This window comes from Phaethon aethereus, assembly GCF_964289735.1.
Source record: "Phaethon aethereus genome assembly, chromosome: 1".
Classification (NCBI taxonomy): domain Eukaryota; kingdom Metazoa; phylum Chordata; class Aves; order Phaethontiformes; family Phaethontidae; genus Phaethon; species Phaethon aethereus.
This window is the reverse complement of record NC_138575.1, coordinates 198,133,703-198,205,791: the sequence shown is the minus strand read 5'-3', so window position 1 is coordinate 198,205,791 and position 72,089 is coordinate 198,133,703. Positions and strand designations below refer to the sequence as shown.

Sequence of the window (72,089 nt, the reverse complement as noted above, 5' to 3'; positions counted from 1 at the left end):
CAGCCCCTGGCCACGGGGCTTCTGGGACAGAGTTAGAGCTGCTGCAGGGAAACATATGCTGCTCATCGCTAAATACCCTCCTTTTTTGATTGAAATGCTGTTTCATCTGGGCTGGTAATTTGTACTCCTAGAATATAGATTCAAATTCAATTAAGAGGAAAACTACAGCAACAGCAAATTGATGTGAAAACAAAAAGAGCCTGATCACTGGAACCCAAACCCAATGGTTGACACATTTTTAATATTTCAGCATGCACACGAAAGGTGTGAAAGTATCTCTGAAAAACTCCAATTGCTGCTGTAACAGAAGTATGTTCATAAAAGATCAAGAAAGTTGTAATTGGGTATTTAGGCATTTGCAGACTAATTTGCCTCCAAAGCACTCAATTTCCTCTCCTTCTGCCATAATTTTCTTTAACTGTAAAGAAATTTCAGTTCGTACTCACTGTAAGACCCACCAGTTTGTATGGCATTAGCTCTGGTTCCACTCAGGCCCCTGCCAGTTTGCCAAAGGCTCTTCTGAAGTTGGTTACGACATACGTTGTGCCGCGACATGTTCAATAGCTCAATTAATCTATCAGCTATATTAAATTGCAGTATCAGAGCATGTATGATCGGACATTTCAAGAACAGCACTGGCAGCACTGGAGTAAATATAGCCACAACTTCATTTCCCTGGAGTTAAAATTCTCCAGTTGTTCTTACTACATATGGAAAGACTCAGATGTATTCTGAGTTTAAAACACCACACATGCCACCACGGATCAAACTTGTGCTCTCTTGGATAGTACATGGGAAACGTCTGGAATCAGGGAGGCTGTGCAGAAGGGTAGAAAAAAACCTGAAAGCCTCCAAGATGGCAGAAGTTTGTATGCTGGGAAACTCTTCTCTTTAAGATGCTCTCTGTGAAAGCTCAGAAAGCTCCTTCTCAAATTAATTTTGCATACTTCTGGAGGCCACTAATGGATGTGAACACTGATGTTTTCTCTGGCAACTGCAAACAGAGGATCACGCGTGAATTCTTACTGGAGCTGGCTGCGGGCCATGTGGTCTAGCTGAGCAATTAAAATACCTGGATAATGCACTCAGTGCAGTGTGTACACTTACCGCATCTTACCAGCTCATAATCTTGAGACTTCCCAACAACAGAGTCTCTGTTCTGGCTTTTGAACACAACCAAATAGCAGCAATTCATTAAAAGACTTGTTAAGTTGTCTAGAATAGCTTCAGTGTTGTGGTATGGCTTTCACACTGAGAAATCAATGAAGCCTTTCCACCTACCCATAAAACATCTTAAAATATTTCTTAATAATTTAAATTCCTGCCCAATCCTGGTGAAGTCAACAGCATTAAACAAGCATGGTTCTATGACAGCACTCAGAAAAGAAGAACTCTGTTGAGGGGGAGATTTGGGAAGAACAACAGAGGCCCAAGTAGGGGTCCCAAGCAAAGCAGCACACATTGGCCCTGGGACACCTCCAGCAGAAAACAAACATTTTTTTTAAATCACCTGAAATTTTACCAGTAGAGGGAAACAGAGCACCTTGGCTGCAACCTGCTGAGAGATGCAGGGCTGTCACTGGCATCTTGAGCGTCCTTTTTCCTTGATGATGAGCTGTTCTCCTGTCTCTTCTCCTGGTGAGCGTTGGGTTGACCCCTTGCTTCCTCCAGCCCTACGCTTGCGTGCAGGCAGCCGTGTGCCCAGGTGCAAGCGAGGGCTCTGCACCAGCAGCCCCATCTGCTCAGCTCAGGGGATGAGCAATACCTTCAACAACTTGCTGCCTGGGCTTGTCTCTTCCCGAAAAGCGTTTGCCCTTGGTATATAAATGAAACCTTCAAAATTGGTTTTATGAAGTTAGGTTGCTAAACCTCCATGAAAGCACTTAAATACAAGTAACTTAATCTTCAAAGCTGTTACATACCTCTGACTTAATGGAATTTGTGGCTTCTTAGCACTTCTGAAAATCAGGCCCCTAAAGATGTACTTCAGCATTCACATTTAGTATTAGGATCATGGCTAGAGGGACAGAGTTTTCTGGGGGTTTTTGATTTGTTTCCCTCAGTTTGTTAAGAAATATCGGAACACTTTTATGTGCAACCTATAACTGGTATTTTCGCTTGCTCTTCAGACTCTCTGCTTTTTTCATATTAGTGACTGTGGTGTAGAAGTTTCGATATAAAGATGGCATATCTATATCTTGCATGGTACAAATCCAGTGGCAATTCCTTGAAAGCAATATGATCATAAACTTTCAAAGGAAAACAAAAATATCCTTGCTTTCCCTGGGATGGATCCTGTCTTTGGAAGCTGGAGAGCAAATAGCATGGTCAGATGGACCTAGTCAGGCAAATGTATGTGCAACCTGTGCTTCACCATCCATCCCAGCTTTCTCTTCTCTGTCTCACGTTGTTGTCCCACAAACGAGGTCTGGCACCCACTGCGCAATAGGCCAATCTTAGACACAGAGCTGAGATATTTATTTATTTATTTATTTCATGTTTGTGCAAAGATGGGTGCTAGGTGGTAATTCCACAAAGCTAGCACGCCACACAAAGGAACTACAACATATTTATCCTGTTACATCATAAGCAAAAACAATGGAAAACCCGCCCAAATTTACATTCATTGGTTAGTGATTGCCATATTGCTTGCTATTGGTTTGTTATATTTAAATTGGCCTCGTTTGCCATGTAAATCAGCACGCATTCTCTTGGCAGGTGGGGGGGGCTATTTGCATAGACCCTCAGTTGAGTCGGTGGTCATGATCTCCCCCAGCTGCCTTCACCTTTACCCCAGTTACTATGGATTTTGCTGACTTCATGCCGGTGACATTCTTCTATCCTTGTTATCTTCCTTGTAACAAGATGCCTCCTTGAAGTCCCTCTTATCAATCCCTCCTCTGGTGGCTGATGATTAGTAAGGCATACAAAGTAATCAGTCTTAAATTGAAGAGTGTCACCATTATCTAGTCATTAACCCAATCATATGGTTGTACTCAGTCTACAACACCCTGCAGTGGCATCCTTGTGTTCCAAAAAATTGCTCCTGTTAGAAGTTGTGAAGGATGGAAGCTGGTGGGCTGTGTTTTAAATCTGCCATTATTAGTCCTGCAGATGTGCAGGGTGATACCAGGCTCATGCATGTAACCTACAACGAGTTGTAAGTAGCATTTTAAATGGACTTAATTTTCTGAAGTCATGCTGTAGGGAGGAAGAGTGGTCTGAGGTCTGGGTCTCCCATCATCAAAGTCAGGGACTTGCGGTGAGGTGCCGTGGTGACTCTGGCCAGGACTTGTTGGGAGGCAATGGAACTCGCTCCAGCACGGAGCCAGGATGCGACTGTGATGGGCACCTGTGCCTGAAAGGCACTCCTGGATCCCACAGCTGCGAGCATCCCTTGAATACACCTAAATGTGCAAGCTACTATTTGCACACACAAATGCAACAGCTTAAACTGATACTTTGATTCTGGAAAACCACAGACTTAGAGCAAAGTAACCAAAAAGTATGAGTCATAATTAGTGGAGTTTGTAAAGGTTCAGTTTCCCTGTTGAGTAGCCCCATGCCCATTAACATGGTCATCTTCTTAAAAGAGTTAATACTCCGCAATCATTCAAAAGTAATTTAAAAAAACGAAAGTGTGTCTCATTAAGAGGGTTATCATTCCCTAGATGAGATCAATAGACAAAGCTGATTTTTCTAAGAATCAAGGTTATTTTGGGGTTTAGTCTTGCCACTGAAAAATTTTCTTGCATTGAAAAATTGGTCTGACAGGGAAACAATACGGAATTACTGAAAATGAGACTGTCTGAAAGTGTTGCACAGGAAACGTATTTTTTTAGTTGCACTTTTACGGGTTTGTCAATGAATGGTGTAGTTGTAGCAACACATCTGGATTTTATGGGTAGGAATCTTTATTCTTCCCCTTTCATATAAACTATACCATTATAATAATCACTGCTTATAACAAAAAGTTTGTACGAGGCTGAAAAAATGTTGACATTAAATTATCGGTATCATTTGTTTCAAAGCGAGAGTGTACAGGAGATTATTTTAGAATCAGCATTTTTTACAAGCTTTCTCTGTGTTTTTGTTCTGTTTGGTTTTAATACCAGTCTGTGCAGAAGTGATAGAGAGAAATTGTTACATGCTTTTTTCAGAGTGGACTATAAACTGCAAATAAAATGCAACAGCTAGGCTTATATTAAATTGCTTCAGTCATCAAGTATTTTCTTCTCCCTGTTATCTCTTATGGTAACAGCATTGCTTACTTGATTCATTTTTGCATCTTGTTTGTTGGGAGGGGAAAAAGAGGAAGTTTTCTTATGCTTTACTCATTTCAGCTGATTTTCTGTTTTTCAAAGAATGATGGGATTAGTTAAAAATAAATCTGGTATTGATGGTGTCAGCTGCTCCACAACGTAAATTAGCTTACAAAAATCATAATATTGGATCAAAAATTATAATTTCTTCCAAAACGTTCAATCTGAAAATTCATTTCCTTAAGTAATCTTGATCATGCTTTCAGGTTTTTCCTTCTAAGTGCAAGGACAAGGAACTTGCTTTCTAATGGAATGAGTGTTTTTTTCCATTTTCCTGTGACTCTAGAGGATAAATACCTAATACATTATGTCTCAATAAGATCCTGAGAGTTAGGAACACAAATTAACAGTATTGTCAAGATTTTCAAAGGCTGGTGGATAAAGCTGGACAACAGCTTCATCAAATAACTTTTATTCAGCTACCTAGCTCTTGTAATAGTTGGAGAGAATTGCACTGTACCCTTAAATGATTTCTTAAGCCTCTCCATCTCTGTGTGACTTGAGCTGAGGGATGGCTTAGGTAACAGAAACTCAATTACATGTTGTTTTCTTTTTCATACGATATGCTCCCCTTGTTTAAAAAGACACACTCAAAACCAGAAAGCATATTCTGTTCCAAAATAATAGCTGATAGCAGTACTGATGATATTTTGCTTAACAGGGCTTTAACACTCACCACTCATGGTGAGTATGAAGCCTACAGAAAAATCACCTCAAGCAGAACATTAGTATTCTTTACAAACTTCAAAATAAAAAAATGTCTCCTTAAACAGTATGTATTTTCTATTCTGTCTTATTTCTCCTTGTATTTAAAACTCTTTTGATTAAAAAGAAAGAGCTCGGTGGTGCTAGTTGTCCCAGTTAAGAGTGTGTTGTGTTGATCATTTGGGCTGTGGTAATGTGTTCCCCACTAATGCTATTGCCATTTCCTGGTAGTTGTCCTGTGTGCTGACTGCTTCACCTGCAGTTATTTTACACACTTTTTTGCCAGTTACTTTTCCCATGTTATTAATATTTAAGCAAATAGTAACTCAGATTTGGAGATCCAAATAAAACATAAAAATACACTGATTTATATTCGAAGTAGCTATTCATTGGAGCATGTACTTTCCTACAGAAATAAGTTTCAACAAAAAAGTACCTTGCAATGGCCTAGTGAAAACCATCTCTGCATCTGTATCTTTGTAAATGTTGTCACACCCTTCTTGAGTGCTTTTCGCTTGTAAATTATTCATATGGAAACATTATGCTGCATATGATCACACCAAAGAGCTGTGAAATGAAGAGCGGTGCACAGGGACTAAAGGAAAGTGTGTAGAGGAGACTGTGTAAGTAGCTTTCTCTACTCCTCAAAATCCCAAATCTGCGAGGGCTTTTGATGTCTACAGCAGAAGAAACTGCTTTTGGGTGTTTCACTTGAAAGAGAGCACTCTCCTCACCCTGCCACACCATTAATTTCACTGAAGCATTGTAGCAACAGACAAATACAGTTTATAGCGTACGCTTCTGGGGGTTTATGCTAAACTAAGAAGTTTAATATTGGACCAGCTTTCTGCTCTCTTACTTTGATATTAGTTTGAAGTGATTCCATATGTACTTTTGTATACACACAGATACTTAAATCTAGTAACTGAGATGATACTTCAGTGCCAAGGTCAGTGTTACATATTTTTTTAACGTGCCAATAAGAAATGATCAAATTTTTTGCACCTCTTGCCCTTGAACTTAATCCATCTATGCTGAAGCAGGGATTATAGTTTAGTACTGAGATTCAGCTAGCAGGTATAATGTTTTTTTAGCAATAGATGTGGACTTCCAGATCTGCAGATAAAGATTTGTGATAAGGATCCTTCTTCTTGTCCAAAAATGCAAGCAGAAATATAATACTTGGTCATTACCTTATAAAGTCAATATTTACGTTGAAGAAGCATCAACGGTGCAGAAATCAGATGCTACGTCCAGCTGGAATCAGGTCCGTTCCTCAGCACACGTAGTCACTAGTAAAAAGCAGATCTGATTACATGCTTTGCAACATAAATCAGGAGTCAGAATGCTGTTACAAGTTGTGACACTTCAAATTTCACTCCACAGAGCAAAGAATGAATTGTTATCTCTTGCTGCGATATTCTTCTAGCGTCTCGTAAAGCGAGTTTCCACCCGTTTCCTTCAGACCCACACTGCCGTTGCAGAAAAGGGAAAGAGTTTCTTTATGAAGATTTCTCTCTCAACCGAGAAATCTGCGAAGATCTGTTTTTACCGTCTCCCTTGCTGCCTGGGAATGGAGTGCTCGGAGTCCGCGGCTGACCTGCGGCAGCACTGGCCCCTCGCACCCTGTGGGGCTGCCTCAGGGCCTGGGGGACAGGGCAGCGTCCGTGGATGCTTGGGGGGCAGAGGGTAACGCGCCCGCCGGGTGCGCTGCCTCAGAGGAGTCTTTTAGCGTTCGGCCGTGATGGTGCCAACTTCTCCCATCAATTTTCACAGTAAATGTAATGGCACACAGTTATTTTGCTATACATATCGCTTACTGCATTGAGATCTCTTTCTTCCTCCACTAGCTGCTATAGTAATTCATGTGATTTTATTATAATCTGAATTTTAGCGACAACTGGATCTTTGGTGATTTCTCCTAAAAACCAGTTCCAGACAGTTTGAGGCTGGCCTCTTTGCCAGTACTGCCTAACCCGTGACCACTCTTGGAGCTCATTTCCACCTCTTTCTCCAATAGCCTTTTCTTTGTCAGGAATCAGGTTTCCTCCAGGTGAAACACGAAGCCCAGGCCTGATCCTGCAAAGACTTCAGTGAATGAGCATTTAGAGATAATGTGCACCATATGCCCCAGGCTGGCTCCCAAGAAGAAAGCTCCCTATAAAGACTGTAGGAATTTAGGAAGTAGCTTTCATTCATCAACTGCACCAAATTAACTTGATTTTTTGGAAGCTCGTCAAAGCCTATCTACTTATAATTCGTATTTTTTACTGAGACATCTGGCAAGGGAGATTATCCCGTGCTTGGTTCAGTCAAACGTCAAACAAGTTATGATCATTAACGATTGTAAGGAAATTATCTGCTCTGTACTTGGGTCTCACATGGATGTGATGATCTGACTAAGGCAGCTAAATGCCCTCCTACAAGCAAGAGGAAGGCTTCGGTTAGGGTGATGGAGGTTTTCCTTAGTCATAGTTACAACATTTAACAGCCAAAGAGCAGTTAAACAGGTGTTACCTGCATTATAAAGGCAGAAATGAAAAAGGATTTTGCCCTGGAAAGCCTGGTTTTGTTCTGCTGCCCTTAAGCCTTGAGAGAGGATGCTGTCAAGGCTGTCAACTGTAAAGCAGGTAAGTTGCCTGAAAAACACCACTCTCTCCCCTTCATGTGCTGCTGTCCCAGTTCCCCTATGGCACAGCATGTGTGGAGGGACCCTGGAAACACACGGGTGGCCTATTCGGTAGATCCAGCCCCACAGGGCCAGCTGAGTCTGCTGGTCTACTCCTGCCCTCAGCCCGTGGTAACAGTGATTAATGATGACGTTTTAAGAAAAATCTTCTCCAGGAGCCATCTGGTTTGGGAACACAGCTAATTCAGCAAAGAGATGTTTCTGAGACAACAGCAGAGTAGTAGTCTTCTCTAGATACCCTCCATGCAAAGGTGTTTTGGAGCCTCTAGCTCTTTCCTGGTCAATGAAGTATGGGAGATGTAGTAATACATCTAGCAGTCATGGAGGAACTAGGCTGGGCTTGAATTTAGGGCTGATGATAGCTTACAGGAAGAATTTTGGAAACATAGTGATACTGCTGGTGAGAAGTAAAACTCCACTCAAGGTATATGCTATTACTGGAAAATGGAAAACCCTATTCCTTCACTTGTACTTACGTGCTAGAGGCAGATGTCATGAAATTGCACCCTATATGTTGTCACCAGAAAGAGGACCTGTCATGCAGTTCATGCAGAGCAGAGCTCTCTTCCTGATCCAGAAACTGCTACAATGCATTTTGGTTTACTTTTTTCTTTCATGGAAAGAAAAATTTACATATCTGCTCTTCCTTAATTGAAATAAATCACCTTGACTAAACGTACTGTCTGTTTCTCCTGCATATAGAAGCACCAGGAGGTCTCAATTCCCCAAAATAGCGACTCTCACAACTTGTGTCTTTTGATTTTTCTTTTGCTAAATTATTCAGTTAAAATAAATGATCTCCCCCAGGTTACATTTTTCAAATAAAATAAAATCATAGAATTATGCAAGTTGGAAGGGACCTCTGGAGGTCATCCAGTTTGATCCCTGCTCAGAGCAACTCCAGCTACAGCAAGTTGCTCAGGGGCACAACCCGTTGAGTGTTGAATATCTCCGAGGACAGCAGTTCTACAGCTTTTCACAGAATCACAGAATCACAGAATCACTAGGTTGGAAAGGACCTTCAAGATCATCAAGTCCAACCATTAATCCAGCACCACCATGTTCCCTAAACCATGTCCTGAAGTGCCACATCCACACGTTTTTTGAACACTTCCAGAGATGGCGACTCCACCACCTCCCTGGGCAGCCTGTTCCAATGCCTGACCACTCTCTCAGTGAAGAAATTTTGCCTAATATCCAATCTAAACCTCCCCTGGCGCAACTTGAGGCCATTTCCTCTTGTCCTGTCACTAGTTACTTGGGAGAAGAGGCCAGCGCCCTCGTCGCCACAACCCCCTTTCAGGTAGTTGTAGAGAGCGATAAGGTCTCCCCTCAGCCTCCTCTTCTCCAGACTTTCTGAGCAACCTGCACCAGTGTTTGGCCACCTTCATATTTTTCCATATATCTAAAGTAGTTCATGAAGTATTTTACAGTAAAAAAAAAAAAAAAAAGCATTTTCTTGTTAACAGTATAAAAGATCCTGCACCAGACTAAGCCACACATTAAACCAGGGAAATGTTTGATAACCATCATCAAATGATTGACGACAGTCTATAGTAGAATTAATTTTAAGTAGCAAATCTGTTTTTAAGATTTTTTGTGGTTATTTTTTTAACAAAGAAAATAGTTTAACCATAGGCAGTCAAGACACAAACTCAGGTGGTAGTTTATCAAGGCACAAAGAATCTCTGAATTCAGAACAATTATATTAAAAGAATTCAAGGAAATAAACATGTATTTATAGAGAGAGAGATATATAGTAACAGAAAAACACAGGTAACTCTCTAGGGCACTAGCACTGCTTCTCCACGTACACTAGACACATAGATAAGTAGCTACAGGATATCTTTTTAACACAATCTCTCTCTTACAGATCCTGCAGTGAATTCAACACCAAAAAATCCATTAATTCCCATGGGAGCAAGCTGTACTCATGTTCTTTTGCAATTTGTCTTCTCTGGCATAGATCTGTGGGTTACGGCTTTCACTTTGTTGTGCTGAGGGGGTCGGGGCTACGAAAAGAGCTTCGTACTCCTTCACACCATGTTCCCCAAGCCCAGGATCAGAAATGTTCAGCCCCACAGCAGGATTTGGGTGCCGTACCGGGGGCAGAGAGATGGCCAAGGGGGGGTGGTGCTGCCCTGCTGCCTGCGCCCTGGGTGCCCTGGGCATCCCCACCTTCCTGCGCGATGCTGAGAGAGGAGTGAGGTGTGGGGAGATGTGTGGTCGGAGCTGGGGCAAAGTCCTGCCCCGCGCACTTGCCCCCACCTTCCAGAGCTGGGGGTCCAGCAGGCAGCAACTGCTGCCTCAAATTGCCAGAGGCTGGCAGCTCAGGTCTTAAAGTTGCTCAGGGGCTTTTCAGGACCCCATGTCTCCAAGGAAGAAAGTGAGACCTTGCACGTTCACCTCTCAGTGTGTGCATTTTTGCACATAAATGAAGAATTTGCAGCAAATGACACTTTTGGATTGGTTTTGTTAGACCAGCTGTTGCTTTGGAGCTCATTTTCTTACAATTAGTCTCTCTCTGGAGCATCAATTGCAACATGAACGTTTGTTCTGGTTTCTAAGAAAAAGTACTTAAAAGCCGCATGCTGCTTATGGCCAAGGGAGGAGATTTCAAAGGGAGGAGTGAACATTTGGCAAGGATAAGTGGTGGCAAGTAGTTTACAGAGCTTAAATTGGTCCTTGTGACCCATTCCTCATCTGTGGTACCAGTTCCTTGTAGAAGGCTTGTCCAATTTTACAAATTCAGAAAAATTACTAAATGTTAAAATAACTCATGCTAGCAATGTTCAAATAAGGGAATAATGCTTGATTGGTAATAATTATAAATTCTGGTCACTCCCAGTCATTGGAAACACTTGGAGAATCATGTCCTCATCCAAAACCTCATCCATGGGCAATGTGCTGCTATGGGCCCCCAGTACTCTTATGTTCAACAGAGCTGGCTGAACAGGGAGCTTTTGCTGGGGCTCAGGGAAAAGAGGAGATTTTATCACCTTTGGAAGAAGGGGAAGGCAACTCAAGAAGAGTACAAGGATCTTGTTAGGTCAAGCAGAGACAAAATTAGAAAGGCAAAAGCCCGGCTAGAACTCAGTCTGGCCACACTCATAAAGGATAACAAAATATGCTTTTACAAATATATTAACAACAAAAAGAGAGCCAAAGAGACCAACCAAGAGGCCAACCACCATGCCCACTAAACCATATCCTCAAGTGCCACATCCACACATTTTTTGAACACTTCCAGTGATTGTGACGCCACCACCTCCCTGGGCAACCTGTTGCAATGCTTGATCACTCTCTCAGTAAAGGCATTTTCCCTAATATCGAGTCTAAACCTCTCCTGGCGCAACTTGAGGCCATTTCCTCTCATCCTATTGCTAGCTACTTGGGAGAAGAGACCAGCGCCCTCGTCACCACAACCCCCTTTCAGGTAGTTGTAGAGAGCGATAAGGTCTCCCCTCAGCCTCCTCTTCTCCAGACTAAACAACCCCAGTTCCCTCAGCCGCTCCTCATAAGACTTGTGCTCCAGACCCCTCACCAGCTTTGTTGCCCTTCTTTGGACATGCTCGAGCACCTCAATGTCCTTCTTGTAGTGAGGGGCCCAAAACTGAACATAGTATTCAAGGTGTGGCCTCACCAGTGCCGAGTACAGGGGCACGATCACTTCCCTACTCCTGCTGGCCACACTATTTCTGATACAGGCCAGGACGCTGTTAGCCTTCTTGGCCACCTGAGCACACTGCAGGCTTATGTTCAGCTGGCTGTCGATCTGCTTATCATGCAGCTGTCTTGAGAAATCTCTGTCTGAGAAGTCCATCTCTTCATCAGGGAGTGAAGAAGATAGGAAGTCTTTATAAATCCATAATAGCCTGTCAAGCAGGACAGTACATGCTGTTCCTAAGTGAAGATGTTCTCCACTACAACACAACTGGAAGAAGGAAGAATTCTTGGACAACCACACTGTGGAAATGGTTTCCAGAGAAGTGGACACAGTCAAAGCAAAAGAAATGTCTGAACAGTGAGCAAGGAAAATGGGAAGAGAAACCAAAAGCTTTGGACTGAAGTAGGAATAGGTAGTGTGGGTGTCTTTGTGTGTCCTAAAGGGTCAGAGGTTAGGTAGGATTGAAAACATCATAAAAAATGTAAACTGATGTAAGTTAGAAGCTGTTAAATGAAAAGGATTGATAAATACAGGAAAAAGAAAGATCCGTGATTGAGTGGCTCAGGGACATAAGGGAGAATATAGAAAAAAAAGCACCCTAGTAACAGCATGTTAGTAGCTGGTTAGTAAGAGAATATTGTTGGAAATGATACAGTGGTGGCACAAGCATCATTTTGTCATGAAAGTTATTTAATCTCTGGCTCATTGGGTCTCAGTAATGGTATATGGCAAAAGGACATACAGAAATACAGATAGACATACATCCATCACAAGCCAGTTGTTTGTCTGAACAGCATTGTGATTGCCCAGGAATGCAGCTCCATGGCAGGGAGGGACGGGTCTTCAGGACAATTGAGGTGTCACAAAACCAGGGTTTCAACATGCCTGGAGAAGTTGGCTCTTCCCTTGAACCAGGGAGAGCAGACCTAGTTATAAACATGCCTGGTTGCTAATGCAATTTTTATAGTGGGCATATTTATTTAAGACTTTAATCAAATATTGACCTTTTAATAAAGAGTTCAAAACTAGAGATGAAGAACCAGGAAGAAGGAATCAACTTCACAGGAAAAGGTCTTTGTTCTGGTTCTTTCTCCTTTGTAGATCAGATGGAGACTCAAGTAATGGCAATTTAACAAATTACAAGCCATTAACTAAGATGCCGTAACTGTGCATTTCCACTCGCATAGCCTGTCTCATGTGTGTTCAACTGTCTCACTGAGAGTGGTTTAGGCTAAGTTGCCTTGTCGAACAACTGGAGAGTGCTAAGAGAGTGTAAACAGGGGGGATTCAGCTCCGCGGTCCCGCAAGTGATGTTCAGTTTCGATAGTTGAGTGTGGGTGGTCCCATGTGAGCTGCGTGTTGAAGCTCCCTTTACAGCCTTTGGACACCCATTCGGTCTGTCCAGCCCCAGCTGGAGGGCACTCGGCTGGTCAGCAGAGCTTCCCACTTTGAGGCAGGTTCAATCTTTCCTTGGTTTCACTGCTGGCATTGATGGGGGCTTGATTCAGGTCTGCTGTTACACCTACCTTCCCAAACAAACATCTGGGCTACCCCAGGGGATCTCAGGTGGCATTAAGAACCTGTAGCTGGGCACACGATAAATCCCGCAGGCAGGGGAGTGCTGTGCTGCTTTCACGGCATGGCTGTATTGACAAGGCTGTAGGAGGAGGTAAGACACCCAACTCATATTGTACATCCACAAAACAAAGGTGTCTGAATCTGGAGCTGTATTTGGCCCTTCCCAACTGCTTCTGTGGCTTGACTGACTTACCAAGCCACAGTGGCTGGATGGTATGGTTAAAGCGTCCTTAGCTGTTGCCAGCTGGTGTTTCCCCTGTTCTTCTTTTCGTTTTTATCTTTCTCATCCACAGCAGAGCACTTGTCCCTACTCTTTTGCCTTGTTTTTATCTTTTAAGCACTTTGTAGCACTTAAGGCAGTGGATTAATACAGACTATTAAAGGTAAAATACAAACACCTGGTACCACTCCATTGTGGTTACAGCAGTCTCTGGTAACTGGCTTCTGCATGGATGCGGCATGAATTCCAGCCTGATGTGAAAAGAGCTTAGAACTCAAGAATTTTTGGCCTGCTTGTAGCTTTATGCATGCATTTCATGCTAACAGCTCAATGTGGCAGTCACATACAGCCTTCTCCCACCTCCTCCCCTGCTGCTGGTGTGTTAGGAGAAATAATTCTCACTCTGTGACTACAAAAGGTAACACAATTCTCAGTAACGCATGAACCAGGCACCCCCTCACCGTTTCAAACTCAGCTATGCTGGCAAGTCATGACATTGTGCTGCAGGATGGTCTCACAGGTGACCTGGAACACCACCTGCTGTATGGACCACTGCTCCATCACACAATTTTATAAGGATGCTCACTGGAATGATTTATAGGAGGCAGGGATCATTAGTGTTCTGCCAGTTGTAACCTCTGCTCAAGTGTGTATCAGTGATGTTGTGGGGGTTTTTTCTGCATGCTGGAGCCTGGAAGAAACAAGGTGTTTTCTGGTTATAGGGATCTGAGCTACATGCGTATTATTCTCAGTTAGGCAGTGTGTTTGAGTGCTAACATTTTAGAAATCACAGACTCTTCTTCGGGCAAAACCAATTCTTTTCTGCAGTCTCACAGCATGAACATTGTTGTCACTTGAAAATTACTTTTTCAGGATTGTGTTTTATACCACAGTTTTCTTCTTCCCTTAAATTAGCTTTCATCTGTGTTCTTCATAGATGTAGCTACAGCACGTGCTGGAAAGCACCAACCAGGGCATCACTCTGTTGCTTTCAGTGTTAAGCGTGTTCCTTTTAACAGTAGCTGCTGTGATAGGGAGGAGCCCTGACTCTGGAGCAGGTTCCCACTGAGCTAATGACTCCACAAACCCAGAAAGTGATGAGCTACACCATGGGAGTTTACACTGAAATATATGTAATAGGTATAGGTGAAGTACATGAGTACAGGGAAATCTATGTAATATGGTAAAGGAAGAAATACAAATAAGGCAATCTTAGTGAACATGGCAGAGAGTGTTCTTGGCATATGAGCAGCCTAATGTTTTTGGTCAAGCTTTTTAAGTGGGGCAAGGTCATAGTGTGAAGGTAATATTGGTTCATAAAGCTCTGCAAAAAGATGTGAGCTCTTTGGACACATTGACCTTTTTTTTCTGCCTGTGCTGTGTAGCCACAGTTGCTAACAAGTGGAAAGAAGAGCATGGAAGTAGCTCCACATGTGTTAACAGGAAGCTTTCCTCCCATGGGAAGGGCAGTGAAGAGGACGCAGAAGGATGAAGAGAGCTGGTATCTGAGCTGCAGGATAATATTCATTATTATCCAGTTTGGGGTCTCCCAGTTCAGAAGAGCTATGGAACAACTGGAGAAGGTCCACCAGAGGGTTACCAAGGTGGTCAGGACCTAGAGCACACAACCCAGGATGACAGCTTGAAGGACCTGAGCTGATTTACTCTGGATGAGAGGAGGCTAAGGGCTGATTTAACAGCTGCCTACAACTGCCCAAAGGGCTACTGCGAAGACCTGGGAGTCAAACTCTTCCTAGAAATGCCGGACGATAAAAGCAGGGGTGACAGCCAATAAGTGGTGGCCTGGGAGTTTTAGGTAGGACATAAAAGGTTTACCAGAAGACTAAACTTTTTACCAGAGCAGTTACCCAGAGAGGGGAATCCTCATCCTTGGAGATTTTCAAGACTTTGCTAGATGATGCAAGGCTGGCCTGATCTAGCTTTGGTAACAGTCCTGCTTTGAGCAGGAGATTGGACCAGAAACCTTCAGAAGTCCCTTCCAGCCAACATGCCCCTTACTGCAGCCATGTTCTGCTTGCATCCAGAGCTCAACATAACTTTGCTGACAAAACATGACCAGTATACAGTGAATTGCCAAAAGGGTCACTCCCTCGGGTTCATGGTAGATGTATCAGAGAGTGCAAGTGCTCAGCATCACTTCAATCCTGCAATGAGCCTCTGGAAAGGAAGGTATGATGAACACTATAGTGTGCATCCCTCAACTTCTAAATGTCTCTGTTGTGAATAGGATTTAGCAAAGACAAGCCAGGCAGCCAGACACAGAGCTGTCACTGGCAGCTTGGGAGAATCTAATTACCCAGTAATGTGGAAAAAACCCCTGTTTATGACACGCTGAATTACATGGGTAGCTGTTCAGGTGGAAGGTAGAGTATGAGCCAGCCAAAAACATATCCAAGTGGCTATGCAATTCAAATTTCAAATCTTCCTAGATACTGGCTCTGCAACAGGCAACTCTGATCTGGCAGAGAAATCAAACCTTTCATCATCAGAGCGTGAGCTGCCCAAACTGAAGTTTCCTGCTCAGGCAAGCCATTCCCAGACACCTGCCTGCGTCAGCTGGGCCACAAGCCAACAGTGAAACCCACCAAGTGTGGAGCTGAGATAAACTCTGTTTTTCCTCGCTGAGCTCAGCCTCCAAGTGATGGGGGAGAAATACAAGAATGTGTGGGTAGGAAGTTACACTGAGAAAGAGAAATTGGGTTGCTGGAGACTACAGGATTGCCTGAAGAAAAGAAAAGCTAATGGGATGCGAAACTTCTGGCAGCAAATGCAGATAGACAGGCGAAGGATAAACAACTAACCAGGGGAAATTTCTGTCCATGAATGTTGGCTGATTTGTCTTCTGAGTGGGGCTGGGTCTCTGAGAGGACACAGTGACATGAACTGCTTCTCGGAGAATGACAGTGCTGAGGCTGTGTGCAGGACCTGAGCCTGCATGGCGTGAATAACAGATTTCCACAAGCCAAATCACTCCGAATAAAGAAACAACATCTCTCTCATCAGCCAATTATTTATTCACTTTCAGGAAAGCAGGATGGAGGCAGAGAGAGAGACTAGCAGCACATATTGGTATTCAAGAGCAGAATTAGAATTTTAATCTACGTCTGCTACTCAGGAGGCAAAATTCTCAATATAAATGCTAAGTATTGCATGCTCTTATTATGATGGCTGCACGAATATGCATTGTTGCTGCTGGCGTGAGGACTCTGTCTGGTCATCCTATGGCTTTGACACACTTTGGGTGTGCAACAAAGAGCAGTAAGGAAGTCAGCCAGTGACTCTACCTGAGGGCACTAGCAAGAGAAGGAACCAAGGCTGGGATGGCTAGAACATGGGCTTATAATAGAGTTAAAGTCAAGCCTGGCTGAGATCTCCCAGTGCAGGGGAGATTCCTCTCCCTCCCCATGCTCTGGGAAACGTGAACCCGGGGCTCACCCCCTTGTTCTCCCCTCCCATGCAGTGGTGGGAACAAAAAGGACGAGCTGCTGGGGAAGGCAGGTAGAGATCCCCCCTAACAGGAGCAGGGGCTGGAGCTGCCGAGGCTGGGCTCTCCAGTCACTCAGAGATGTCTGTACAACCCTGCTGGGTCTGTCTCTGGAAGGGGGAGAGGTGGGCAGACTTGCATCGCTCCCAGTATTGCCCCTCTCACCTCCTGCTCTCCTCAACTCCCTTCCCAAAGTTTTCCTGTGCTTAATACAAACACGTCTGCTGTGGCCGGTCCATTCGCTGCTCTCACACTACTGCCTACCTTGCAGGATCTGCCCCGTGTCCAGTTTGCCCAGTTAACCCCTGCTCTAGGGGTCTAACAGACCCTACAGACCCCTGTAGGTCTAACCCTACAGACAGTCTAGGCTGTCTGTAGGGTATCCATACTACAACAGCACCGCTCTGGATGGATCCCTGGCTGATGCCATCGGGAGTATGTATACTGATAACGAAGTGAAGGGTTGCTCCGTTCCACCACTTACCATCTCAGGATCTTGTTGATTACCACTGCTCAAGGATCGTTATTTATGCAGTAAATTATTGTTGAAGGCAGCTCTGTGAAATTTTGAAACTGTTGTCTGTCATTTTGCTGAATGAATAATAGTACATGGACCAGCAAACACCATGTCTCCCTGATCTGAAGAAAGGGAGGGGAAAAATAGACAAATACACTTTCCTTGGATGACTGCAAAGGTACAGAAAAAAATATGCTATTCCATAACCATATTTGTTTTTACTAGGAACTATATAGAAATTAAGGAATGTAGTGAGTTCTCAGCAGCTATAAGGAGAAGAAACTTATCTTGCAATGAGGAGACACCAGTGGATTAAAAATAGGATGCTCCCTTCAAAGTTAGTGTTGACTCCTCATTGTCTTCAGTAGGTACAGGAAAGATTTTTATTTAGGGAATATGTATAAATTGGATCTTGTTTGCATAGATACAGTAAATTTATTTAAGAAAATAATCTGAGAAGAAGAAGTGTCTGCTAATTATTTCAGACCTACCCCTTCTAGAAATGTGCACTCTGGGCACCTAGACAATTCACTGCACAGCATTACTGCGAGCGTGACTAATAGCACTGTGGGTGACTTTTTTCTTTAACACCTGCTTTCTTTTGTTGTTTTGCAGCGTTGAACAACAAATGACTCTTGAAGGACTTCAGAGGCTGAATTCTGCATTTCAGGTATGGGTTTGCCAGCTAAATTGTTCTCTCTACATGAGCATGGGAACAAATGCCCAGAGCAGTCCAAGAGCAACGTTCCCAGCAACTGGATCCACTAAGGCTGGCAGGACCGTGCCAAGCCCTTGCAAGAGATGTAGCCCCTCGGGTGGAGGAACCTCCTCAACCAGCATGAGATTTAGGTGGAGGGAGGAGGGTCTCCCCAGCACTGAGCAGTTGCCCAGCCTGTGGCTGCTGGCAGCATGAGCGCTTTGCTGGTGATGATAAATTTATTCTTCAGCCTGATTCCTGCTGTCAGGCTCTGCAGGAGGAAGTATCTTAGGAAGAGGAAGGGAAAAGGGAGCTGTACTCTGGCATTAGTCTTCAGCTGCTTTTGAGAGCTTGTAACAGGGAAGGAGCCAAGAGCTGTCAGAGGGAAAGATCTCTTCCACTGGAAGAGGAATCCTCCTGGCACCCTCTTAGAAAGGCAGCTGTAGGCTGGGCAGCCTACACAAAGGGAGCTGCTGCGCAGCAAAAGAGACAGCGCTATTCCTTTGCTCACCCTCCAAAATGTTTGCAATGAGGGAGCTAAACACATCCCTTCTGCTGCTGCTGTTCATGAGGTGAGAGGCTGGAGTCGTGCCGGGAGGTGCTTGGCATGGCTGTGGGTGGTGGGGAGAAGGGGTGATCGAGGTGTCCGGGCTCTTCTCTGGCATGGGATGCTGATCCAGCACAGGAATTTTGGCAGTAATGAAGAGCAGGGTTTTTAGCAAATCGCTTGCTGTGGAGTCAAGGGTCCAGATGCAGAAGGTGGGGGGTTCAGCAGACGAAGCACCCTGCCAGCAGTGCAAAACTTCCCGGATGGCTGGGTTCAAGTCCTGGGAATAGTGCTGCAACCCTTTAAATAATAAATGGACAGCTCGGATTTCTAGATGATCTGACGTGATCACACCTCCCAAAACTGGGCAACTGAGTCGTGGCTCAGACTGCCTTGATGGCCACCAAGGATAACGAAGAAAGGAGGAGACAAGGGTTGTGTGAGGAGGTGACATGGGTCGGGCAGAGGGCAGGGCTGCAAGAAGGGGACACGGCACTTGCCTGACTTCGCCACTTTTTCCATGGGAATTGCTCTGTGGGCCGGACTCTGCAGCGGGCTGAGCCTCAGGAGGGAGAAGAGAGAGGAAATGAGGGCCTGCAGGGGAAAAAAGCGGACTGGAGGGATGTCATGGTTTCACCCCAGCCAGCAACTAAACCCCAGGCAGCCACTCGCTCACTCTCCCACAGTGGGACAGGGGAGAGAATCAGAAGGGTAAAAGTGAGAAAACTCATGGTTTGAGATAAAAACAGTTTAATAGGTAAAGCAAAAGCCGCGCGCGCAAGCAAAGCAAAACAGGGAATTCATTCACCGCTCCCCATGGGCAGGCAGGTGTTCAGCCATCTCCAGGGAAGCAGGGCTCTGTCACACGTAATGGTTACCTGGGAAGACGGACACCATAACTCCGAACATCCCTCCACCCCTTCCTTCTTTTTCCCACAGCTTTATATACCGAGCATGACATCATATGGTAGGGAATACCCCTTTGGCCAGCCTGGGTCAGCTGTCCCAGCTGTGTCCCCTCCCAGCTCCCCGGGCATCCCCAGCCCCCTCGCTGTCAGCCCAGCACGAGAAGCTGGACTGTACTTGACTGCTCAGCAACAACCCAAAACATCAGCACGTTATCAACATTTTCTCATCCCAAATCCAAAACACAGCCTCACACCAGCTTCTCTGAAGAAAATTAACCCTACCCTGGCTGAAACCAGGACAAGGTATCAGGGAAAGGAGCAAGCCCAAGCAGCCAGGGAGGAGGAATTGTCAGAGGCTGGGGAAGATGTGCAAGAAGAAAATCAGCCCAAATCAGACAGCGAGCTTTAGAGGTGACAGAAGAGAGGAAAAGCATGAACAGGAGAGGCGGTGGGGTGGCTCTATATGTTAGGAAGTGTTTTGATTGCATAGAAATCAAAGATTGTGAAGACCAAGTAGAGTGCTTGTGGGTAAGGATGAGGGGGAAGGCCAATGAGGCAGATATCCTGCTGGGAGTCTGTTACAGGCCACCCAACCAGGATGAAGACACGGATGAGACATTCTATAAGGGACTGGTGGAGGTCTCGCATTCACTGGCCCTTGTTCTTGTGGGGGACTTCAACCTACCGGACATCTGCTGGAAGTATAACACGACAGAGAGGAAACAGTCTAGGAGGTTCCTGGAGTGTGTGGAGGATAACTTCCTGACACAGCTGGTGAGTGAGCCCACCAGGGGAGATGCCTTACTGGACCTGCTGTTTACAAACAGAGAAGGACTAGTGAGAGATGTGGTGGTCGGAGGCCATCTTGGGCTTAGTGACCACGACATGATAGAATTCTCGGTTGTGAGGGAAGTAAGGAGATGGGTCAGCAAAACTGCTATCATGGACTTCCGGAAGGCAGACTTTGGCCTGCTCAGGTCACTGGTTGAGAGAGTCCCTTGGGAGACAGTCCTGAAGGACAAAGGGGTCCAGGAAGGCTGGACAGTCTTCAAGAAGGAAATCTTAAAGGCGCAGGAGCAGGCGGTCCCCATGTGCCATAAGAAGAGCTGGCGGGGAAGGCGACCGGCCTGGCTGAACAGGGAGATTTTGCTGGGACTCAGGGAAAAGAGGAGAGTTTATCACCTCTGGAAGAAGGGGCAGGCAACTCACGAAGAGTACAAGGATCTTGTTAGGTCAAGCAGGGACAAAATTAGAAAGGCAAAAGCCCAGCTAGAGCTCAGTCTGGCTACAGTCGTAAAGGATAATAAAAAATGTTTTTACAAATATATTAACAACAAAAAGAGAGGCAAGGAGAATCTCCATCCCCTACTGGATATGGCGGGGAACATTGTCTCCAAGGACGAGGACAAGGCTGAGGTACTTAATGCCGCCTTTGCCTCAGTCTTTAATAGCCAGTCCAGGTATCCACAGGATATTCAGCCCCCTGAGCTGGAAGACAGGGATGGAGAGCACAATGTACTCCTCATAATCCAGGAGGAAGCAGTCAAGGACATGCTAAGCCACCTGGACACCCACAAGTCTATGGGGCCTGATGAGATCCACCCGAGAGTACTGAGAGAGCTGGCAGAGGAGCTTGCCAAGCCACTCTCCATCATTTATCAGCAGTCCTGGTTAACAGGGGAGGTCCCAGAAGACTGGAGGCTTGCCAATGTGACGCCCGTCTACAAGAAAGGCCGGAAGGAGGATCCTGGGAACTACAGGCCTGTCAGCCTGACCTCTGTACCGGGGAAGATTATGGAGCGGTTGGTCTTAAGAGTGCTCACAGGGCATCTGCAGGACAACCAAGGGATCAGGCCCAGCCAGCATGGGTTCATGAAAGGCAGGTCCTGCTTGACCAACCTGATCTCCTTCTATGACTAGGTGACCCGCCTAGTGGATGAGGGAAAGGCAGTGGACGTTGTCTACCTGGACTTTAGTAAAGCCTTTGACAGCGTCTCCCACAGCATTCTCCTGCAGAAACTGGTGGCTCGTGGTTTAGAGGGGTTTACTCTTCGCTGGGTGAGGAACTGGCTGGATGGCCGAGCCCAGAGTGTTGTGGTGAATGACGTTAAATCCGGCTGGTGGCCGGTCACAAGCGGTGTTCCCCAGGGCTCGGTTCTGGGGCCGGTCTTATTCAATATCTTTATTGATGATCTGGATGAGGGAATTGAGTGCTCCCTCAGTAAGTTTGCCGATGACACCAAGCTGGGTGGGAGTGTTGATCTGCTGGAGGGTAGGAGGGCTCTGCAGAGTGATTTGGACAGGCTGGATCGATGGGCAGAGGCCAACTGTATGAGGTTTAATAAGGCCAAGTGCAGGGTCCTGCACTTCGGCCACAACAACCCCATGCAACGCTACAGGCTTGGGGAGGAGTGGCTGGAGAGCAGCCTGGCGGAAAGGGACCTGGGGGTGCTGGTTGACAGCTGGCTGAATATGAGCCGGCAGTGTGCCCAGGTGGCCAAGAAGGCCAACAGCATCCTGGCCTGTATCAGGAATAGTGTGGCCAGCAGGAGTAGGGAAGTGATTGTGCCCCTGTACTCGGCACTGGTGAGGCCGCACCTTGAATACTGTGTTCAGTTTTGGGCCCCTCACTACAAGAAGGATGTTGAGGTGCTGGAGCGTGTCCAGAGAAGGGCAACGAAGCTGGTGAGGGGTCTGGAGCACAAGTCTTATGAGGAGCGGCTGAGGGAACTGGGGTTGTTTAGTCTGGAGAAGAGGAGGCTGAGAGGAGACCTTATCGCTCTCTACAACTACCTGAAAGGGGGTTGTGGCGACGAGGGTGTTGGTCTCTTCTCCCAAGTAACTAGTGATAGGATGAGAGGAAATGGCCTCAAGTTGCAGCAGGGGAGGTTTAGATTGGATATTAGGAAAAATTTCTTCACTGAGAGGGTGGTCAGGCGTTGGAACAGGCTGCCCAGGGAGGTGGTGGAGTCGCCATCTCTGGAAGTGTTCAAAAAACGTGTGGATGTGGCGCTTCAGGACATGGTTTAGGGGACATGGTGGTGCTGGATTAATGGTTGGACTTGATGATCTTGAAGGTCCTTTCCAACCTAGTGATTCTGTGATTCTGTGATTCTGTAACACATTGACCGCTCTCAGATTAGAGTCTCCTGGCAGGCACATCTTCACGTTTTCAAAGCAGGGTAGCTGCAGTGGAGCTGAGGCCGCAGTGTGGGCACAGGGCTGCACTTCCGGATGCTGGGGATGTGGCTTACCTGCCAGCCACAGTATGAAAGATGCTCTTCACCTTCACCTGGCAAGCCCCAGGAGGCCAAAGGAGACATCCATCTCTTCAGAGGCTTCAGGGGAAATGCTGTCTTGCTGCCCCATCCACTGCCCAGGTAGACGGCAAACACCACCAGTCTTCTCCAGCCCAGCCTCCTTGCCATCCTCTGCTGTTCAGACAGGCCACCAAAACACATTATACCTTGCTCAAGACCAGGGAATAGATGATCAGGATGTCTTAATCCAACTCTACAGCAAAAATCTTGATCCTCCAGGCCTGAGCACCTTTCAGATAGATCCACTCTGGCCCGTCAGAAAGGAGCGATGGAGATCTCCATTCTGGAGTTGGCGAGAGGACCACTTTTGGGTATCCAGGGAAAATTGTCCCACAGTTGTGCTTGGTACATAAAAGATCCATAATTTAACCTGACGCGTAGCATTTTTAAAGCACTTTTCCATACTTACATAGACTTTTCAAAAGCTGCAAACTATGCTTTTCTCAACAATATATTTCTAAGGAGGCTGAAATTACCGTAAGTTTTTTGCAGTGCAGAGAAAGCCCTGGGCTTATTTCCTGGGTTTTGTTTTCCTTCATTATTTAACAATAATTATACCACTGTATCCAGATGACTAAAAAGTAGCCAAATGGGTTTTTACATTTTATTAAATAAAATAGCCAGACTGCAAAAAGCATGAGATTTCAGCCCAGTTATCATGATTTGCTAGAGTCAGGTGACAGGATCCAGCCCAAAGTGCTAATGCAAAGCTAGATTTTCTCAACTACTGAAATAATGAACTCTTGCTGGATTTAAGAAAATTGCTGTATTTCTAGCGAAAATAGTCCGGAAGTGTAAGCTCACATTAACGCACTCAGTAACGAATGAGCAAACCAAATATAATCTTTTTCAGCAATGTTATGTTGTTATTTTCTACTCCCAGGAGTTAGAAAGGAAGGCTATAAATCAATGCATGAAGAGAAGTTCAAGTGGATAATGAAGAAATGCATGAGTCCGCATAGCACAGTAAGTGAACTACAATTTTAAAAAGCCTGAAAAGCAAGATCATGTTTTGTTAAAGTGTAGCTCTGCTCTGTGGACCTAATCCTGCAGACAGGAGATCATTCAACAGCGTCTGTGTTATTGAAGCCACTGCATTTCCCCAGAAACCCGGAATATTAGGCATTCAAAAAAAAGTGATATGGAAAAACTGTATTTTAAATATACGGTTTCTCCCTGTGTCTTACTTGTGTGGTAACTTCTTACAAGAGTGGTTACTTGTTTATAGCTATGGAAAGAGGGAGGGAAGGTTGTATGCCTTAAGTAAAAACTGTAGGACTGAAGGATAACTCTGCAAACAGAGCTGAACAATATTTGGGCCACATTCATTTTTGCTCAGTCATGACAGATTTGGCATTCTTATGTAAAATGAACCCATAATTGGATTAATCTGATCTACATTTGGAAAAAACATGTTATTCCTGAAATTCTGATACTCATCTAGAAACCACTATGAAAACCGAGACTACAAAACCCTATTATTTCCAAATGAGTTTAAATCTGTTTTGAAAATAAAGCATAGTAACTCAGTTACTCTTCACGTAACATGTTTGTCTCAAAGATGTGTCATACACACAGTCATGAGCAAGTTGAAAAACCTTTCATGAAAATAGGCTATGCTGTAACAGGAAGAATTCAGCAGGTGAGTGTGCATGAGGGAAGCTTCGGGGCCTTTTAATTTGTTTTTTCTCACCTGAAGAACAAGTCTTTTAGCCAAAAACAGGAGTAAAAACTGCAGCCTCAGAAATTCATCAATAGGGTTTAAGTCATGATTTATGGTCTATTGAAGAGAGGAAGTATTAAATGAGATTCAAATTTTCACATTAAAATTCTTCTGTAAAATGCTTTTTTTTGTTCTATTTTAGACGACAGTTCGCTCGCCACAGGACCAAAGCTTCCTTTTGGGTTTTGTACAAATTGAGCAAGAAGTTAGGAAAATGATGCTGATATCCTTATCCTGCTCAAACGGACCAAAAGGCACAGTCCACACCAGTGTCCCTGCTCTGCTCCCTGTGCAGCAGTAAGCACGTGCTGGACACTCTTCCAAAAAGCACTCAAGTCTCACCATGCCACTCCGAAATGCAGCCATAGGTTGTGAAGATGTGAGGCAAGGGTCAGCCCCACCAACAGAAAAGGGTGTTGTGGAATAACTGATTTGTCAGTGCTATAGGTGACAAACAAGGGGCTCATCCTGGGTGGGACTTGATGGCCCTTCATTCTCCATTATATTTAATAGGGTGCAATCTAGACAGTGCCCAATCTGGTGGGGGTCACATAATATTCACCTTCCATCTCTGCAAGGTGTCTGATGTCCTTGGAGGTGTCAGAGGGCAGCCACGCACAGAGCCCAGGCTCAACAGCAGCACCTTGTCTTGTCACAGAGCATGGGAATGGCAACATCCTCGCTTGCTTCTTAGAAGATGACTGTCAAGAAGAAGCCCAAGTGGGTGTTGAATTTCACTGTCATGACACAGTACAACAACCTCCTTCTGGAAAGAGCATGAGGGGTTCCTGCTTGCCCTGTTGGATCCCTTCAGCCTTGAGAGTAATTACAGTCTCACGTGATGCTTCTCCACAATATCCCGTTGGATGTACAAAGACGTATCTTTAAATAGGTCACTTTGTCTCTCTTCGTTATAATCTTAATTTTATTACTCTACCCACACTATGTGCTTGGATGTTTATTTGTCTTGAAGTCGGACATAAATGGTAGTGTATGGGTGCATCCTGCCCTTGATGGTGAGTGAATGTGAAACGTAGTTAATGCCTGTTGAGGACCTGCCTCCAAAATATTTGGCACTAAGAAATATTTGTTACAAATGGGAGATGACACTGATTGACAATGCCATGCAGTCACCAGCTTAGCCAGTGACCCCAAAGTTTCCTCATGCCTAGCCATTTGCTGCTTTACACTGAGGATAGGGGAAAGTGTGTTACAGCTCCCAGAGAAAGACATTTTGCCTTCTGCTGCAGGACTTAGGGGTCATTCACCTGAGGAAAGCACTGGGTGAGCACGTTTAATCCTGCTGCCTTTCAAGTGACAAAAAGCAGGGTTGGACCCAATGCAACAAAATGTCCCCTTTAACTACTTTGTGGCACACCAAACAGCCTGCTGTTGCAATAAAATATTTATAACTAATCATCTTGTTAAATGAAACATGTACTTTAGGGCACCTTTTATAATTAACAAGCCATGTTCCTGTTAATTTTGCACATGATGCTTCACAGTTTATTACCAGGTACTACAAGGACACATAATAAGTACCTACAAATAACTGCCCATATTAAGGTGTAGTATTGCAAACAAAAGCAATTAAGCTCTGGGAAGCTTAGTATTATTTGTTTGTAAGCAAGTATAAGGGTAGGACCTTTGCCAACCAAAAGGTTGGGTTAGTGGGATGATAAAGCAATAAACCTTGCAGTGCATGAACATGTTATTGTAGAGCTACAGTAACGGAGTGATGAGGATGTTTTAGCAGGGACTTTAATGAAGCTGGATTTTGTTGACAGATAATGTTTAAAGATACTGGCAGGGACAAGCTGTACTTAATGATACGTTAGATGACCTGCCTGCTTGTATTAGCATTGAAATAACGGCTCATGATCTGAGTAAGGTATCCTCAGTGGGTTATGGCTACATGAACACATCCAGCATTTACCATTAAGTTGTCTTAATTTGCAGATTAGAGACTAAAAGAAAACTTTGGAAGGGTTTGCACTAAGGTGAAACCTCTAACACCTGCCATGCATCTTGATTTCAACAAGCCAGAGGTTGTAGATCTAAGGAACTGTTAGGGATTCATTCTAGTCTAACCAGAGAGCAGAGGTGTTGCGTTCTTAGTTCACTGACTTGGTCACAGCAACGCAGAGTGCTTAAGCCACCTCCTGTTCGTTTCTGCTGTCCAAGCATAGAACAGCCACTACCACCATTTCCTACAGATGTGTGGCAGGACATAGGCAGACCTAGTCAGGATGAAGTTACTCACTGGGCTTCGTCTTGCAGTCAAAAGCAAAGTAGACTTAAAACAACTAAACCTCAACAATTTCCTATTGCAGATGTACACTGAAGAGACAGCTTCCAATGCTTATTGAAGCATCTTCTGAGAAAGAATTATCCCTTGGTTAGAGCTAGCAAAATGGGTATCTTGCCCCTTTTATCCCTTCTTGGCAGAACAAGCAGGGTGTAGAGCACTCAGGCTGAGCAAGGGAGGAGGAAGCCTGGTCTGGTGCACCTGAACAAGCCTCCCACCATCAGCTCTTCCTAGCGCAAACGCCAGTGCCCCTTGGGCAGGGATGGAGTGGGAAACTCCCCTCTGATGAACACAGATGACCTTCTTCTCCCCCAAGCCATTGCACGGTGGCCTGGCAAGTCTGTGCAGACCCTGTGGCAGTGGGGCAAGGTGCCTTGGGCAGAGGCGTCATGGCTAGCACTTGGGTCAAGCCGAGGAAGGGCTGAGGGCCCCACACGCTTGCCACCACGGACATGCCCAAGTCTTGGGCCCCAGCGCTGCAGGATTAGGCCTTCCCATGAATTAATTGTGAATGTGGCATTTTCTGTCTTACTCTGAATGCAAAAGGCTGGGGCTGGCTCTGCTGGTTATTTGGGAGCTGGCAATTCTCACATATTCATTACTTTTATTGGTGCTCTGGGTTCAATTTTTGCAAATCGCTGAGCAGCATTGCAAAGCTGATGTGTGCCTTCAGCTCTCGCTGGCTTAATCACTGGTCCTTTGGTAACCAATATCTACAACATGAATTAGCCATCTGTGAAACGCTGCCCTGCTATATTTGTGCCAAATCCCCTCATCCTTATTTGAGATCAGGGACTGAGGAGGGAAAACGAGTCTGTGTGCGAACAATTTTCTTGCGAAACATTTCTTGGCTGTTTCTTTTTTTAAGGCTGTGTCAATATTTGGCTCATGTCCTCTGCAGAGGTAAGCATTTTATGTTTCAAATATAATGCAAAACCAGGGGATAAATGAAGGGCTTTAATGACGCTCGGTTTGAATGCCAACAAAATTATTGTGAATTTTCACTGGATTTAACTTTCTTCTTTTTGTCCTATATTACCTTGGACTGTCTGCAGGATAACTGATGTTATCCAGGCAGTCTAGCTCTGGTTTCGAATACCCATCCTGGTTGCTCCATTTTGATGTTGTTGCACCAGTGTCTTTGAGTTTGCCCTAAAACAGGAGGTAGAACAGCCGAAGAGAGGTGCAGCCAGGTGAAAAATTCCTGGTTTCCTTTTTCATACTGAAGCCAGCAGATGGTGCTTACTGCCTGTACAGGCTTCTCGGAGAAACCCTACGCTATCCGCTAGTTTATTTATGGTATTAGGGAACCGCTATAAGGCTCACAGCTACTTGTCACTTTTCAGAGAACTGGAGGATTGGATGCTGAAGCAAAACACATCCCACAGTGTTGAGAGCTTTATGATTTCAAGCCCCTACGAGTTTTGTGGTTTTTATGGACTGCTTTCTCAAAATGCTGCTTTGCTGCCATCATAACCATTTGGCTTTTTTTGTTTAAAACAGGTTCCAAAGTGAAGCTTGCAGAAGCAGTCTGTGGGAGACAGCTTATGCCTCTGGCATGGGGTTGCTGAGGCCCAGGGGAGCCTGTTCGGGTTGGGATGACTTGCAGAGAATACTGAGTAGCGTGTGCTTCCAGTAAGGATGCTCTGAGACTGCTTCAGTCCAGAGGAAAAGGGTGATTAGCTCTCAGAAAAGCATCTTCCCAATCCATTCCCATCACTGGTAAAGAAGTGCTACCCATCCTCACTGCCAAGGGGAGAAAGCTGTCGGGTTCCCACATGTGCTTTGGGAGACATTTACACCTTGAATATTTTCCAAGAACAACTAAAACTGTTCTCTCTCCCTGTGTGACTTACATCTGCTGGAAGTTGCACAGAGACTGGGTTACATGGATTTAAAAAAATAAAAATAATATCAGAGCTTCTCTGTCATTTGGTGATGGAGAGTGTGAGCAGCAGTGTGCTGAGGACAAAAGGCTCAACTACACATTTATTCGCTCCCATGCAAAGAGCTGAATTTGTTCTTATTTTATTTACTTATGTATTTCCTTTCTACAGACACGAAAACAGAATAGAAACTCACCTGGCAGAATGCACCTTCCTGTGAGCACATCTTTTATTCAATATTATTCTCTTTCTCTCATTCTTTGCAGCTGAATTATTATGACTCCATTAAAGCAGTGATTTCTACCTCCAGCCATAAGTCAACAGTATTAGTAGTAGGTAACAATTTTTCTTATCTTTAATAGCAGTTGGAATTTCTTTCAAGATAATAGGTGTCCGACTAGCTCTCCTTGCTTCCAGTCTGACCACAATGTCGGTGATACCTGCATTTCTAGAAGTAGCCTGAGGTTTAAAACTTTCCTTTGATGATGGAAGCAGCAGCAGTATTCCCTTTTTGGGTTCTTTTCTTGGGTTTATTTTTGATGGGTTACCTGTTGTACAAGAAGGACTACGTTTTCTACATGAGGGGGAAATTTCTAAACCCATGGAGGCTGGTTAGAAAAGGCAGCAGCCTTGCAGTTGGGCTAATTTCCTGGCCACTCTTACCAGCTTCGGCAAGTAACCCAGGGGAGTGAGAGTCGCAAGGAAGCTGTGCTGCTCGGTACTCTACTCCTGCAGTCCGGAGGTTGTATCCTGTGTCCTCAGGTTTTCTCCAAATGACATTGTTTCCTTCTATCTGCATGTTTACATGGGAAACTTGGTGAAATCTCAGCAATATCAGTGTTCTCCTGAGATTGCCAACTAGTTCTTTCCTTCATTATTTCTCACTGGAAATAATGCAAAATAAAATAATCTCTGATGATTAATATCTGTATGATTTGATTGTATGTGGGTAGTGTGAATAAAAGATTTTCTAAATTATATAGGAGATGAGCGTGTCTAGGTTTGGGCAGAGGAACCAGGGAGGGCCTGGCCCCAGGGGTTCTGGGCCAGTCTGAACCCTCACTGGGCAATCAGTTATTTCAAATACCTGGAGCTGATATCCAAGGCATTAACACTTTGCATTAATCAAGATAATAAGATAAAAGTAGACATATGGAATAACTTTTTAGTTTTCAGCTCTGTCCAAGAGTGCTGAGCACCTGCCCTTTAACCTAACTTTCTATCAATGACTTAAAGAACGGATATCAAAAACAAACGCTAAGTGCTTACTGAGGTATTATCAAGCTACTTAATTTTTGGTTTATGTCATGTGCAGGCTGACTAACTTTGTTTGGTCCTTAAATAACCAGTCCACAAGAAGAAGACTCATGTATTCAGTTCACATTCGGACATTTGGTCCTATTTATGGGAACAGGGTGCAAGCACAGGTCTTGTTCGTGAAGGTGAGAGGTGCTCAGCAACTCCACAGCCCCATTTCAGCAAAGCACAGGCAGCTGTCAAACACCGAGCTCCATGGGAGACATGCCAATGTGCTTCCTTGCTTGATGGATTGAAGGCATAGGAAGGTCTCTCAAATCTACTTTGCTCCCAAAGAAGTCAATTGCAGAGCTCCTATTGATTTCAGTGAGAGAAAAAACCCTCTTTCAAGGGTAAGTAAATAAATGTATTTCGCCGATACAGAGATCAGCACTCACACAGCTTTGACATGTGAAATGCTGAGCATCTCTAGCATCACGGCGAGTGCTGTGCTACCTTGCTAACAGCATGCTTTATCACCCAGCCCAGACCTTCCCCCACCCAGGCTGTCTTCATCTGCCCACAGGAGCAGAGCGAGAGGAGTCATGTCTCCTCCAGGTCACCTTGGGTTTCCATAGTGACTATTTGAATGTGATTGTCTTATCAATCAGCACCTCCTTTACTCTCATAAGCGACTATAAAATCTCTTCTGGTTTCTATAGCAACCATCTTTAAACCCATATATTTGTTTTCTCTAGGCTTAGTTGAATTGTTGGGAATAGTGCAAATTAACTGTTGGTGCAATATTTCCTATATTTTTTCCCTTAAGCTATCCTTTACTGTCATCCAGAACAACAGTTATGATAAGGCTACTGTCCTTTTGTTTCAATTACTTAGAGATCCTCTTTGCTGCCTACCTGCATGAGCAACGCTTCTTAAAAATCATTGTTTTCATGAGGAGCATCGAAAACCTGAAACCTCTGGAATTCAGTCTTTCCCTTCCCAATTCAGGCCCCTATGTCTTTCTGTCCCCAGACACTTAAAAGAAAAAATGGTGCTGTCTTGTTACCCTAAATCACTTCTCGTAGTAATATGTGAGAACAGCACCTTCCCTCCAGTGACCTCAACGCAAAGTACGGTCGTTACTTAACAGCAACGCTGTGAGCGAGTCAAATATTATCAATGTAGTATGAAGAATGTGCACAAGGTTAATGGCCCATCTGCACTGCAGACCCAGTAAATGTCAAGAAGGTTATTTTTTGTTCAGCCTAAACGTGGTAACTGCAGACAAGGCTGATACCGCGCTGTCTATGGTTTCCTTGCACCAGACAGCAGGCAGACATAAAGTTATCTAAACGAGTTGACACTGGCACAACCACGACTATGTTCTTCCTTTGTGATCTGACTATAAACACACAATGCTTTTCAGTCTCACAAAGTTCATTTTTCCTGGGTAGATCGTAAGTGGACAATGTGCTTAATTCAAGTTTATGACGTTAGGAATTGGTAATTATTCTGTTCTGAAACTATGGGAGCGTTTTCTGGGATCCTCTGGGTAGCAGCAAGGTCTCAGCCGTACCACATCTACCTCTGTGCAACTTCCAGGCTCGATGGAAGGGTAGATGGACTGTCGAAGGGGAAGGGAGAACCTGAACTCCATCTGTTGTGCTGGTTTCTAGCTGTCCTGGGCTTTTCTCACTCCCCTCCCCTGTATTAGGAAAACAATTCTGGTTTTGGAGAAAGATGACAGAATTGTTTGCTTTTCTCTTAATTTCTGACTTTTCTTACAAGCCGTCACTTGGTCCCTCCAATGTTTTTGCTTGCTCCCCCTTGCCCAGAGCCGGCTCGAGTGCTGGCACAGGGCGTCTCTGCCTGTGCGACGGGACGAGCAGCACATGCGGAGACGTGCAGTAAGCAGTCAGTCCGCCTTGCTCCTTCGGAAAAGGGTTGCTAACAAACTGGAAGAAGTTCAAGGAAAGGTGAAAAAACAGGCAGGGAGTTGGGGCTGTGTTCACCTATTAGCAAAAGGGCTCCGTGTCTGTTAATGGGAAACTCAGTAACTGTCACCGAGGATTAGGAAATCTTACAGGTATGGGAGGGAGAATATATTGATATGATAAAAAGGACAGGAGTTAACTACTTCTATAATTGAAAAAGAGGAACATGTAGCGACTCAGGACCATAATGCTGAATTCGGGAAAGGCGGCCGGTCCTGCGGGGGCTTGGCCCCCCAGCTGCCCGGCTGTGCTCGCCACGTTTCTCCAGGGTGCACCGTCGGTGCTGCTCACGCTGAGCTGAAGGTGAAGGAGAGAAAGGGGCAGGGGAAGCCCCGGGGGGAAGGAGAGGACAGCTGGCCATGGGAGCTCCCCTCCAAGGAGAGCCACGGGGGACCAGATGGTGTTCGGAGCCCACAAGGGAGTAAAAGCGTTTGCATTCAATACGAAGCACGACCCGCTTGTGACTGGCAGAGAGGACGGGTGGCCTGGCTGGGGATCCCCCCGGGGTGGGAGCCCTCGCTGTGGGGTGCCAGCACAGAGCTAGGTGCTGAGGGCAAGAGGCTGGAGTCTTTGTCGACCGTGAGCTCAGGACCACGGCTCCTCTGCATTGCTTTGGGTATGGCCAGACACCCTGGAGCGCAGCGCTACAGCTCATTGCTCTTAATGCTGCGATGCCTCTGCTCACACAAACCCCAGAGAAAAATCGTTTTTTAAAATAAATGCTTTGCAGAAACACAAACTGTTTACAATGGGAGCTTGGCCGGAGCTGCTCCTCATCCCTAAGCTCCGAATCCCAGTTTCTGCCCAAAACAATGCCCCACGGATGAACAGGACTTCTGGCTCTGTGCAGCGTCCAGCCATGTCACTGTACACTACCAAGGTTCTTGTAAACCTGTTTATGAACCTGCTGGGTACTGCTCAGAGAGGGAATGCCAGGAGTCCAGCTGACTTAGAGTCTGCAGGGGAGATGGCAGCAGGCAAGGACAGGTCGCAGGGAAGCCATGGAGCAATACTATCACAGTATCATTAAGGTTGGAAAAGACCTTTAAGATCATTAAGTCCAACCACCAGCCCAACACCACCATGCCCATTATATCCTGAAGCGCCACGTCCACATGTTTTTTGAACACTTCCAGTGACGGTGACTCAACCACCTCCCTGGGCAGCCTGTGCCAATGCTTGACCACTCTTTCAGTAAAGGCATTTTTCCTAGCATCCAATCTAAACCTCCCCTGCTGCAACTTGAGGCCATTTCCTCTCATCCTATCACTACTTACTTGGGAGAAGAGACCAACACCCACCTCACCACAACCCCCTTTTAGGTAGAGCGATAAGGTCTCCCCTCAGCCTCCTCTTCTCCAGACTGAACAACCCCAGTTCTCTCAGCCGCTCTTCGTAGGGCTTGTTCCCCAGACCCCTCACCAGCTTCGTTGTCTTTCTTTGGACGTGGGACTATCAGGAAAAGCTGTTTTCTCCAGGCAAACCCTTGCAGTACCTCTGCCTTCCTTTCAGTGAAGGGTTGCTATTGCTGGCTAAACCTTCCTCAGAAAACTTGCACAACTTTGCCGTCCAAAAAAAATAGTGTTAATGGATTTGGGCACATTACATTTGACTTGGCTTAATAAAAAACTCACAGATGGAAACTGCTTGATGTTGAGCTGTTCTTACCCAAATTTCAGCTGACGCACAGGCAAGCTCAGAAGCCCTACAGCATCGATCTTTATCTCCAAATACCTGAAGGAGATGCTGAAATATTTTCTGTGTTCACAGATAACATTGTTGGGGACTGTAGAGGCTACTGATATAATACTCTATAGTATATAGGTTACTATAATATTCTGATTCTTTCTATGCAAATTTGCTGAAATTGTCTAACTTCTGGATGTGCAACTTGTACATAATCTGTGCAAAATAAACACATACCCTTTGCCAGAATTGGAAGAACATTTACAAATCTGAAGTTAAATACTCAGGAACTGGGAAATGCCAGAGTTGAAGCTATCTCTGTAGTTTTACCTCGGGTCCTTTCAGTGAAACACTCTGAAGAAGCAGAGCACTTTTTGCTCGACTTCCCACCACCCTCCCCAGGCAGGGCGAGCTTTTCTTCCTTCTCTTTTCCCTGTGGATTTGGGATGCTGAGGACCAGGGCTGGTTTTCAGCTTGCTCAGAGACAACCAGGGGCGAGCTCTCTGATTGCCATGACGTACCCAGCACGCAACCCCTTTATGTTACTGGGGATACACTTGCTCTTCTCTACCTAAAATTGATGCAGAGCAGCTCCACAGATTCTTGCCTTCCCTGGGCCTTGCACAGCGTGGCCAGCGGTCCCTCTCTCCCTTGGGAGCGCGGGGGGCACGGGCTGTGCATGTTTAACACCCCACTCTCTATATGGTATGTAGCTGCACATCCCAGTCATCTGCTCAGCAGCTGCCCTCAGGAATGTGACTTTGTTATTTATGCTGCTCCCGCTCCCATCGCCCTGCGTGGGTCCAGAGCCTGCGGTGGGTTTTCCCTCGCGTGAATGACTCAAGAGGCAATAACGTCCCAGCAGTTTCGACTAGATTAACTGGGGAGGACAGCCAGTAAGGTAGACCAGCACCAGGTTTTGGCACGCTGCTCACTGGGCTCTCATGTCCCCACAGGGTGGCCTCAGTCCCTTGCCCTGAGACCACTTGGCTTCCAGACCTCCACTGAAGCGTCTGAGCATCTTCCACACAAACAGCAGCAGCTTCTGTAGGATGGACTGTAGGGAATCACTGGATATTGGGTCAAAACGTGGCTGGCAACATTACCATCTGCACCCCTCAATTTGAAGAGGGCGGGATGTGCTGCGAGCACAATCACAGGGCAGGTCCTGCAAACAAGGTGGTGGTTGTCCTCTCCTGTGACTCCCACCAGTGTGCAGCGTGATGCAGCCTGGACCTGGGCAGCTGTGTGCCCACCCAGCAGTGGCTGCTTAGATGCAGCTTTTAGACACCCAGATTCAAGCTTGTTCAAAGGCATTAAAAGTACTAAAGCCCACCCAAACTCATACTCTCGAGGGGTGGGAATTTAAGGGGAAATTTTGAGCTACTTTTCAGAGTCCAAACTTCCTTTGCCTTTTTTGTTTTCCTTTAAAAACAGCTGAAGTGTGGGATTTTGAAAGGGGAAAGCAGTTATTTGAGTTCACCAACGCTCATGGAGAGGCAGCAGTCACCTGTCTGACTTTTGAGAGCCGTGGAAGGAGCCTCGTTTCTTTTCACATTGGTTATGTCTCTGTAGGCGTTACTGTTGGTGCTTGCATCAAAGCGCTGTGTTTGAGTCCTGTGCCAGGCTGGCTACAGGAGGCGGGGGGGATGCCTGAAGACAGGGAGTTACAACAACAGGCGCTGCCTGCATGCTCTGAAGCGGGGTAAGCGGTTTGCAAATTTCTGGAAGACTGGAGACTTGAGAAGGGCAACAAAGCTGGTGGGGGCCTGGAGCACAAGTCTTATGAGGAGCGGCTGAGGGAACTGGGGTTGTTCAGTCTGGAGAAGAGGAGGCTGAGGGGAGACCTTATCGCTCTCTACAACTACCTGAAAGGGGGTTGTGGCGATGTGGGTGTTGGTCTCTTCTCCCAAGTAACTAGTGATAGGATGAGAGGAAATGGCCTCAAGTTGCAGCAGGGGAGGTTTAGATTGGATGCTAGGAAAAATGCCTTTACTGAAAGAGTGGTCAAGCATTGCAACAGGCTGCCCAGGGAGGTGGTGGAGTCACCATCACTGGAGGTATTCAAAGAACGTGTAGATGTGACACTTTGGGACATGGTTTTCCAACCTTAATGATTCTGTGATTCTGTAACATTTAAAGGACATAAATGAGAGTGGATTGGGCTTTTTTATTTCCTGCAGAAGGAAAGTGTGATGAGATCTGTGACTGCACCTATGCGGAGGTGAACAGGAGCAAGTAAGGTCTTCCCTGACATTGTGTGAGCCTTGTCCCAGGGCCATATGCATTAGGTGGGAGTTTATGCTGAAAGTAATCATGCTTTTATGTGGGAAGTTCCTCCCCTGAGACATTCCTGAGGGATTAGTCAGATTCATATGCCTCCAAAAGATACGTGTATGACAGCTTCTGGAAAGAAAAGAACAAAAATAAACCTGAGCAGAGCTGCAGTGCAAGCAGAAGGAGCTGCCCGGCCTGACCAAGCAGGCTCAGGTTGTCCATGGCTGGATCTGCACACCCGCAGAGTGTGTGCAAGTCAGATGATGCTCTAAAAAAATAAGTTAACTGTGCCATTGCTCTGCTAGACCATAGACAACACACTGGCGCTATTTGTGATGTACCATTGCACACAAGTCAGAGCCTATTGCACTAACCATGGGACCAAGTACATCGATGAAAGGTTCTGTAGTTTCAAAGAGGAATAGTAATTCCAGAAAGGAAAAATCCATCCTTTTGGAGACCAGCAGGTAAATTTGCCAATGTTTGAATATTTGAACTGGGTATGCCTGTACATCTTTGCAGAAGTGCCACAAGTTTTATTGTCCTGTGAACACAGTCTTGGATCATTCATTGGCGGGGGGAGCAGAATCTGTGTAAAGCTGCATTTGCCAGTGATCACAGAATCACAGAATCACAGAATGGTAGGGGTTGGAAGGGACCTCTGAAGATCATCTGGTCCAACCCCCCTGCCAAGGCAGGATCACCCAGGGCAGGTTGCACAGGAACGCGTCCAGTCAGGTTTTGAAGGTCTCCAGAGAAGGAGACTCCACAACCTCTCTGGGCAGCCTGTTCCAGTGCTCCGTCACCCTCACAGTAGAGAAGGTTTTCCTCATCTTGAGGTGGAACTTCCTGTGCTGCAGTTTATGCCCGTTGCCCTTCGTCCTGTCACTGGGCACTACTGAAAAGAGACGGGCTCCATCCAGATCGGAGAAGCATCTAGCTGCCTTTTGTTGCGTAGCCAAATCATGGTGGCAATGGCCAAGGTTGGATTTAAAATGCAGAGAGGAAGCACGTTTGTTATGTCTGCTGACCTGAAGGACCTACTCTTTCCTTACACGGTCCAGGATTCCCTTTGGAGCTCCAGGGAGGCACCAGCAGGCATTTTCCCACAAAAGAGATTTTCATCATAAAATGGTCATTTGTTGAAACTAAACATATTGGCTTCAACAAAATGGGCAATGTTGGGATTGGGACTGGATGGAAAAGAAGCAGCTTGTAATTAGCTGCTGGCTATTCTGAGACCCTCCTCTTGCTTGCTTTCTCTTTAAAAGAACAAGTAGTTAATTTTGTCCAAAACTGGGGGGAAAAAGTCAGAAACTTCTTTACCTTCTGTGACATGGATTTCCCATTTTCTGCCCAGCTCCTTTTGGCAGTAAGACCACTTAGCCTGCCTGGCGCTGATCTTCCTGTCCCCCGGGCAGGGAGCATGTGTTGGGGCCCAAGGAGGACAAACCTCTTCTGGCAGTGGCCAAACCAGCCTCTCCCTTGTTGATCTCTTTGGTCCCGGACTCAGCAGATGAGCTCCATTGTGCTCAGAAACGTCAGTCTTTTGGCAGGATGACACAGTAAGGTTCCATCTCAAGTCTATATTTCAAATACATTATTCAATGAGTGCAGTTAAGTTATGGCATATGGTAACTCAGCATAGCGCAACAGAGATAAATAGTTGGCCTTGATTTAATTTGGGCGAATGAGATTTTTGTGTTAACCTGTTAATTTAATCTTAGCATCACATAGTCCTCAGTCACTAGTTTTCACAAGGTCTAGGAGGAGAAGTCAGAGACAGAAATAATCTGAACTTGGGGAGGACGAGGCAGCTACAATGGCATGGTTGTGAACTGAGATGGGAGGTGGAAATCAGGTGCCACCAAGCTTGCAGCAGGGTCAGGCTTATGTATATGGTCTGACCAAGCTGAAGAACCTGATGAATGAAAGGGGAGAGTGATCTGTTTCTTTCATGGCTTTTCTCTGCTTCCAGAGAAGAACAAACTGCTTTTGTTCTGAAAATGCTAAAGCAGCCTCTTTTAAAGTCTTGCTGGACTTTACTAAGGTTTCTCCCCAAAGAGAAAGCAGACTGCTTTACATTTCAGTAGACTCAAGTTTTCCAGTGTAAAATATTTCTGTCTTTCTTTGACCGACTCTACTGAAAGCGGTCAGTGGTGATACCTGATATCAATAGCAGCCTTGTGAGGCTGGGAAGGGGCAGCTGTGATAAATGCATATCCATGTACTACAACTGCTTCAGAAAAAGGCAAAGGTTTGTTACTATAATTTCAACACAGCAACAGGGGGGCATCTTACTCTGTCAACATGATGCATTTTATTCATGTAACATCATTTGTTACAGAAAAGTAATTCTGTATTCTGTAATTTAAGTAATTTAAGTAATTCAAGGAATTCTTAAATTCTTCTACATTTAAGCAGACTTACAGTGACTGTACAAATGTTTTTCACAGAATCACAGAGTCATTAAGGTTGGAAAATACCTTTAAGATCATCAAGTTCAACCGTCAACACCACCATGCCCACTAAACCATGTCCTGAAATGCCAAATCTACACATCTTTCGAACACTTCCAGCAATGTTGACTCCACCACTTCCCTGGGCAGCCTGTTCCAATGCTTGACCACTCTTCCTTTTTCTTCCTTTTGCTTTCCAAGCTGCAGCCACCAGCCGTACTAAGCAGTATTTCTGCAGGCTTGCATGGCTGGGATGGGATCTGGAGCAGCAACTCTCATTTCATGGGCCTCAAGACAGGAGTTAACACTGGGATGTGGTGTACATCCCAGTACATGTCACAGCTCTGTGCCATATGGGGTGTTTTTTTAAATGATCTGTACAATATTGCTGTTTTTTTTAAAAAAATGACTGTGCTTTTATGTGTCTTTGGAATCACAGAATAACTAAGTTTGGAAAGGACCTTCAAGATCATCAAGTCCAACCATTAATCCAGCACCACCATGACCCCTAAACCATGTCCTGAAGCGCCACATCCACACATTTTTGAACACTTCCAGAGATGGTGACTCCACCACCTCCCTGGGCAGCTGGTTCCAAAGCTTGACCACCCTCTCGGTGAAGAAATTTATCCAATCTAAACATCCCCTGGCACAACTTGAGGCCATTTCCTCTTGTCCTATCACTAGTTACTTGGGAGAAGAGACCAACACCCACCTCACCACAACCCCCTTTCAGGTAGTTGTAGAGAGCGATAAGGTCTCCCCTCAGCCTCCTCTTCTCCAGACTGAACAACCCCAGCTCCCTCAACCGCTCCTCATGAGACTTGTGCTCCAGACCCCTCACCAGCTTTGTGGCCCTTCTTCGGACACGGTCCAGCACCTCAGCATCCTTCTTGTAGTGAGGGGCTCAAAACTGAACACAGTATGTGAGCTGCGGCCTCACCAGTCCTGAGTACAGGGGCACGATCACTTCCCTACTCCTGCTGGCCACACTATTTCCGATACAGGCCAGGATGCTGTTGGCCTTCTTGGCCACCTGGGCACACTGCCGGCTCATGTTCAGCTGGCTGTCAACCAGCACCCCCAGGTCCCTTTCCCCCGGGCAGCCACTCTTCCCCAAGCCTGTAGCGTTGCATGGGGTTGTTGTGGCCCAAGTGCAGGACCCGGCACTTGGCCTTATTAAAGGCCTCATACAGTTGACCTCAGCCTGTCCAGATCCCTCTGCAGAGCCCTCCTGCCCTCCAGCAGATCAACACTCCCACCCAACTTGGTGTCATCTGCAAACTTACTGACCCCTCATCCAGATCATCAATAAAGATATTGAACAAGACCAGCCCCAGAACCAAGCCCTGGGGAACACCGCTTGTGACCGGCCGCCAGCCGGATTTAACGCCGTTCACCACAACTCTCTGGGCTCAGCCGTCCAGCCAGTTCTTTACACAGCCAAGAGTAAACCTGTCTAAGCCACGAGCCGCCAGCTTCTCCAGGAGAATGCTGTGGGAGTCGCTGTCAAAGGCTTTACTAAAGTCCAGGTAGACAACATCCACAGCCTTTCCCTCATCCACTAGGCGGGTCACCTAGTCATAGAAGGAAATCAGGTTGGTCAAGCAGGACCTGCCTTTCATGAACCCGTGCTGGCTGGCCCTGATCCCTTGGTTGTACTGCACATGCCCTGTGAGCACTCTGAAGATGAACCGCTCCATGATCTTCCCTGGTACGGAGGTCAGGCTGTCAGGCCTGTAGTTCCCAGGATCCTCCTTCCGGCCTTTCTTGTGGATGGGCGTCACATTGGCAAGCCTCCAGTCATCTGGGACCTCCCCTGTTAACCACGACTGCTGATAAATGATGGAGGGTGGCTTGGCAAGCTCCTCCGCCAGCTCTCTCAGTAGTCTTGGGTGGATCCCATCAGGTTGGGTGTCCAGGTGGCTTAACAGGTCCTTAACTGCTTCCTCCTGGATTATGGGGGGGTTATGGTGCTCTCCATCCCCGTCTTCCAGCTCAGGGAGCTGAATACCCTGTGGATACCTGGACTGGCTATTAAAGACTGAGGCAAAGAAGGCATTAAGTACCTCAACCTTGTCCTCATCCTTGGAGACAATGTTCCTCACCATATCCAGTAAGGGATGGAGATTCTCCTTGCCTCTCCTTTTTGTTGTTAATATATTTGTAGAAGTATTTTTTATTATCCTTTACGACTGTGGCCAGACTGAGCTCTAGCTGGGCTTTTGCCTTTCTAATTTTTTTCCTGCTTGACCTAACGAGATCCTTGTACTCTTGGTACAAGAGATGGTCCCTCTAGTCACTGGAAGGAGACCAACTCTTCCAGGAGGCAATTCATCTGCCTATCTTCAACCCTTTCCTTAAAGGAGATGAAGTCTTCTCAGCCTACATTTAGATGGCCTGCAGGCACAGGAGAGGACCCCTGCCCCAGAAGATTCAGGAGGCTGTGTGACAAGGTCCTGCTGAAACAGGGGCTTTGGGAACTACTCAGAATAGCCCCCACCTCGGTTTTTGTCTCTTCCAGCAAGACAAAGTAAATATACACATTAATAATCAAGCATAAACAACCACACACACCCCCCACTCTGAGACAGGAGTATGCATTTCATATTCTAGCCATTCAAAATGTGTCTCTCAAGCCCTGTAACATTTACGTCACAGCCAACTGAAATTAATTTTGCTTGTAACACCTCATGCTTGGAAAACCACAAAATAGTTGTTTCTCAGTTTGCAGTCATAACTGATCTTCCCTCTCCCTCTGCTTTTAATCCAAGAGCATGTATACGCAGATTACTGATTTTCAGCATCTTAAAACAAATCCCTTGAATCGGTGATGGCACAACATGCCTCTCCTGTGGAGTAAAATCTGCAGGACCTCTGGCCCGGCAGGACATGGTGATCCATCCTGTGGGAAAGTTCTGATTTTCCCTGATAGGAGGAGTTGCTCTAATCTTTTTAACTGTTTTGAGGTTGGGTTTTTTTTTATTAAATGTGGATATTTTCTTGATCCCTCCCTTTCTTTATGTTAAAATTTTGAATGAAAGTAATCATTTGCTGAGAATAGCCAGAAAATATTTGAGGTGAATAACAAAAATGAGAAAGCCAGCCTGTTACAGAGCGCTAGTAAATAAATATCTTGTAGACAAAATATGATCAGTGGAGGAAGGTTTGGGATCGCTGCTTCTAACTCTGATTTCATCCCCTGGGTGCTGTCTTATCATGGATCGTAAATTACTGGTTAATCACACAACTGGCCCAGATGCCCGTCTCGGTCTGGGGTGCAATGGCTGTCACTCCCCATGAGCCGGTTCTCCGCGCAGCCAATGGCAATGGGTGTGCACGCACCAACAGCACCAAGGATTATGCCCTTGGGAATCCAGAGCAGGAGCCACCACAACGTACCTGATATGGATTGCTCCTACCTAGATAAACTGTTTCAGGGGTGGCAAGTATGTGTGTGCATCTGAGCAAACACGGTAAGAGAAACTGAGGATTTAAATGAGCAAAGTCCTGCCTATGGTTTGTGGCTATATTAAAAAAACAAAAAAAACCCCCCAAACAAATCAAAATCCTCCCCTCCCTCATGTTAATCTCTTTTCTCCTCTTGGACATTCTCATAAATCTGTCCTTGGTATTGCAGTGGCTTGTTTTCAGCATGGCTAAGTTTGCCCCTGCGTAGCATTTCAAGTAAAACAATTTAATGGCCCATTGGCTATATGCTGACAAACCTACTTTGAATTCAGTAGGGGGTAAGGACTGCAAAATCTCAGCAAGGACTTTGGCACAGCACCCTGTGACACTCACATCTTTGCAGTTTAGTGGGAGCTATTTACCCACATGGCTCTGTTTCATGCTCTGCGTGAAAGCTGTTTTAACATTTTGTTGCATTCAGACAGCGTTACTGAGGCATGCGCTTAGTTCTCACTTGTTAGGCTTTGTGTTTGAGCCCTGCACAAAGCATGGCCTCTTTGCAATGTCATTCCGTGACACATTCTTCTCTATTGACCTATATCTGTGTATTACTGCAAATCATATGGGATATTACAGATTTATTCTCTATTTTGCATTAGAGATGTACCATTGGCGAGCACACAGTTGTGCTGCAAGTACAGCCTTACATAGCTCTGTTCGGGCTGTGGAAATATCCACAAAGTACACAAGCCTATAGCCAGCTGCTTTTCAATGGCAATGTGATTAAGTCACTTAATTACCATCCCCCTGGCAGCACTGGAAACTTCAGCTCTGCCCTCTGCTTGGTCCAAAGGTCGCGGGTGGCGATCACTCCTCAAATCACGTGAAGTGCCATTCGTGGTGCCACTTCCACTTCAGCATCATTTCAATGTGTTCGATCCTCCCTTGAGCCTCAGTTCCTTGAAACAAGTGACTGCGTCGCAGCATTAGCACTGGGCACGGGTACCGTACGTGCCATCAGAGCTCCTCGGTCAGAGAAGGCTGGTGCCCCCAGCCCCTCAGCAGTCCAATCCCTCAACTCCCTTTCTAAATCTCGTTGGAGGATCTCTCTCCTCCCCAGTCTCTGGAGGAGGATCCTGAGAGGGATGAGCATCCATATACCAAAGTCAATCTTTAAAGCTACCTGCCATTGCTGACAGTGGAGGTTAACAACAGGCAGTGTAAGCTAATGCTGCTGTCACAGGTTTCCTGGTAGAAGCCTGTGCACCTGTGTGCTGTTCTGCCTCTGCTTTGATAGATTAAAGCTGATGAAGATGGAGTCCTGCTGTCCTCATCTATGGAGGGCACAGTTCAGCTGTGGAGTCTGGCTGGAGAACACGTGGGTAGTGGAGAACACTAACAGGCTAAGCACAAAAGTGGCACACAGCAGATGCATGGGAAATAAATACCTACAGGAAGCCAACGCAGTTTCCCAACCACACTACTGCTGGAGTCATGGGTAGATGAGCTGCTACTGCATGGATTCATGGACTCATTTAGTGTTTAGACCTGTACTTTTTTGTCTTGCATAGAATCATAGAATAATTTGGGTCGGAAGGGACCTTTAAAGGTCATCTAGTCCAACCCCACTGCAATGAGCAGGGACATCTGCAACTAGAGCAGGTTGCTCAGAGCCCTGACCAACCTGACCTGGAATGGTGCCAGGGACAGGGCATCTACCATCTCTTTAGGCAACCTGTGCCAGTGGTTCACCATCCCCATTGTCAAAAATTTCTTCTTTCCATCTAGTCTAAATTTACCCTCTTTTAGCTAAAAACCATTGCCCTATGGCAACAGGCCTTGCTGAAAAGTCTGTCCCCATCTTTCTTATAAGTCCCCTTTAACTACTGGAAGGCTGCAATAAGGTCTCCGCAGAGCCTTCTCTTCTCCAGGCTCAGCCTGTCCTCACAGGAGAGGTGTTCCATCCCTCTGATCATTTTTGTGGCCCTTCTCTGGACCCGTTCCAACAGGTCCATGTCTTTCCTGTGCTGAGGGCTCCAGAGCTGGACACAGGACTCCAGGTGGGGTCTCACCACAGCAGAGTAGAGGGGCAGAATCACCTCCCTGGACCTGCTGGCCACGCTGCTTTGGATGTAGCCCAGGAGACAGTTGGCCTTCTGGGCTGCGAGCGCACATTGCTGGCTCATGTCCAGCTTTTCATCCACCATCTTCTGCTTTAGTCTGCATCTATGTTTTAAATCACTGGGGGCTACAGTTGAGTGACAGGATGGGGTTAGTTCATTTCACATGGAATGCCTTTGGTTTTTTTTTTTCCCCCACCCATATGCATCCTACTTTCCAAGGAGGAACAACAATATTTTAAATTTACTTCCTTCAGCCAGAAGGACTAGAGACCAAGTGCAAGATGGTGCACTTACGGCATGTCTTTGCCTTTCCTACAAGAAGCTAAGGAACAAAGAGATGAAATTCAGCATGAGATGTATTAGACTGCTAACTAATAAATGAAAATGTCATTATATATGCAGCAAGTGTATTTGGTATTCCAGAGAGATTATCTTATTTTGGCTCCATCATTTTCATCACGTACATCCATGAAGAAAGTAAAACCTATCACAAAAATGGGAGAAGAAATAGATAATGAAAGGAACATTTCACTGAGAGGCAAGATACCTGAGCAAATGTCAAAATGCATAATTTGAACTTTAATCGTAGTCAAGTCTATGCACTGTTAGTCCACCAAAACATTCTAGATTAAGCCTTTGAGAGGTTACACAAGATTTACCTCTCATTATTTTTGCCCTTATCCTTTTGTGGTTCTAAGCTCTTGGTGGCTTAAAATACTTAAAAATCTGTTTTTTAAAAAAATAATTTCTCAGACTGTGCATCATTTCACAATTTTTAGTTCCACTAAACCTTTTGAAAAAACATAATGGCAAAGTAAAATACAACAGTTCTGGTGAGTCTCATGTATTTTACATAAGTTTGAATTGTTTAGGATTCAGAATTACAGAAAGGTTGAATTTCAGGCAATTTCATGTGTGTTGTGAGCTCATAAACTATTTTAAAGAAAGAGTTAACCCACAAGGCTGTTATGTTGGGAACATAATGGCAGTTATTAAGGAATATTTATATAGGTAACTAAGGTTAATAATGACCCAACAAGGCAGTCTGAGTAAGTGCTTTTTGAGTTTTTTCCACTCACATCCTTAAACATTTCTAGTGGGAGTTTGACCTCCTTGTATACTTCACAGAGATTTCTGGATAAGAAATACGTGTATTTATTATACACTTTTCTAGGATCTTTGAAAGCAGTGGAGTCCAAAGAGTCTTGGAACACAGCTTGAGAAAACCATACCTCAAAAATAAAAATACATTGAATACTGATGTAAATTCTCCCTATTCATAAAGCCACTACAGCAAACCAGTTGTAGGCTTAGGTAAAATTAGGAACTTAGAGAAGTACATTGTAAGTAGATGTAACAACTTAACACACGCTATCCTAAATACTCCATCAAAAGAATTTCAGAAAGCTTCTTTTAGAGTAAGCAAGTTCTCTTCTCTTGGAAGAAAAAAAAAAATTCAAACTTCTGTGTGCTATTTAGTCAGTAACACAGTTAAAGTCACTTAGGTTAAGGCTGATAAGATTAAACTTGTGAGCAATCTATGCCTTGCACTGCGGAGTGTTCTGGTATGTTGCAGCATGAAGGAAACTGCCATCTTGAACATCCTCACCTCCCTACCACCGATACTGAGATCAAAGGGGAAAAACACATGATATTCACATGTGTCTGGTAAGAGGTAAATTAAAAAGCAAGAAATTCATTAAATTGGAGGGAAGGGAGAGGAAGAAAAGTTGAATCACTGATTTCTGCTTTCATTTTTTCCCCTCAGGTTAAAGCACAAGCACTGTAAGAATTTAAATAATCCACTTATAAGGGATCCATCAGTTACCACACCATCAGTTGCTATGAAATAGTTAATGTTCCAGAAATCTGAAAAAAACCCACAAAACAACCCCAAAAAACCCCAAACCACCCAGATTTGTCTGTTCTCAGTACAGGCTTCTTTTATGAATCTTCATTAGAGGAAAATTAGAGCAGTACCTTCTATAGGGGTAACTGAACACATGACAATCCACCACTCCAGGGACTGCAAAGCTGCTTTTTGTAGATCCAGGACTAGATGTCCTGACAGAATTATACTTTAAATGTCTCCATGAAAGTTTTCCTCTGTTCAGGCTAAGCTTCCTGCTATGGCATCCTACTGATTTTGCAATACATGTTCCCATCTTTTTCAGTTTTAGAAGTGTAATTTCTATTTCAGCAGTAATCTATGCAAGCAGTAATCTGTTACAAAAACTTAACCCTTGACGCTACCACTCTACCAGTACCAACAGGAAAGTACTCTTCCACACTTCAAACGTGGTTTTGAAGTCTGATCCAACTTCCTATTGTTTAACTCTAGGAAAAGTATGGGGAACAATTACAGCATTCGCAGTGTTGCCTGCTGTACACAATTGTCTGATGGATCAGCAGAGGTAAAGAATGAACAGGCAGCTCAAAGCAGCCAGTAACAGGGAGATTTGCATTTTCATAATCCAGTTACTTAGTCAATGCAGAAAATTGGGTGCTACTGTGGGAAGCTGCACACTGTAGTGTTGCTCCTGCCCCTGGCTGTGAGAAGACTTAGGGTGCTCCTAAAAGCACCAACTAGAAAAACACTAGGCACAAGTAGGATTAGTTGGTCCTAGAAAGCACCAGCCCTCTTGTGTACTCCCTCTTCAGTAGCTCCGGTGGGACTAGTTTCTCTTCTTCTCTTTCTGGTTTTGTTGTTGCAGACAAAATACTATTGGAGCCACATTGACTTTTTTTTAAAAAGAAACTTTGTGTTTAGTGACACTGGTCTTCCAGCATCTGGTGTCACATGCTTATAAATCCTGTCTGTGCTCCAGTGCATCAGTAGAGATAATCCTCCTCTGGAGTATGCTTCCAAGAGAAATCCTTCCCTCACTGCTTCAGGTGCCCAATTCCCTAGTGTAGTTTGATGTCTACAGCAGAAGATACAATCTCTTTCAGCATCCTCTCCCGCTCCAAGTACCTAAAAATAAGCTTCCTCAATAGACTACAGAGGTTTACTTAAGAGGAATTCTTAATTTTTCAAGCCTTTACCAAGGTCTAACCAGAGCCACTTGCTAAGAAGAATGGATAGGCTGTAACAAAAGGCAGAAAAATCTTAACCAGATTTTAACATCTTATTCTGAACTGCAGATTGTCTCTAAGCTATAGGGTTGTGTGTTACAGATTTTGTCCTATGCCTTAACATCTGGGAAGTTTCCAGGTTCTTTCAGGTACATACAACCCTTGAGGCAAAGAAAAGAAGAAGACACCACCAGTTAAGCAGCTGAGTTACTTTCAACTCACTGCACAACTCTTCCATGCCAAACATGCAAGTTTTAAGCTTTTTGTGACTCTTGTGCACAAGAACACAGAGTAATGGCCTATCACAAACTGTGAAAAGGGCAACACACTTCAATGTTTCTCATGACTGGAGTGCTGCAATGGATGGCTATAAGCTCTTCCAAAGGGATAGGCAGGGAAGGAGAGGCGGTGGGGTGGCTCTGTATGTTAGGGAGTGTTTCGATTGCATAGAAATCGAAGATTGTGAAGACCAAGTAGAGTGCTTGTGGGTAAGGATGAGGGGGAAGGCCAATGAGGCAGATATCCTGCTGGGAGTCTGTTACAGACCACCCAACCAGGATGAAGACACGGATGAGACATTCTATAAGCGACTGGCGGAGGTCTCGCATTCGCTGGCCCTTGTTCTTGTGGGGGACTTCAACCTACCGGACATCTGCTGGAAGCATAACACGGCAGAGAGGAAACAATCTGGGAGGTTCCTGGAGTGTGTGGAGGATAACTTCCTGACACAGCTGGTGAGTGAGCCCACCAGGGGAGATGCCTTGCTGGACCTGCTGTTTACAAACAGAGAAGGACTGGTGAGAGATGCGATGGTCGGAGGCCGTCTTGGGCTTAGCGACCACGACATGATAGAATTCTCGGTTGTGAGGGAAGTAAGGAGATGGGTCAGCAAAACTGCTATCATGGACTTCCGGAGGGCAGACTTTGGCCTGTTCAGGTCACTGGTTGAGGGAGTCCCTTGGGAGACAGTCCTGAAGGACAAAGGGGTCCAGGAAGGCTGGACAGTCTTCAAGAAGGAAATCTTAAAGGCGCAGGAGCAGGCGGTCCCCATGTGCTGTAAGAAGAGCTGGCGGGGAAGGCGACCGGCCTGGCTGAACAGGGAGATTTTGCTGGGACTCAGGGAAAAGAGGAGAGTTTATCACCTCTGGAAGAAGGGGCAGGCAACTCACGAAGAGTACAAGGATCTTGTTAGGTCAAGCAGGGACAAAATTAGAAAGGCAAAAGCCCAGCTAGAGCTCAGTCTGGCCACAGTCGTAAAGGATAATAAAAAAGTTTTTACAAATATATTAACAACAAAAAGAGAGGCAAGGAGAATCTCCATCCCCTACTGGATATGGCGGGGAACATTGTCTCCAAGGATGAGGACAAGGCTGAGGTACTTAATGCCTTCTTTGCCTCAGTCTTTAATAGCCAGTCCAGGTATCCACAGGATATTCAGCTCCCTGAGCTGGAAGATGGGGATGGAGAGCACAATGTACTCCTCATAATCCAGGAGGAAGCAGTCAAGGACATGCTAAACCACCTGGACACCCACAAGTCTATGGGGCCTGATGAGATCCACCCGAGAGTACTGAGAGAGCTGGCGGAGGAGCTTGCCAAGCCGCTCTCCATCATCTATCAGCAGTCCTGGTTAACAGGGGAGGTCCCAGAAGACTGGAGGCTTGCCAATGTGACGCCCGTCTACAAGAAAGGCTGGAAGGAGGATCCTGGGAACTACAGGCCTGTCAGCCTGACCTCTGTACCGGGGAAGATTATGGAGTGGTTGGTCTTAAGAGTGCTCACAGGGCATCTGCAGGACAACCAAGGGATCAGGCCCAGCCAGCATGGGTTCATGAAAGGCAGGTGCTGCTTGACCAACCTGATCTCCTTCTATGACCAGGTGACCCACCTAGTGGATGAGGGAAAGGCTGTGGATGTTGTCTACCTGGACTTTAGTAAAGCCTTTGACAGCGTCTCCCACAGCATTCTCCTGCAGAAACTGGTGGCTCGTGGCTTAGAGGGGTTTACTCTTCGCTGGGTGAGGAACTGGCTGGATGGCCGAGCCCAGAGAGTTGTGGTGAACAGCGTTAAATCCAGCTGGCAGCCGGTCACAAGCGGTGTTCCCCAGGGCTCAGTTCTGGGGCCAGTCTTATTCAGTATCTTTATTGATGATCTGGATGAGGGAATTGAGTGCTCCCTCAGTAAGTTTGCAGGTGACACCAAGTTGGGCAGCAGTGTTGATCTGCTGGAGGGTAGGAGGGCTCTGCAGAGGGATCTGGACAGGCTGGATCGATGGGCAGAGGCCAACTGTATGAGGTTTAATAAGGCCAAGTGCAGGGTCCTGCACTTTGGCCACAACAACCCCATGCAACGCTACAGGCTTGGGGAGGAGTGGCTGGAGAGCTGCCTGGCGGAAAGGGACCTGGGGGTGCTGGTTGACAGCCGGCTGAACATGAGCCGGCAGTGTGCCCGGGTGGCCAAGAAGGCCAACAGCATCCTGGCCTGTATCAGGAATAGTGTGGCCAGCAGGAGTAGGGAAGTGATCGTGCCCCTGTACTCAGGACTGGTGAGGCCGCACCTCGAATACTGTGTTCAGTTTTGGGCCCCTCACTACAAGAAGGATGTTGAGGTGCTGGAGCGTGTCCAGAGAAGGGCAACGAAGCTGGTGAGGGGTCTGGAGCACAAGTCTTATGAGGAGCGGCTGAGGGAACTGGGGTTGTTTAGTCTGGAGAAGAGGAGGCTGAGGGGAGACCTTATCGCTCTCTACAACTACTTGAAAGGGGGTTGTGGCGACAAGGGTGTTGGCCTCTTCTCCCAAGTAACTAGTGATAGGACAAGAGGAAATGGCCTCAAGTTGCGCCAGGGGAGGTTTAGATTGGATATTAGGAAAAATTTCTTCACTGAGAGGGTGGTCAGGCATTGGAACAGGCTGCCCAGGGAGGTGGTGGAGTCGCCATCTCTGGAAGTGTTCAAAAAACGTGTGGATGTGGCGCTTCAGGACATGGTTTAGGAGACATGGTGGCGCTGGATTAATGGTTGTACTTGATCATCTTGAAGGTCCTTTCCAACCTAGTGATTCTGTGATTCTGTAATGTACCAGAAGTACGGAAAACAACTAAACCAAACAAGTCAGGAGATACCAGTAAAATGAACTTTATTTTAAAGCTCATTAAAAAGCTTCACAATAACACTAAGAGAATTAGCATTTCCTTCATTTTATGTACCCCACATGAAAAATGTATTGTTTAGCAAGAGATGAAACCTAGGCGTTTCTGCATGCTACTAACACATTTCACCATCTTATTACCTGATAAGTGCTTCAGACTGTAATAATCAAAAACCTTAGAACAGGAGGATTTCTTCTGGAAAGTCCTTATGAACGGGACAGACACCGGCTTTTTATTGACATACCCAATTAGATGTCCAGATGAAAGAAAACTACCTTGGCATCTACAAATGCCTACGAAGGTTTCGATTACAACCTTTTGAAGGAGCAGTATATTTCAGAGCAAGGGCTTCTTTTCATCTTTAGTGATGCAAATGGTTAAATACTGCACAGAAGCTTAGTATGAACTCACAATTCCACAGGAATCTGGAAGTTACCAAGGCAATTTTCCTTTTAGGATAGTCATGACCAACACTATTACTATTCTTCCTCTCATAACACAACATATCCCAGACAAGTCTTGAGAAAAAAAAATATAAATAGTTCCCAAAACAATGCATTCCCACCCCCTCCATCACATACGACAGCAAAAATATCTTCTGTCATGGGATGAAATAACTTGCTGCAAGTGCAGTGGTTTAGTCCAAGTCCATGCTAATGGTGTTTTGATCACTCGGATGACATTCGCCATTTTGTTGAGGCATTTCAGAATTTTTGTCATCTTCGCCCATATCTTCAGTTTTATAATCACTCTGGTCATTTAATGGGTTTTCTTCCTTAGGAGAGTCAACTTTTGGTTTTGGTTGTGTCACAACAGGCTCACAGACACTGTTTAACTCCTAAAAGAAAGGGAAAAGCTGTGGTCAGAATACACATTAAGGACCCACCAGCTTCACAAAGCTAGTGTGAAGAGTCCTGTGCCCAAAAGACTGAAACTTGCTTCGGCATCTGTTTCCCAAGTCCAAGTTGACAAGTACTTATTGTACCCTGAAATAAATTAACTGGCCTACTTTCTGAAGTGCTGTGGGCAAAGTTCTTCAAATTAATATTTTGGATTTCACACAGGGTTTTTTTCAAGACTATTTTGTACCTACCAGTAACACTGAAAAACAACCTGAGTTTAAGATGACTGAAAGACATAAAATGTCAATAATCTCCACAGAATTGTATACAGTATGGTACAGTTCCTCTGCTTCTCTGAATCTTCTCTGTCCATACTTTCTAACTGCCTTTTAAGAACACTGGAGCAGTAAGATGAAATTAGGGGTGAGAAAGGGGGACAGGTATCAGTTTAGCTTTAGCACCAGCCTCTAAAATTAGTTTCTTATGGTACTTACCTGTAGCTTTGCCTTAATTTCACTTGAACGCACAGCCGGATCCTGATCTAAGCTCTTCTTAGCCTGTGCACTCACAGCATTATTCATCCACTCTGCCACTTCACCAACACACTTCTCTACTTTCATAATTTCCATTTCATCGATGTGGATGTATTTCTCATCCTGCCCAAATACAAACGTTTTGTATTAGTTAATAATGTCAAGTATACTGTCAAAGGTATGCCAACAAGACTATCCCAATTATTTACAACTTAAAATCCTTACCGATTTTCAAAACAAACATAAGTTGGCAACAAGCCAGATCTATTACAGCAAGAGGCAATAAGAAATACAGATATCAAAATAAAGCTTCCTTTGCCCAATAATCAAACAAGAAGCCTAGTTCTTAGAGGCTTCAGAAACAGGTCACACAATAAAACTTAACATGCTTAATGGGGCTGATAAACAACCATCCCCTCCCTCTTGGGGAATCTTACATGGGCCCAAGTTAGTTTAGACAGTGCGATTCCAATGTACAAAGAAAAGGGAAAGGATCAGAGCTGTTCATCTGTAGGAGCATTCCCTACAATGCCACAGTTACACAATTAACTGATATCAGGAGCAGGACCAACTCAGCAACACAACTTATGATTTTAGTTAAGAATCCTAAATGTGGATTCAAGTCTTAAATGTACTATTTTCAGTGACGTTATTTATTTTAAGACTGTAATACTACTGAATGACTTCACTTAATAATGACAATATTGACAATTCAGCTGTGAGGACAATTGTTTCTGATGCAAGTCTATCTCAAAACTGAATTAGCTTGACTGTTGTGAGCTGCCCTATTAAAACGCATTAAGCTGAAACCCAAGGAGTAAATTTTTAAAGAAAGGAATGCTTATCAAGAAAGTAATCTTCAAATACCAATGGCAAAAAACCTCCAAACACCTATATATATAATAAAGCTGGATGTTCTAGTTTATCCTGAGTAGCTTTTACACTAATGCTGCTCACCATGGCACAATTCTTGTTCCCCAAGGAACTGGAAGAGCACACTTCTAAAAAAAGTCAGGTTAGCTTTTGAAAGGTCAAGACTCACACCAGTCTAAACCTCACTCTTTATAAGAATGTCTTTTTTGGCCTGAAAACATCCAGAAGTATCAAGCAACTGAAGATATGATACACAGTGCGAGCTTCTTTGAGTACTGGGAAACATTTGTGGTGTTAAATTTGTGACCTATATAATAGTACATTGCAGCTCATCTGAGAGTGAATTAGAAGCCTCTGCCAGCTGGTGAGCTTCAGTGAAACACTATATGGTAAAAAGAAAGGCACTTTGAGGCCACTTACTTTATTCCTGAATTCCCCAGCTATTGCAGCATAATACTGGAGCCTGTGTCCCAATTCTTCTAACAGCTTTGGTCGTTCTTCTGCTTCTTGATAGCGCATTTCTATTGGACTACCCAATTTCTAGAAAAAGAAATTCCTATGCATTATGTGATTCATTAACATTCATTAACATTGTTTTGTGTAGTATTTTGGAAATTTTGCATTTTGGGCATACTAACAGACCTACCTTTAAATCCTCTAATTTGTCTACATACACCTGCTTAGCTTCATCCTCACCATCTTCATACAGCCAGCCTTCTGTCTCTGTTAGGAGTGCAGAGAATCCCTGCAGATCCTATGTGTCAATATAATTCAACAGGTCAAACATCAAAATATGCACCAATTGACTGTGTTTGTCCTGCAGTAACAGGACACTGGTAAATATTCACATTAATTCTTAGCCTCCTATGGAAAAATTACATTTCTACTGCAGCTTTTGCCTAATTAAGTCACTTAAACTACAGCAGCTTCTGAACTGAGAAACACACACATCTACAACATCAGTAGCATTTATAGCCTTTTGTCCTTGATTAGGCCAATGCTAGGTGTGCAATTTTAATTCAAGTTTTTGGTTATGCAGCACAGCTTCCCCCCCAGTCACCAATTTTATTTGGAAACAAAATTTTACTCCATTTGTGACAAAATTTATTTTCAGGTATATGTACTACTTACTAAGCCTGCACCTAATTCTGGATCAGTCCCAGCCATCATTCAAGTGAGTTATATGGTTTTCAGCTGTTTCCAGGGTGGCTATGAGAAAGCTTGACTACGGAATCCAAAACAGATATTTGGTATCAGTATTTTCAGATAAGTTTCTGAAACCATAACCTACCTTTTCACAAACAAACTTTTCATATGGCCCAGACAACTTGTCCCTGAACTCATACACATATTCCTCCACTGCGTTCTTGGCATCATTTCTTTCTTTCTCCAGTTTATCTTGCATAATCATCTTTCCCTGCATAACCACAGAAAATATTTTAATTAAAAATACCTATGTTCAAACAGCATTCTCAAAACACAGCTCCTGTAAAACACAGTAATCTCCCAGAGGCCTTGGCTCACATAACTGTTGGAATTGTCATTTCCAGGCAATGGACTCACCTGAAGAAATGGGTTGCACTTCTCTAGATTACAACAGCTTGAACCAATCTGTGATGTCATTCCATGCATCAGTGCTCTGACACTATTGCTATAAACAACACTTCAATCTTCCTGATTAACATTTGTCAGTCATGTGTTAAAGGTGGACTGTATATTAGCTCACTGTAAATTATTTGAGTCCACACTTCAGGGTTACAGTAAAAGATCAGATGTTGCCTTAAAAAGCAAATGAATGGTTAATAATTGCAATCAAGAAAGCAGTCTAAACCACACTAACTCACCTCCGTTTCAATATACATATTGAGGAGATCTTTTCCTAACTGCCAAACCAAGTTAGCTTCAATAGGTAGTTCCACATTCTTCACTTTTATCTTGGGTTTTTTAGCTTCTGGGGGCTGATCACCTTTCTTCTCATTTGTCTGAGTTGGAGAGAAGAAAAATAAGATAATTTTCCTGACTTCCTTCTGATGAAGTAGCACTATGATGAAACAAACATTCAGAGGAAGAACATGCAGAGATTTTCTGTGTTCTTTCAGTATCTTCAAAATACACGTGAGGGACTTTCCTTCTATCCTAGTCTCCTTACAGTCTATTTCACGGACAGCAAGTACTGAGCTACAGGAAGGACATTTCTCAGATGTGGTGTATTCTCAGGTTTTCCAGAAGTGCCCATCTGTAGCTCAGCACTTCACTAGAGATACTGACAGTGGCAAGATTTTAACCCAAAACTTATTTCATCTTATACAGATGAAAGAGCAAACTACCAGCAGTATCATGCAGGCATTATGTTTTTCACATAGATTATTTCCTTTTAGGTTTATGAATTCCTGATCTAAACTTTTCTCAGCAGGTCTAATAAACTTGGCCTCTAATAGCTGTTAAACAAATTGAAATGTCTGCAACCCAAATAAATTAGCTGTATAACACTTCATTATGACAGGGAAGTGGTAGAGAGAGACTTCTTGCAGTATTTCTTTTGCAAACTCTGTACGAAAATCATCACGAGACATATACATTATTTTTCACAAGAGATATAAAGGTATAAAAATGAAGAAGGTTCCAAGCACCGAGTTCCTTACTTTTTCCTCGAATAAGCTACCATTTTAAAAGCCACCACTATAGAGTATAACATTTTCAACAGAGTTAAAGGGTCACTCACTTTCTTGACATCTGGGATTTTGTTTTCTTCAGAGGGAGGTTCTGATGAAAGGGGAGACTGTGACGTTTGCTGACCATCAGTTTGTACCTGGGACTGTGTTCCAGCCTCACTGTTCTCTTGCTGGATATTTTTCTGAAATGAAAGCCCAGGCACAAAGGATGTAGAAGGCATGTGCACTTGTATTTAATACAAGTTATAGGGCACTTAACTTCTGACGCACATATTGTACAGAGTGCCCTACAAAGCATTCTGTGCACATGCAGAAACACACACGCTTTAACTAATGGAGATACAGACTAGGTGCAAGGCTTGCAGCATAATACCCTTGCGTGTGTGCGCACATGCTACCACCTTCTCTCACAAAAAGTGGCTTTTAATTTATTGAGTCATAGCTTTTAAGGTTTCCCCCCCCTCAGAAAACTATTAAAACATCAAGTACACCATAACAATGCTGCATTATTCCCCAGTCTTCCGCTCCCCTTCAATGCTGTAGAAAACAATCCAGCTTTCCCTTTCACAAAAAGTTTCAAACATCTTTAGTAATATGAAGGATTACACACAAAACCTTTTAACACAGAGAACATGGATGACTAATAAGCCAAACCAAGTCTTCCTATTTGGAACAGTCTGATAACTATGGCAGCTGTAAGCAACTCCACCCTCAATCTACCCACCTGCTGCTATTTGGCACTTTGCTCAATAATTGATTTTGAAATCCACATACTTTCAAGATAGCACAAATTTTCTCCTGTTCTTAAAGACATTCTGTTTCCTGACATCTATGCACATCTCAATTAACCTCATTTTGCTTCCTTAGAAGGTATTTTTCTTCCAGAGTATGTAACAGCAGAACACACTTTCATCAGTAATGACATTCACACACAAGAAAATTCAACTTACATCATTCGAGTTTTCAGTAGGCCTCTGGTCCTGAGATTCCACTTCAGTCTCAATACCAACATCTTCACTCTCTTCACTTTTAACTGGTTCTACCACAGACGCAGTGGACACACTGAAAATGCCATGAGTATTAACACGGACTTTCACTTTGACTTTAGACTTCTCTCCATCTTTCTGGGCTGCCACATTCTGGATAACATACCTACCTAAAAACAAAAGTATCAATTCTCACACAGTGAAATTAAATAGGTAGTATTACAGAGCCAGGAAAACACCTCCCTTGTTCATAGAGGACACATTTTCTAAGTATTTGACATGTGCCCGTCCCATGGTTCCCAAAATGAAACGAATACGACAAAAAATCCCCCAAAGTATGCTGCTTTTCAGACAACTTCACCTTACAAACCGAAAGGGAGAATGCTTCCATCATCTAGGGTAGGTTCTCCTGCCATTAGTAATACAAAGTAAAATACAAAAAGTGAAAGGTCACTCCCCTTTTCTTGTGCTATCTGTGATGCTATAGTGGGCTGAAAGAAAACTACACAAATATTTAGTCTAATGCCAATGTCAAGTGGTATGTCTTTTTAATACAAGTTATTGCTCAACATAGAAACAGTATTTCTATAAGTGTTCTTTTCAGCTTCCAACATCCATGTAAGTCCACCATTACCTTTTATTCTAGAGCAGAACACAATTGTTTTGTAACTCCTGTAATACTTCAAACAAGCATTGTGAAACTAAGAAACAAACTATTAGTTTAACAGTAAAGGAAGAATCAGATCTCCTTAACATTAAAAGCAGACCTATTTTTCCTGCCTACTACATAGTTATATGTGTATCACCAAAATAGTGACCTAGAGATTACAATGCTTGTACAGCTGCAAAGTACCAGTTCACTTCATCACAGGCTAGATAAACACATGCTTGCACATGCACACAATTCCTCCATCAATAGATCTAAACCACAAGCATACAAGCTTTTATCCTGCTTACTTTACAGGCTAAAGAATGTAATCCTCCCTCTCTTGTAAACTCTACTATTGAGTTGTGACCCGTCCTCCCTTTTGGTAGTCCCATCAGAACTACTGACTCACCCATTAGGACTACTAACAATTCTGTTCTCAGCAAAGAGTTCAAGTGAGCTCAAATCAGTCTGATTTTCAGTTCTGTTCTTACCAGTCTGTGGAACAGCAGTTAAGCATTTTGTTTGTTAAAACCATATAAATTGTACCATCACAAATCCCACTATCAGTCTTTATGGTAAGAGTTCACATGAAAGGAAGTCTGCAGTTTCTGTAACTACAAAATATTGTACTGGTTTCTAAGACATACAGTATTTGAACTTTGTGACTTTCACTGAAACAGCCACATAATTTGCTTCAAAGTAGAGCAAGTAACTGATGTTTCCTGTTAGGATAATAGTTTTTAGTAACTTTGTAGTGCATTAGGTATTAGCTGAAACACTGGTAAATCAGATGGGAGAGGTTTTGCCCTGTATATTCTCCCACCCATTTTAAGAATATTTATAAAGCTTATCTTTAGCACTACAATTCTGATAATACTGCATTTTAAGTGCATTGTTAACCAACAGGACAGCTGTATTGTCAAATACTTAACCAAGACTGATCATTTCTTTTACCACTCTGGAAAAAAGAGTTGAGCTTTCTAACTGTTGCTTGGTTTTGTTAGAAAACTCAATTACTTGACAAGTAGCTTTATCTTAATTTTACATGCAAACATGCAACATTTAATTGCATGCTCAAAAGCAATTATTTAATCAACCTGTCTTTACCATCACAATCTTTTTCTAACTAACCACATTGTAAACTCTTTATAAGTGTCACTGTCAATGTTGTAATTTGTCAAAAAGGATGAAAGAGTTCCTTATAAGTGTAACCTAGACAATTCAAATCAATACTGTAGTCTTGTAGCTGACACTATTTCAGGCTGCTTTTATTAAAACTTATTCAGCATTATGTCAAACCCAGAAAGTACAAGAAAAAACAGCAACTAGTTACTCAGGAAGCATTTAAGTTTTTTATATGTATGAGATATTTTTCAAATATTCCTAGATTACTTTAGCAATAAGCAGAAAAGAAGATTTAAAAAGTTATTTTTTGCAGTGATAGCCCCATTCTAGTCTTGGGCATTCAGCTGTAGTTTCCCCTCACCTCTTCATTGGGCTGAAACAATAGAAAAATAAAAAATCCAAATTCAGTTACCTATGGAATGGGAGAATTGAAAATTGAGTCCTTCAGACACAAATCCTAAATATATGTCATACATATATTTATATATGTATATGACATATATATATGTCATATACTGTAACAGAACACAGTTACAGAACTGATTGATGACCAAACAACCTAAGACAAAACCATTTCCAAGACAATTACTTACCAATTTTTGACTCGGGATATGGGACTCCATTAGGATCAGAATAAAAAGCTTCCAACTCAAATGGACCTTTCCTATAGAATGTAAGAACCTTGGAGAAAGGTGCTGCATGATTTCTGCTGAAGACCTCATGAACCCTATAATTAAGAGAAAATATCACTTTTAGCAGATTATTTGGGCTGAAAGGCTTTGATCTAGGGTCAGAAGTCTTCAGAGAAACATTGGCACACTTTGACACATTTACCCTTTTGAACAATTCCAAGAAAGATACTTCACTACTGTACTGTAACGAAAGAAAAGTTACTGTTGTCTACTCTAATGGAAAATTATCCTATTCCACTAATTTTGAGTCTTAGAAGCAAATACATTTAGATGTAGGTGTCAATTCAGTGACAGACTATCAGCAGACCTCCAAAATTTGTTTCCTGCACAGACATTATTCTGAGCTTGGAATAGCATAATTTAAATCATAATTTGCACCCTTCCTCAGTTAGTGTCAAAAGGCTAATTATAGCCCTGTTAATTCCTTACTCATTTATTTTCTGTGGCTCAGTTGAAAACCCTGACACCGGATTATTATTCATTCCTTGACATGACAGAAAGACAACCAGCTGTATTTCATGTTCTTCCTCCAGGGTCTGTCTGCTATTATGCCAGTGTGATTCCAATTTCCAACTGAATTTTGTCTCCTAACTATGGAAGGATCTCATTTGATAACCTAAATGTGAGAAAATCAGAGCTTCACCTAGAATGTGAACCCACAGGTTGCTCTCAGAGGCATGTAACAGAACAATTAGGTTCTGCATCTCCACGGAAGACAGACCAAAAAAAAAAAAAGGCTGAATTACAAAGAATATGAGAAAGGTATGAACAGGTCTCTCTAGAACTCTAAACTTCCCAAAAGTTTAACTCAGACTTCTTTACATTCTAGACAGCAACTCCGTTTCCCATAGGCATGGCACAGTTAACAGAGCTCAGAGTCTTAAAACACTGCAATTGCAAGAAATTTCTCTTGCAAAACCCTAAGAGTTAAATCCTTGCTTCCGCTTTCAGCCAGACAAATAGCATCCAGGTAACCTCACAATATTTACATAGTGCATAATGTTCCCACTAAAACAAGAATCTAGATTAGGTGTTAGGAACACCTTGAGTAAACAAGCTAGAAAGAAAAGTGGGATTGGGATCCAGCAGTTGTTCTAGCTCATTTTGTATTCCAAAACTTGACAACTGGATAAGGGCAATGCAAGAGAAGATACTGGTTGGTAGCTCAATCACAATTATTTTTAATCTTTACTTTTTAACATATGAGGAGTTATGGTTAGAATTTCAGTGCATGCCTTTACACAATCTCCACTGTCAACTCTCTCTGGTACATGGCCTATGGGCCTTCTGCATCAGAATGCCAAGACCCTAATTTAAATGCAACCAAGAACATTATCTTTGAACCATGAAGGCCAAAACCTTCACTGAACTGTAGTTTGAGCTACCTACCCTTCAGTGTCCTCTGCTTCTGTGTTCCATAACAGAGATATTGGGAATGGTGTAGCATCTGTCACAGAGAATTCTCTCACTTTAAAAGCTGGAGAAAGAATTGCACACTAGACAAAAAACAGACATGCATTAAAGTTGGTTAACTGCTCTACTCCACCCACCCCCAAGATAGCTAAACATCTTTAAATAAGAATGAGAACTGCATTGACTTTACTAAAACAGAGCTAGGCAAACTGCTTGATTTCAATGGAGTATGGTAAGAAAACAGAAATCTCAGAAGCATTTATACTCTTTGAGTTAATGGGACTTTTGGCCTTATTCTTACTGTAGGCTTGTGAAAAAAAGGTAACAGTCTAAACAAATACCAAGACTGTAAAGAATGGAAGTGCTGTATTACATAGTCCTAAAGTAGTGTTTATCTTACAGGTTCTGCTTCTTTCCCTAGAGACAGCTGATACTAGGGATGGACAGTGAGTAGTGAGATGGGGTAAAGAAACAAGTCAAAGCAGCAAGTGTGAAATAAGAACAAGCAAAGGAGAAAAAGGAGAAGGCAGAATGAGTCGTTTGCTTGTAAAATACAGTTCACTAGTTGGAAACTGTAAAAATGGTGGGGGAATGACAGAATAAGAGTCCGTTTCACATTGATGGAAAGCTGGATATCAGAAAATGCAAACTTGCAGTGTGTTTTGGACTTTCCACAGATTCTTCTCATACACTTTGTTGATTAAAAAATATCTCTTCCCTCAGCTTGACTGCAACTTAAATTTTTCTCAGTCAAGATCCCTAGATGATGTTCCTTTGAAGATAAGAGTGGACTGCTTACAGAATACAGCCAGCATCAGCACTTTCAGTAAAGTACTGCACCACAAAGGAGTAGTTTGGACTTAGAAGTACTCTGCACTTTTTGAACAACATAGTCCCATAAAAAGATCCAGTGCATATATATGTTCCTCTGCATATTCTAAAATGGATCACTTCTGCCTTTTCTCGTAACTGCTTGCCTAAGTTGCTTTCAAGAAATGTAACTTAAGATTATCAAGTGTTGCCAGTACTATACCTGCAGAGCACAGCCCCTAGCTATGGCTTCATCTGCATTCAGTGTTGTACTGATATCCTTGCCAAAGAACTTAGCAATTCTCTCTTTAACAGCAGGGATGCGGGTTGCTCCTCCAACAATCTCTACAGCAGTTACATCTTCCACTTTCAGCTGTGTTTGTTCCATTAATGAAAGCAGAGGCATCTCTATCCTTTGCAGCAGGTCAGCACACAATTCTTCAAATTGTGACCTAAGGAAAGAAATGGAATTAACCAAAAAAATGCCTGTCCCACCACTAAGATCTCCTGGTATTTTTGTTTCTAAACTGGTGCTGTCCAAGTTTGTTAACTACACTGCAAAGAGACTTAAAGCTAATCCCCTGTGAGTAGGCCAAAGTGACAACCATAGACAAGGTAGTATATGAACAGCTGCTTACAGGATTTCCTATGCTGCTATCAATGTAGTTAACTAAGATAAAGGTATTGTTTGGACAGGTGCTATATATTTCCCACTTAGCAGAGGTTACAGATAAGAACACAGAAAAATACAGAATACAAAAAATAAGGATACAGAAAACACTGATACTTCCTTTACAATGAAAAACTGTTGCCTAAATACTGGAAGGAAGAAAAAAATAACACCACCACCACTCTCTTGGCAGTAGTTACAGAAATAACAGTGACTACAAATTTGTGCCTGTGAGTGCATGCAAGCGAGAACAACAGAGACTTGATTTACACTCGGGCCATAATCAAGTCATCCCCTATAAGCACCATTTCTGTCTTCCATTTCTCTGCCAATATCCACAGTACATTAAGAACTGAAAAAAAAGGAACAAAGCTTCAATTGTTGCTATTTTAAGAACAGTATGGGATTTAGATTACCTAGAATACGCAGGAGGCCTAAATATGCAGCCAACCCCCCTGGGTCTGGTTTGCATGCATCAATCCATTGTTTTAAGAATGTGTCACTCTACAAAAAGAATCCAAGCTTCTTATGCACGCATTATTACACTGAAATGTTGCTCAGGTAAGCTGAACATTACATTTCACAGCCTTAGTTATTCTAGCATTACAAAAATGCCACAGCTATTCAGTACTTGCACTTAATTTTAGCACAGTAAGTTTCTTTCAAACACAGAAAGAAACACTTGTTTAAGAAATACAGCCAAAGTAACTGCCTGTCTTGTACAAAACTCACCTGTTCATTTTTCCAGATACATCAGTGTCATTCATGAAACACTCAATATTTAGGGGAATGTCTGTGCTATTTGAACTCATTAGTTTCTTCAGCTTCTCACATTCCTGATACAGACGAAGAAGAGCTCGAACTTTTGCTTTTGGATCCAGTTTGTACTTTGATTTTATTTCTGCACAAAAGTAATCTACTAGCTTTCCATCAAAGTTTCTTCCACCTAGGAAAGGGTCAAATGCTGTGCCAAGTACCTAGTTTGAAAGAACACAATTATTTAATTTCACACTCAGTGAAAATCAAATGGAATAGCAGTCTTCCAATATCAGCAAGCCTTTGCTTCAAAAAAGGTTGGGGACAAGTCAGCACTATCTTCCAGTGCACAGGCTTAAATACTTCAATCAACTACATTAGCCAAAAATTGCTCTTCACTATTACTGTGGAAGTAACTCTAAGTAACTAGGTGACAATCCTAAGCATTCACAATTTTAATCCATACACACATTCATTTAGATAAAACAAACTAAATGATAGCAGTTTTAACATGTGTCTTACATTGGTGTGTTACAAGGAAACTTACAACTTTGAAACCATCCTAATAAAATGAAGGACACCGATAAAAATCTTCACCTTTTGATTTGTTGCCACTTCCGATACATTAAATTATTTAATAATTTTAAAAATAAGGCAGGTTGACAAGCTATTTCATTGTACGGTGTCATAAACCCTTTCATTTTAGTTTAATCTTACTACCTTTAGTTTACTCTTGTTGAATGCACAGGCCGATACTTGAAATGCAGAATGTCCCATATCAATAAACACAACTATCCGTGGCTTCTCTTCAGGAGCTGGAAGGTCTTGTTTATAAATTCCATAATTCAGAGCCACTGCAAAGCAAGTGTCAGATACTATCAATGCAACACCTAGTGAGTCTCCAATTGCATGCCATCACATCCCTGGGACTATTAAGCTATAGGATCAAGAGCAGCAAGACAAATCCAGACATACACTTAATGCAAGATCTTACCTACATGGAAGCTTTGTTCCATTAATATATGCTATAGGATCTGAGAAGCAAAACATCCTTCCTCAGTCACGTATATGCTCTCTAAGCATTTAAGCATGCAAAACTAAGAAGCAACAAACCTATTCAGGGGTTTTCTACTTTGACTTGTTTATTAACCACTTTTTTTTGCTTTCCATAGTAATCAAAAACACAGAGCATCTTTACAAAAAAACCCAAACCCAGTTTTGTATTTTCAAGGAATATCTCCCAGACACAAAGGTTTTGTCTGAGAATGGTATAAAGTGACCATAGACCATAAGCAGGGGGTCCACACTTACACAGATCAAGAATTCACACTACCACACATTCTCCGTAGCACTCTTTGCTATATAAAGAATTAAGCTGAAGCTAGATGACAGAAAACATGTACCTATGGCTTTTGCAATGATGCTGTCAGATTTGCTCTTCCTTAGGTGCAAGTAAGTGCATAAAGATCATAATGTCAATGAAACAACTACATTTACTAGAAACCCTATACATTACCAAGTAGATATTGATCTGAAACTGATTCTAGAAAAACATTTTAAGACACCATGCCATCAATGCATATTTAAGATTGCTCTAATCCTTAAGAAAAAAAAAAACATAGAATTGAAAAGCATGAATCCAGCTGGCATGCACTGATCATGCTCATATGGAACATTCTCCCAAAGTACACTCTTCCCTTCTTATTTAACTAATGTGGGCAGTAGGAACAGAAAAGTAATCGTCTTCTGGTGCAGACCTCTATTTCCCAACCTTTCCCCCAGGAAACAAGTGCTAGTTATTATGCCATTTAAAAACATGAAACAAATGCTCTCTCACCAAATGCAAACAGAAAAATGCAGGAAGACAGTAAGAATGCTTGTTTTAAGAAAGACCAAGTAAACTCTTCGTTCTGCCAGCCTGTTTTTAGAGTTCCCAACAGATTAGCAAAGGAGATTAATTGCCTTTTGTGTGTGTATGTTTTAAGCCACAATTATACTGACAAAAGCCTTGGAAATTACTAAGTGTTGAAGCTTAATCAAGGAACTTCCTTTAAGAGTGCCTAAATCCCACATCATAAGTTTCTTTTATGAAATCTGGACAGTAAACTAAATGGACAAGTAGTCTAGGCATATGTGGGGACTCGTAAATAAGTACACAGGGAGATAACTATCACTAAAGCTTCATCTGTTCTACCGCTTCACAGAAGAGATTACAATGAAAGACTGTGAATCAGAAGAGCAGCAAGAAGTTTTTAGAACATTTAGGTCTCGTGTCTATTTTTCAAATCAGCAGTGTTTCTTAGAGTAACTAAATGCACCCTCTATCACACCTTTCTTTTGCAGAAACTGTTATTTTACCCTACTTACCTGCTGTCATGTCATTCATTAATCTAAGACAATTTAATCCAACAATCTGAGCTGCATCCAGAAGGGACCTCCTTTCAGCATCTGTGAAAAATGATGGAACCTGAAGAAAGCAGGTGGGAATGGGAAGTTATTTCCAGGAAAATAAGACATCACACTGTTTATTTGAAAGCATTAATTTAAAAATTGTATCTATTCCCCCACTGAGGAAGACACTTGCTCACTGCCAAGTCTTTTAACATGCAACTACTATACCAAATCAAGACTTCAAATATTCTATTCAATTAAGCTGAGATGGAATTAAATGAGCATCAGCTAGTTTACATAAGCACACACTAGCAAGAAACAAATGAGTTATTTGTATACAAATGCTAGGAACCCTAATTACTGGTCCAAATATGAAACTGGGTATTATGGAGACAGAGACATGGAATAACCTTAACCAGAATTCGTAGATGTACTCCTGTCCAAAAAAGTAAGGAGGGAAGGAGAAGGAAAAAGTACAGCAATATAACAGATGTGAGATGCAAAGAAATAAGGGATAAGGAATAAAGAGAATCTGCTTTGGACAACATGATTTTGGGAAAAAAGTGGTAAGAGATTCTGAAGGAATACGTTGTTGAAAGTTTGCTAGAGTTCTCTAGCATTGGCCTTGGACCTCTGATGTCCTCAGGGACAGAAACTACATCATTAGAAGACACTAACCTTCTAGGTATCAACTGGAGAACAAACCCTTCTAATAATAACAGAACTAAATATTCCTAGGTGCAACATGAGACAGACTTGTTCAAAGAGTCATTGAGAACACAGAGGCAGATGTTATTTTATACTCAGGCTTTGCAATTGAATGACTGTTCTTTATTTGAGGTCATTTTCTAATTGAAAAAAAATAGCTTACTAAGACAATGAACATAAACAGGACAGAAACTAAGGTTTTCAGCTGCCAGAGGGCAAACTTTGATAAACAAAGGTGTCTTTAATGAGTAATTAGTGTGCTTAGTCATGGAAACAAGCTGCAGCAGAATGGTATATATCTGGGTCCCAGAAATGTTCTGGGTCCAAAAGTTCAGACATCTCCAAGACAGCGAGTTCATGAAGTGGCTCAGTGTCTGGAATATGGAAGTGGCCCTGGGATTTCTTTAAGTCAAAAGCTCTAAAGCTAGTTAGGATTAATCCCTTTATAAGTGCTTATATGGTGTTCTTTTTCACTCTACATGATTAGAAACAAAATGCCCTCAATAGCTGAAGTTACAAGACGTAATGTTCCTGTGCACTACAATTACTCACAGAAATAACACAGTCTGTTACTGGCTTTTTCAGGTTACTCTCTGCAGTCTCCTTTAATTTAGTCAATAACATAGCTGAAATCTGTTCCACACTGAAGATATGCTCCTCATCCATGTACATGACCTGGATAGCAGAAATAGGTAAAATAATTCCATTATTTCAACTGGAGCAAAAATTACTTACACTTAATGTTTTTTGATACACTGCTGGCTAATACTCTATCAATCATAACATGCTTAATTATTTCATTATAGAACTTCACTTTACAATTTAGTTTCCCAGCTGAGTGTCTACAGAAGCAATAATTCCATTTTCACAGACTTAAAGCATCAAGAACCATATGTGGAGAGTCTCTGAAAGGAAGAACTGCACAACAGTTCACCTATGCACATAAAACAACTAAAAGCTTAAGATGAAGCTCAGCACAAAGTTTATATGCTGCTCCCTTACCAAGAAACTATTCTTGGATCACCATTTTTCTGTGTAATAGATTAAATGGCAATGATGAAGTGAAGGAACAAGTTACAAATGATTCTTGAAAACAGCACTTGCGTTTTATTCACATCAGTCCAATTTGGGAAAAGTTAAGCATTTCAGTTTTAATAGAAAAACTGTTCTCTAAGCATCCCAGTCTTAGTGAATGTTACTTACTGAATCAATTCTTAAAACTTTTTAACAGCACTTAAATAGAAAAAATCCAACACTAATTTGTTCTCCAAACAGCCTGAGAACAAAGTACCAAGTTCCACTATTCTCCCAATACTAAACTTTCACATACAGTAAAAGACTCCTACACACACAGTAATTAAAGGGAAACATTAATTTCTGTCTGAATTTATCCGTTAACCTCAAGTCACAAACGGCTTAAGAAAAAGCATCTCCTCATTTGTAAAGCTTGACTACTCTTCCAGTCAGAATTCTTTCTAATGTATAATCTGTTCTGTAATCTCTTCATTACCTAGGCCTGATCTACACTGAAGTTTTGAGGCATGAATTCAAGCTATAGAGAAAAGTAGCAAATTAAATGCCCAGCCCTAAGCTAGGGTCTTCAGCAGCTAGGGTAAAGCAGCATTGTCCATTCAGCCAGCAAGGCTTCGTTACCAATATTTTTATGTACTTCTGCAAATGAATACAATGGTATTAACTGCACCTATTCTAGGAAAAGCTGACATTGTATAAGCAAACTCCTTGAAATATAAACAAGAGTCAAACCTGCAAATGTGGTACAAAGTGGTTTTGAACATGTTACAAGTAACTTCTAAGCAGTCCATTACAGACAAACATGTCACTCATTTATAGTAATTCATCTAAAGAGTTCCTACTACTTTATAAGGAATTTGTAGCCATGTAATTAGACTGTTGCAATGCATTCCACAGGAGTGACAGAAAGGTTAATACTTTGAAGTAAAACCGTATGACCTCAATTATCTTGGCAGTTTTTCTGCCAGGGTGTTTGAGCTGGATGTGCAATCTACCAACAAATGCGAGAAGCTCTCATTTCAGTAATTACTCACAAACGAACCTTAACTTGATAGTTAACATCCACTATATAAATATGAAGCTGTCTATTCATACAAGAGCTGCTCTTTATCAGAAAAGTTAAAGAAAACCTTTAGGGTAATTAAATTAAACCCCTGTTTTCATGATTAGGTGCTGAAATGTAAATTTTGAAATTTAGCTATAAAACCCAAAAAGATACACTGCGAATTTACCTTTACTCCAACTCCATCGTTCTTCATAGGAACCAAATCATAGCTCAACTTTTCTTTTTCCTTCTGAACAAAAGGATCATTAAATGCACGGCCATGGAATCTCTTGAAGTTAGATACTGTGTTGCGGGCATGAGTAATTTGCTGTAAAGAAATACACGATATTTAGAAATCCACTCTTAATCAACCTGCAATATTCAGTGCTGCTCTATATGCCCCCAAACATCAGCCAACTTTTAAGACACCTGCTCACTCATCACATCCGTTTCTGTAACACCTATAATCACTATCAGGTACTTTATATCAGTTCATTACTACAGAATATTATATGAATCAGAGACATAGATACTTACAGACCATTGTATCTTAAATATTATAAGGATTATACAAGTACCTCCAAAACCTTGAAGCAATCAAGTGAGCAACAACAGGATTCATAGTGCCTACTATATAGTGACGTATTAGTCACCTAATTTAGACAGGATTCAAACAAAGATAGGTGCCATCCCCACAAGCAGTTACAGTGCTTGTAAACTGGCACTCCAATCCCAGCCACCTCATCTCCACCTGTTCGCTTTAAACCACATTACATTAAGTGCAAGCAACTGTTTTTGCAGCTACTAAGCGTCAAGCTGGTAAGTCTCCCCGTACATTTCAATACTTAATTTTTTCCCTTGAGCTACTTTTAAACCACCTCATTTCCCTGTTCATCTTCACCTACCAGCCACTCATATTCTTGCACCAGACTGAAGAACAATACAGTGCAGACAACAGCAAGAAACATGAGACTTTTTTGGTAACAATGTCAGTTTAAAGTATATGCTAAACTACAGTACAAGCTCCCCACAGAGCCAACTGATCTAGAGAAACATTCTTTATCAGGAATGCACTGCAGAACAGAAATTAGACCAGCCTAAAAGAGATACTGCAAGTATCTCAGAGTAGAATGAATTCTATTCTATCAGAGAGAAACTATAAAAGCATGTTCTCTCCAGAACAGATTTAGGCCAGCACCAACAGATTGTATGATAACAAGTCAAATGACTAGCATACCGAGAAAGATTTCGAGCATTCACTACCCTCAATGGAAAGCATCAGTTTCTTATTGCATGCAAAATTTTCCATCATGGAACTGAAGAATTTGAGCTACATCTTACACTAGATAACTATGCAACTGTGACAGTTCTCAACAGAAAAGCTCCCTGACAAAGAAGCAGGCCATACTCATGCTATTAAGCAGTAACTTTCAAAAGGCTGTATGTGGAGAGAAAGATGTCACACCCAAATTCCCTACTGCGAATCATCCTTGGTTTATTAATTGCCAAACAGTGTTCAGCAATTATTAGTAAAAGCACTAGTTAGTACAGGCCAAAAATCACGCCAGGAACTACTCTAGCACTTTAACACAATAGAGTATTTATGTTCCTGTGGTCAAGATGATTTCCCAGCATGGTTTCATTTATTTGTATAGCCGTAACTTCAGAGTACTTGAATGCTATGTAATTCACAGCTGTATTGCTGAAGAACATAGAAGCAAAAATTATTACCATGCAGTGGGCAGAGAAGCACAAACACTCTGGTAGCTTTTATAGCCTAATTTAAAATTAACCTCTGAGCCTTTTCTAAGAGAACAATTTTAAGATACTTTTAGAGTAATTGTATGCCATTAGGTCTGTAGTATGTTTTCAGATCTTCCTGTTTAGTCACAATTAAGAAAGCTGAGAGCTATGGTCTGTTAACTAACATACCATTCTCATCTCTAATGCTACTGGACTTCTCTAAAGAAAAACAGAAATTCTCTGAAAAATTTGCTCCAACAGCAGCTCCTCAACTGTTAAAGTAAAAGAGCACCTCTGAGTATTATGATTATGTGTGAGAGAGCTCATATTGTTGAAGTCACCAGTCAAAAACTGGGTTCTTTTTTTCTCTTGTTTTGTGAGCTTTTTTGTTTGGGTTTTTTGGTTGCTTGTTTTTGTTTGTTTCTTTTTTAAACTAAGAAACTCATTTAAATGAAAGGGATCATTTTACTCTCTGATTTAAGTAGCTACTACACCCTAAGGCACAGAAAACACAACTCTCGGTTGTCCATGTCAAAAAACCTCTACATTTACAAAAGAAACACGATTTACATCTCAGGCAGTCAGCCAAACTGAACTGCTTACAGCAAGAGAAATAAATGCTCTGAAATCTTTCATCATTTTAAGTATCATTCTTTCCTGCTAGCAAAAATATTTAGTTTCAACTGCTATGACAAGCAAACATGAAAGACTCAATGTAGTAGCATCTTATAAAGGTTAGTCTGAAGGTAGCTGAAGTCACAGGTGTTCATCACTGCAAACACATGCTTTTAAATGCGAATCAAGAGACAGAATCTACTTCATTTTCAGCTTACTTCACATTTTCAACAGCATTTACTGGAATAATCTAACAATACCGAAACACACGCAAGAGTATATAGGATTCAGATCACTTGCTGTTTTGAGTAATGACTCATTTTTGCACACTGATGAATCATACTAGTTTCCGACTTGAAACAGTGGAAGCAGTCAAATAAACAAAAGCAATGCTAAAATGAAATTTAAGGCAAACCCATAAACATATGTACTTACTTTATTACTCCAAATGTTAACCTGTAACTGAAAGTGTATGTGTGCTTGTGAACATTTAGCCTACTCATATTGCCCTGGCTGTTCAAAATTAAGAGGGGAGCTATTACAGTGGGGAAGAAAAGTCTCCTTTAGTGCTCTCTCCATGGAAACCCACTGCAGTCCTTTCACTACAAGAGAGATCTGCACAGGCCAGTGGAGGCTGCACACTTGGTCTCCACCAGCGACACTTATGTAACTACCTACAATACCTGAGGATGTACTTAACCATTACATTTAGTTATTCTAAGACCTGTCAGAATTAAGCTCTCCTTTTAAATTAAATATACTACTTTAATGAAGAAAACGTTAAATCTTTCAGAGCACCTCAATAAAAAACCTAACTAGGGACTTACACCTTCAAAAACACAGGCATTTACCTTTCAGTGAAACCAAAGGTAGTAAGGTACCTAAATAGCTTTAAGAATCTGAGCCAAGATTCTCCTTTTGCACCTAATTTCAAGAAACTATATACAGCATTTAAAATATTTTCCTTCAAGTACAAGTGACATCCTACATACACCCATTAGGAAAAAGAAACCCAACTGACCTTCAGTTATCAGAAAAGAAATATGTTCAACTGGAAAATATTATCATTAGTGAGAGAGAGAGAAGTAACGTTCTAGCAAAAACATCCTACATTTCTCTGAGAGAAACATGGCAGCATAGTGCAGCATTTCTAAAATAAAGGCTTGACAAGGAAAAATGAAGTCGTTTGGTTTTAACTACAGCAAGCAAACTCTCTTTACACCCACTGGTACTTTAACAGTTTGCACTGGCCGATTTACTGTTATGCACAAATGCCAGCATATGACCTACCTGGTTCTTAGCCGCGACACCAATAGCTCTGTTTTTGGATCCAAACGAAACCACCGATCTGAAAAGAACAACAGGCTAATTAACTCAGTACTGACAATAAACGTGACTGAGGACTGTCACAGACACATTTTCTACAGTTGCACACCAAAGTCTTTCCGGTGATATGCCATTCTTCCAGCTTGTGGCAAAACACTACAATAAGACCCTTATCCACCTTAAAGTCTTGGCTCGAATCCAGGACTTTTCACAATGGTTTATCCAAACAGTTAAACACGATGATCACAATTACGAGCTCACATCCAGACTGCATCCTGCCTATCCGCGTTTGGCTGCTAACTCCTAAAACAACTAAACTCCTGTTTTGAGCCTGAGGCTTTCTGGACCTGACCTCAGACTAAAGGTGAGCTGTTCTGGGGCTAAAAGTCCACCCGACTGCAGAGAGAGTTGCGTGTCTATTGTCCCCGTGTCCCATTTAAACCAGACTGCCCCAACGGGGATTCACCTCGCAGCCGCCTGCTTTCCCAGCCTGCCGAACCACCACCAGCCGAGAAGCCTGCCCACCGCGGGCTGGCCTCCATTTCCAGCCCGGTGCCGGCGGGGCACGCTCCGACCCCGTCTCGGGGGGGAGGGGGAGGCGGGCACGCAGCGGAGCGCCCGGTCCCGTGCCCCCCAGCAGCCCCTCAGGGACCCGTACGGAGGCGGCGATTACCGGGGATCGTGCTAGCCCCACGCGGCGGGCACCCCCCCACACACACCCCCCACCCGCCTGGAAGCTTCCAGCACCTTCCAGCGCGGGCCCTCCACCGACCGTTTACCGGCTCCTACCTGCTACCTTCCTCCCCCCTCCACCCGTGAGGGACCCCGCCGCCCCTCCTGCGCTCCTCACTCACGGCGTGCACCGGTCGCTGAACTCGTTGGCGACGGTCTCGATGCCGCCGGCCCGCGCCACGGCGATGTAGCAGCTTTGGAAGCCCAGGTCAAAGCCCACCACGGCCATAGCCCCGCCGCCAGGGGGAGACCCCCGCCCTGCCCCGGCTCGCTCCCGGCGTTGCGGCCGCCTGCCCCGGTACCGCGCGCGCCGGCTCCCTGCGCAGGCGGGAAGGGAGGGGAGTGGGGCCAGCACCGCCGCTTTAAATATGACAATGAGACGAAGTTTCCAGAAAATGCGGCAACCACTCACCGGCTCCACGTGCGGCTTCCGCTTCCGCCTTCGGCGGCGTTCTCGAACAATTCCTGCCAATC

The 72,089-nt window shown here is 43.4% G+C and overlaps 1 protein-coding gene across 1 annotated transcript; it reads right to left on the bottom strand.

Moving 5' to 3' along the window:
• Positions 1 to 50,639: 50,639 nt before the first annotated feature.
• Positions 50,640 to 71,859, bottom strand: HSPH1 (heat shock protein family H (Hsp110) member 1; the record flags this gene model as incomplete). Its single annotated transcript, XM_081996979.1, has 18 exons — positions 71,738 to 71,859; positions 70,848 to 70,905; positions 67,387 to 67,527; positions 65,675 to 65,797; positions 64,391 to 64,490; positions 62,744 to 62,877; positions 62,000 to 62,244; positions 60,821 to 61,049; positions 59,764 to 59,870; positions 58,272 to 58,409; positions 55,873 to 56,074; positions 54,973 to 55,104; positions 54,095 to 54,232; positions 53,542 to 53,667; positions 52,897 to 53,004; positions 52,671 to 52,790; positions 51,339 to 51,500; positions 50,640 to 50,840 (listed from the first exon to the last, which is right to left on the bottom strand). Exons 1-18 carry the CDS (start codon positions 71,842 to 71,844, stop codon positions 50,640 to 50,642), a joined length of 2,571 nt encoding a protein of 856 aa, XP_081853105.1. The 5' UTR covers positions 71,845 to 71,859.
• Positions 71,860 to 72,089: the final 230 nt, after the last annotated feature.